Source organism: Mauremys reevesii, linkage group 1, assembly GCF_016161935.1.
Source record: "Mauremys reevesii isolate NIE-2019 linkage group 1, ASM1616193v1, whole genome shotgun sequence".
NCBI classification, from domain to species: Eukaryota; Metazoa; Chordata; order Testudines; family Geoemydidae; genus Mauremys; species Mauremys reevesii.
The window spans coordinates 12,652,540-12,724,628 of NC_052623.1; the positions used below are offsets into that span (position 1 = coordinate 12,652,540).

At 48.0% G+C, this 72,089-nt stretch overlaps 2 pseudogenes; both read left to right on the forward strand.

The window, feature by feature from the left end:
• The first annotated feature begins 10,067 nt into the window (after positions 1-10,067).
• Positions 10,068-45,780, forward strand: LOC120401788 (annotated as a pseudogene).
• A 13,077-nt stretch (positions 45,781-58,857) lies between these two features.
• Positions 58,858-63,849, forward strand: LOC120398621 (annotated as a pseudogene).
• The last annotated feature ends 8,240 nt before the right edge of the window (positions 63,850-72,089 follow it).

Sequence of the window (72,089 nt, forward strand, 5' to 3'; positions counted from 1 at the left end):
TCAGCTCCCAGACAGCTGCACTCTGCAGCACGGTATGGGGAGGAGGTGACCAGCTCTCTGTGGAGAAAGAAGTAGTTCGGGGCTATTTAGGAAAGCTGGACGAGCACAAGTCCATGGGGCCGGATGCGCTGCATCCGAGGGTGCTAAAGGAGTTGGCCGATGAGATTGCAGAGCCATTGGCCATTATCTGTGAAAAATCATGGCGATCGGGGGAGGTCCCGGATGACTGGAAAAAAGCTAATGTAGTGCCCATCTTTAAAAAAGGGAAGAAGGAAGATCCAGGGAACTACAGGCCAGTCAGTCTCACCTCAGTCCCTGGAAAAATCATGGAACAGGTCCTCAAGGAATCAATGCTGAACCACTTAAAGGAGGGGAAAGTGATCAGGAACAGTCAGCATGGATTCACCAAGGGCAAGTCATGCCTGACTAACCTAATTGCCTTCTATGACGAGATAACCGGCTCTGTGGATGAGGGGAAAGCAGTGGATGTGCTATTTCTGGACTTTAGCAAAGCTTTTGATACAGTCTCCCACAGTATTCTTGCCAGCAAGTTAAAGAAGTATGGGCTGGATGAATGGACGGTAAGGTGGATAGAAAACTGGCTAGATAGTCGGGCTCAACAGGTAGTGATCAATGGTTCCATGTCTAGTTGGCAGCCGGTATCAAGTGGAGTGCCCCAAGGGTCGGTGCTGGGGCCGGTTTTATTCAATATCTTCATTAACGTACTGTAGGATGGTGTGGACTGCACCCTTTCAAATCTGTGGGGGAAGGTTGTTTGTTTTTGTCCTTTGTGTGTTCTCTCTGGATCAGCGAGGAACTAGGGCAGTGAAAATACATCTCCCTAAACCATATCTGAACTAAGCATCCAATAGTACAGAAATAGTAAGTAATAGCAAGGAAATGCATTAGATTATCTTTTGTTTTAGCTTGTGAATTTTCCCTGTGGTAAGAGGGAGGTTTATCCCTTCAAGTTTTGCCTAGAGGGGAAATCCTCTGTGTTTTGAATCTGATTGCCCTGTAAATTACTTCCCATCCTGATTTTACAAAAGTGCTTCTTTTACTTTTTCTTTATAATAAAGTTCTGGTTTTTAAGAATCTGATTGGGTTTTTAGGAGCCTGGGGGGATATTTTGGGGAAACAGGAACTCCAAGTGGTTCTTTTCCTGAGGGCTTGGCTACACTTACAAATTTGCAGCGCTGCAGCAGGGTGTGAAAACACACCCTCTGCAGCGCTGCAAATTGCGGCGCTACAAAGCGCCAGTGTAGTCAAAGCCCCAGCGCTGGGAGCTGCGCTCCCAGCGCTGTCCGTTATTCCCCACAGGGAGGTGGAGTACGGACAGCGCTGGGAGAGTTTTCTCCCAGCGCTGGCGCTTTGACTACACTTAGCGCTTCAAAGCGCTGCCGCAGCAGCGCTGCCGCGGCAGCGCTTTGAAGTTTAAGTGTAGCCATAGCCTGAATCTCTGTCTGACTCACTTGGTGGTGGCAACCTAAGCTGGTAGAAATAAGTGTAGGGGGTCTTTCATGCGGGTCCCCGCATCTGTACCCCAGAGTTCAGAGTGGGGAGGGAACTCTGACATAGGTGTAGAAAAATCAGGCCTTTGGGCTTTTATATTAAGTCCCCCAATGACTTCAGATGGAGTTGGGGGCACCCAGCTCAAAAATTAGACTAAAGGAGTTTTAAACCGTCTCTATCAGATTTCACTTCCTTGGTTCTTGTGTTGTCAGAAATCTCCCAATTCTCCTGTGGCCAAGACCTGAATTTCCAACATAAAACTAAAATAGGAAAAAACTTTGCCAATGAGGGGTGAAGGATAACCCCCGTTTTTCCCTCCATGATAAAGGGTTTGTTCTGCTGCTTATTTTCCTTTTGAGAGTCACTTTCAAAGTTTATTGGAATGTTTTTTTTTCTCCCTTCCACGCTCCAAATTTGATCAATGTTTTCATAAACACCACCCATCAAACTACCGGATTTAATCTAGCAGACAAAGGTGCGATGAGACCCACTGGCTGGAAACTGAAGTTAGCAAAGGTCCAACAGAAAAGAAGACACATTTTAACAGGGAGAGCAATTGACCTTTGGACCAGTTTGCCACAGGCCATGGCAGAGTCTCCATTTAAATGGAGCCTGAGTATTTCTCTAAAAGACATGCCGTAGCTCAAAGAGAGGTGATTGGCCTCAATGCAGGAATCACCGGGTGAGACTCTGTATGTAGTGTCACAGGTCAGAGTCTGATCATAACGCTCCCTTCTGGCCTTCAAATCTGTGAAGGTGTGAGCTAGAGCAGCAGATGGAGAAGAGACAGAGCCTGCATGAAAGCCACTAGGGGACTTCACTGTTACCTCACTTTTATGAGGGATGCGCTCACGTACTGCAGTGATGAGCAGCAGGAGCAGACCTTACGATCAACAGAATCTGGCCCTGTCATTCTGAGTGAGCTCTGTTGCACTGATAACAGGGGGCTGACACGTGTTGCGATACTTGGGCTTAGAAATTTACCTAGATTGTGAGCTCAATTGTGAGAAAGGTCAACAGACGTAAGAACAATTGAGATCAACAAATGTTAATGGGAAAAGGTGCCAAAGGGACACACGCCGAATTAGTCTAAACAAAAAAGTGACCTAATATAATTCAAATGCTGTGTGAAGATCGTGCCTGGTAAACAAGAAAAGTGGGACTGGAAATGGATGAACTAGAATTGGTGTTGTAGTAAGTGCAGGCCCTGATAAAGGCCCAGTATGAGGCCAGAGGCCTGAACTGAAGTAACGAATAAGACTTTGCTAACATAAAGCAAAGTTAAGCTGTGAGCCAGAGGTAGGCCCTGCTCACAGAAGCTGGCATGAAAAGGGCTAATGCTACATAAACATATATTCACCTAGCATAAACACAGCACTAGAACACACTATACTGAAACATTCCATAGATAACAGGAGGACAGGCCGACCCATCCCAATGACAGGGGCAAAAGGGTAAAATGATGGATAGAGTTGTTTTGTTCGAACCAACATGTACAAGGTAGAAGGCGGTGCCTTAATACGTAGAAGGGTTGTAACTTGCTACGTAGAGAGGTTGTACCTTAATACGTCAGGTGTGATGTGTAACTTGTTTGTATCTGTGTATAAGAATGCATCCCTGGGGAGGTGTCTTTGTCCGGCCGTAGGGGGAGTGGAAAGTCCCGCCACTAAGCCGGGTCCTTGCCAAGAGGCACTCTTTCGCAGTACGCCCGGTAGACTAATTAATCTACGGGGACCCTGCACGGGTGTCCAAGGTCGCAATAAACCTAGCCGACGTGGCTTTGCATCTTACTGGACTCTGTGGTCATTGGGGATTCTTGTTGGGTCTGCTGTGTCAGCTATCTGCAGAGCTGGGGCAGCACACAGAGGGAACTCACACACGCAGCCGAGTGATATCAACAAGGAGAAAGCAGAGCACCACACCGGTACCGCTCTGACAACACTGGTGACCCCGACCGCTGATCTGGTCAGTAAGCGAACCTGCCGTGGTAAGAATCGCAATCCAACATGGCAGCAAACCTCGTGCTAGAAAGCCCCCTGACCCCCTCCCTTTTGAGCCCCACGGAGTTTGATAACTCCTGGACCCACTGGATTGCCAGTAAAGGGGGTCCTTATGAATTTAAAAAAGACAGTGGGGAAACATGGACTGGCATATGTAGAGCGACGGTACAGACCGAGGCTCTGAGAAATAGTAATAAAAGTAAAAAAGCAAGAATTTTGCAACTCCTGTCTATGGCAGTGAAATGGCTTAAACAGCATGCTGGCATGCTGGCCAAACAAGTAACAGTAACAAAGAAAGAGTTAAAAGAATCAAAAGAAGCTACACAGCCCTGGAATGCTCCCACCTCCCTTGCAGGGTGGCAAGCAGCCCAGAGACAACCAGTACAGGAACAGAGTGAAACACTGGAAACAGCTGTAAGAAACCTACAAAAAATACCTGTGCCGTCCCCTGTTATAAATATAAATATTGGTGGTAAACAGCAGGCTTCAGGTAGCTACTCTCTGCCTGAAGAATGGGGACAGAAATGGAAAAAGGTGACCCTAGTAAAATTAAAACATGAAACAGGGTCCACTGCATTGCAACCATCACCTTATGATAAAAGCCAGGTTCCAGTTAAACTTAAACCGGAACCTAGACGGGTGCCTGTCAGAATGGGACAAGTAAGTGTACAGAAGGAAAGAGTAGGAAACAATACTCTCACTAAATTGGTAAATCAAATGAAGGAAAAAATGGAACAGTTCACAGAGCACATTAGGAGACAGGAGCTGCGACTCGATTGCAGGGGAGTGAATAAAAAAGAATTTCAAAGTAAAAAACTGAAATTAAGCGGGTTAACACCTAGAATTGATGCATTAACACATGGAGCTGCCCCAAACCAGTTAACTGCAGCAAAAAAAGGGCACTCCCACTATCCATTTGGCATGCACACAAAAGCAACAAACACTGGGGGAACAAATTCAGGTTTTACAAGAGCAGGTAACTACCCCCAATCTCCTCTCACAGCCAGGATAAAAACCAGGGGCGCAATTCCCAACTGTGCAGGTTCCCAATTGCTTTGACCCATGGAACCACACTCGCGCTCACATCTAAAAATATAACCTTGTTTCTTAAATATTTGTACATACCAATTAAGTTTTGTCCTTTATATGTTAGGACAGTTTGCTAAATTTGTCTCAGTTTGCTAAATTTGCTGCTGCTGCCTGTACTTTCAAATACCTTGATAAAGTTAATCTTTCTTGGCTCAGGTCTCGCTACCTTCCTAGGTTGCTCTTCACAAACTCCCTTCCCCCCCCCCCCCGCCTCGCCTCACTTCGGCTCTCTCTTTTTGTTTTAAAAGTTAAAAGTTATAGTTTTTACAGAAACCTCCAAAAAATAAAGCAATTGAAAACAGAATAAAACAAGAAACAAAAAGAAAACAAGGTAAAAACTTTAAATCCAGTAAATTAATTATTTTAACCCTTCAGGAATGCAACAGCTATTTTTTTTTAATTATTTTTATTTTGTTGCAACAAAAGTCAATTTTATACCCTTTCAAAAATATATATAACATGTGGTACCACACTATTTTAAAATCATGGTTGGGGTAAAATAGTAGTATTAGCACCAATTTTTGTGCAAAGTTCAAAAAGGTTTCAGCTACAAATATATGTACATATTTCTGCCTCAACAAATAATGCAAACAAAAAGAATTCTCTTTTATCAATTAAAGTTTTGTTTTTTAAGTTTTTTTTTTAAATTGTTATTCAAAGAAAAAATGTAAGGGAAAACCTTAACATTAAGGTAAAGATAATACTAACAAAATGTCAATTTCTTGTTTGGGCTTTTTATAAACTTGTTTGCACTTTTAAATATAGTTATAAGAATGTCATAACCAAAATGTTTTAAAACAACAATTTATGCATAAAGCTAACCAAACAATTTTAACAGGTTTTAACATTTTCAACAGGTTTCCACCTTTGGCTCCCAAACATAACAGAGCATCATGAAAGTATACCCTCAAATACTCTCAAAGTATTTGCATGTATCTGTATTTAAAATTTATTTTGGTTTAATTTTATAGTTGGTTTAGTTTTATATGCTTTTCTTTTATGTTATGTTATGTTAATGGGAAGCAATGGTTGTTAAGGTTTGTGCTCCTAAACAGTTAACAAGAATGAAGTTGGTATCACAAGCAAATTAACTCTAAAAAGCTAGTTAAAATTATGTTACTAACTCTTTTGCTGAAACAAAGTGTTCAGCAAAGGAAAGTAATACACCTTCTCATGGAAGATTGTGAGCATTTATTTTAGCTGTTAAGCGTTATATTTAATATGAAATATTAGTAATGCACCCCAAATGAAAATGAATGTCTATACAACAATTGCAAAAGTGTAGCTTGTGTTATAAAAGACTCGGTCCCTATAACTGTGTATTAAGTTTGGGTTACTGAAAAGCAAACAAACAAACAAAAAAACTTTACTATGTTAACTAACAAAAGTTGTTTAAGTTGCATCCCACAGACCAAAGACACCAGAAAATATCACACCCTGAAAACACCAGTTCATATCTGTATACAGTGAAGAAACCCCCAAGCATCAAGAAAAGAAAAATGAAGTGTTTTATAAATAAGAGACTGGTCAATTATACCTCTATCTACAATATATGGACAATTAATTTAACAATCAGCTAAAAACCACTAGCTGGACCAAAAAAACTGTCATTTAATTTCAACTTGGTTACTGTGTAAAAACAACTGTATAATTGTTGTACTACTGTATTATCACTGTACTGCTATATTATTGCTGTACTACTGTATTATTATTGTGCTGCTGTATTATTGCTGTATTGTATGATTAATGTATAATATGTATAACCTTGCTAAATTGTTTAACCAACACACAGGTACAAATCAACAAACGAATGGCAGCAAACAACATAAAGACAAGAAAAGAACAAATTGGTAAAAAAACTAAGTTACATAGTAACTACAAATTGGGTAAACAAATTGCCTGTTAGTACCAGTCATAATTTGGGTCAGTAACACTGCATCCTAACTGAGGCACATGTTATTCAAAACAATCTTGGTCAGTGTCTGGGTACCAATATTAAATCCAGACACAGCAATATTTGATAAATTGGTTACTGTCCATTCAGTAGGTTATCTGGAAGACGGCATCCACAAAAAACAACTGGATCTACATCAACCAATGGAACAGAGAAGCTACCCACTTCTGTTTCCTGCCCAGTAAAGCTGACCAAAGGGTGACAACCAGCTCTAAGGATAACCTATAACATGAATGGACAGTACTGTGTAGTAACTAATTACAATATATTTATATATAAAGGCCTCAGTGGTAGTGTCACTACTCCAAATTTCTGTTTTACTTCTCACATAGCAGTGTGGGACACACTATCATAATCCCCATCCCAGTATTTTAAAACACTCAGCCTACTACTAATAATGAAAAAGATAGTCACTGGAATTGCCCTAATAGGGGTGTGTGTCTATCTGTGTCACCAAAGTAAAAGGGCCAAAGTACACCAGCAAATTGGAAAAACATGGTTATGCTTGAATATAAGGTGGTGTCATATGTACACATACATACTATACATATATGCCCATACACGCTACAAATATATATGCTATAACTATATAATTTATATATATTAATTATTTGGGAGTGCCTCTAAGGCTCAATCATAATACTACCTTTATATTTTACATTTACATTTACATTTGTATGGTCTCATAAGGCCCTCAATAAAACACCAGAGAGGCTACTGACCCCCATGTATCCATGGTCCCGGGCCTAACATTCCCAGGCCCATCATAAGGGACAAAAAATAATTGAATAATAAAGTCTGTCTAATAGTCGTACGAGGGAATGTGCAGACTAAAAAGACAGATGGGGCATAAGTGTATGAATGGTAAAATAAGGTAACCACATAACAGTGTTTAGCCCACTGGGTTATCTTTAGTCCATGCATTATGCTTTTCCGGGACAATGGGTAAACATCCTCCCCATAAAAAGACAAAAAGCGGGGGAATGTAGTAAGTGCAGGCCCTGATAAAGGCCCAGTATGAGGCCAGAGGCCTGAACTGAAGTAACGAATAAGACTTTGCTAACATAAAGCAAAGTTAAGCTGTGAGCCAGAGGTAGGCCCTGCTCACAGAAGCTGGCATGAAAAGGGCTAATGCTACATAAACATATATTCACCTAGCATAAACACAGCACTAGAACACACTATACTGAAACATTCCATAGATAACAGGAGGACAGGCCGACCCATCCCAATGACAGGGGCAAAAGGGTAAAATGATGGATAGAGTTGTTTTGTTCGAACCAACATGTACAAGGTAGAAGGCGGTGCCTTAATACGTAGAAGGGTTGTAACTTGCTACGTAGAGAGGTTGTACCTTAATACGTCAGGTGTGATGTGTAACTTGTTTGTATCTGTGTATAAGAATGCATCCCTGGGGAGGTGTCTTTGTCCGGCCGTAGGGGGAGTGGAAAGTCCCGCCACTAAGCCGGGTCCTTGCCAAGAGGCACTCTCTCGCAGTACGCCCGGTAGACTAAGTAATCTACGGGGACCCTGCACGGGTGTCCGAGGTCGCAATAAACCTAGCCGACGTGGCTTTGCATCTTACTGGACTCTGTGGTCATTGGGGATTCTTGTCGGGTCTGCTGTGTCAGCTATCTGCAGAGCTGGGGCAGCACACAGAGGGAACTCACACACGCAGCCGAGTGATATCAACAAGGAGAAAGCAGAGCACCACACCGGTACCGCTCTGACAACAGGTGTGTTGTAAATTAGGCTTAGTTCATGGACCAGGCAATGATGGATGGGCTATTCCACCCGCCAGTTCCCTTTTGGGGCCCGCCACAAGAGACTGTGTGGGAAAGACTCTGGGGGCTACTGTGACACTGGCTGACTGAAAGAAAGGGCTGGAACGAACTTCACCATCACAGCTGCCACCCTTATGATCTCCTGGGATCCTGTGCGCCTCTTTAAATTTAAACCTTGCAGGCAGAGGTAGGACTTGAAACTGTTACACTGGAAGATGTGCAAAGCTGCCATCAGCTGGGTCTAGGATCACAGACAACCACGGACCTCGTTAAAGCCAATGGGTGCTAAGCACACCCACGCTGACAGCAAGAGCAGGCAGACCTCTTTAGAGAGGAGAAACAGCAGAGGATGGTGGGGGAACCACCCAAGGTATGAAGCCGTGTGGCAGCTGGCAGCAAACCCATATGGACTGAGGGGGTCTCCCTGCCTGCCAATGCAAGGACTAGGAGACCTGGGGTCAGCTGTGTTTCCAGGAGGGCAAGAAACAGAGCAGACAAGAAGACTGGAGAGAGGGACAGTCTAAAGGAGCAACTGAAAGCCCGGTAGCAGACCCTGGTAGAAACCTGAAGAGAGGATTTTGGGTCCTGGGTATGGGCTGCATGGAGCATTTTTGGTGCTGTGAGCAAAATAAATTGTTTCATGCTGTTTGATTCCTTGTGCGTTCGCAGACACAGGACTTGGGACAGTCTTTGGAAATCAACAGACCCGCAGCCACGGAATCCCCGACTGCCAGCAATTGCTGCTCCCAGCTGGAATGCCCTGGGGGCCCCCAAGCTTGAACTAGCCCCTGGGCCCAAAAGGGACAACGTTGTACTGTAGGGGGCTCCCCTGGGGTGGTCTCTGGTGAGAACTGTGCTCAGAACGGCTCAGCTGTGTCCTCCACTGCTGGCAAGGGCAGTAGAGTCCCCTGGGAAATAGTCACTTTAGGGAGGTGGGGGAACCCCCCATCCCTTGAAATGGCTCAGCCTGTGCATTTAGAGCTCCACCCAGGGCCCCCGTTTAAATCAATGGGAAGGCTCCCAGGGGCTGCAATGGGTGTCTGTCGGATCCGCCCTGACGCTGGCATGTCCTGGGCAGCGCTGGCTGGGCTCCCGGGTGTATTGGAATCTGGGCGACGTGGTCTCTCGCCCCTGCGACAAACAGGAGACTGTGAAAGGCAGCGATGTGGTTTCCTGTCTGAGGGTTGGGAAGGAGCGGGTAGACTCACAGGAACAGTCTCTGCAGGTTCAGCACAGTATAAGAGAGTGAGTCCCTTGGTCTGAGCTTCACTCTGAGCCTCCCAGGGCCATCCAGCCTTTGGACCTGCAGGTACAGTCACATCTTTAACTCTTTGGGTCAGGTCCATCCCTGGGGTGAGCCCCCTGGGGGGAAGCATGGCGACAGGTCAACCTTGTCTCTTCACTCAGACCCAGGGTTATAAGAGCGGCTCGTGATTTGGAGGCCACGATTTTTGGAGACCCGACTGAAAAGAACTGAAAGGGGTCAGATCTTTGGGGGTGGGAGGCTCTGAAGGTGTCTCAAGTTACACTGCTAAAAATCACTTGTGACTTCTCAAAATTTAGTCCTAAGGAAATGAAACACGTCTGTATTTTAACTTCGAAAAGAAACAAAGGTAAGTTTTTGACCAACTCTTTCCCCAGCCTGTAAAGGTCTTTGCTTGTTTACAAGGGTTGCTGCTCTCCGGATACCCATCCCTCTCCTGAGGTGGCTCAGGGGAGTCTCCATAGATGACCCCAATCACCTTGGAACAAGGGAGCCAGGGCAGGCATTTCTCTTGGTTGGTGTTGAGATTCTTGTGGAATTTTCTTCCTGTCCCCCAGGTGAAGATGACATTTTTGCTGATCACCGTGACTTACCTTTGTGCTCACACATTGATGGACATCCCTCAGGTAACTCAATCGATGCTGTAATGTTGGTGAGACCCAATGCCGTCTAGTTATGTATCTTTGTGCTGACCCTAGTACCTGACAACTTTCCATCTAAAAGAATTTGGCAATAGTGAGGTCCCTTGGGGGACTTCCTGGAGTCTCTGGCTCCTCTCTCTTCTGGGGTTATAGAAAGCTCTGTGTGGAGCAGGGTTTTCTCTTGGTTTATTTGTGGGGGGAGCACTGGAGGAGGTAGAAGGGGCTGGCTGATGCTGGGAATGTCGTCCTGGGTTTGGTGGAGAAGTTCTGTCCAAGAGGAAGGTATGTCTGTGTTTCCTAATGGTGGTCAGACCTGGATTAGTCTAGTCTCCTCTGGAACCTCACTGCAGAGCAGATGCCCTCACTCGGGAAATGCTTTGTACCAGGGATTAAATTTAGCTGGGGCTGTCGGGGCTGGAGCTGTGATCAATATTTTCAAACCCGCAGCAGAGTGGGGGCTATCCAGTTTATTGCACTGAGTGTTGCATGTATGATTACCTGCCCTGTGGGCGGGTGGCGTATGTGTGCAGTCGGTGCAAAGAGCTCCTGGCCCTCAGAGACCATGTACGGACTTTGGAGGCCAGGGTGGCGGAACTGGAGGAGTTAAGAGAGGCAGAGAGGTATGTTGATGAGGCTTTCTGGGACACTGTAGAATAGTCACATCTCTGCTCAGACAGCTCCTGTGCTGTTGAGGAGGAAGAACGGCCCAGGGAAGCAGAGCAGTCAATGGGAGCAGTGGGAAACCTTCCTGTAGTTGGGACCCTCCTTCCAGATGGTGCTGGGGTTGCCTCTCGCACTGAGGTTACCTCTCCGGGGGAGGGAACTCCAGTTTCTAGGAAAAGGCAGGTGTTAGTAATGGGAGATTTGATTATTAGAAACGTAGATAGCTGGGTCTGTGATGACCAGGAGAACCGTATGGTGACTTGCCTGCCTGGTGCGAAGGTTGCGGACCTCTCGAGGCATCTAGACAGACTTATGTGTAGTGCTGAGGAGGAGCCGGTGGTCGTGGTACATGTAGGCTTGCTGCCTATTAGTTTCATTTGGTGGCCCCTTGTTCTTGTATTATGAGAAGGAGTAAATAACACTTCCTAATTTACTTTCTCTCTACCACTCATGATTTTATAGACCTCGGTCATATCCCCCCCTAGTCGCCTCTTTTCCAAGCTGAAAAGTCCCAGTCTGATTAATCTCTCCTCATACAGAAGCTGTTCAATACCCCAATCATTTTTGTTGCCCTTTTCTAAACCTTTTCCAATTCCAATGTATCTTTTTGAGGTGGGGTGACCACATCTGCACGCAGTATTCAAGGACAGGCCCTGGTAGCACATCTCTGATGAACCTGTGCTAGCAGGGAGCTGGAGAGGGTCCTAAAGCAGTTGTGGAGGCACAGGGATTGTGGGTGGGTGGGCTGAGCTCCCAGTGGATCACTGAGATCTGTGCATAACTTTGGAGCTCCCTGGATCCTTGGCCCCCCTTTACATTCAGAGAGAAGAAAGGGACCTCCCCTCCTGGAAAAATCTGAGGGAAATTTCCATATATGGAGCCTTGTGGAATCTCCCTGGCCTGCCCTGAAACCTGGGTTTCTAATGCAGGAGAGGGGGCTGCTGGGGAAAAATCTGGTCCTATATTATAATAATTATTATTTATTATATTTTATTTCAGCGAGATCACAGCTGTGACAACATCATTGTTACCACTCGGCCACCCCCAAGGTTTCCTTGTGACTGATTGGAACCATAAGGAATAGAGCCTGCAGCAGAGCTGCCACTGCAGTCCAGCTGGATAGCATCACCCCACATCCCCTGTGATTTGGCCTCCTGCAGTTTGCCCTTGGCTATCACAGGGGTTACAGCTGGTGCACACGAAGCCAAGCAGCTGAGGTTCCCTGATGGCCAAGTGGCCCCCAAGGAAATGTGCAGACAGGCTTCATAAAGACAGTAGCCTCCCTATCTGAACAGATGCTGCCTGCTGCCCAGGCAGCCTCTCCGATGACTACATCTGCCCATGCTCCATGGTGAGTATTTTAATTTACACAGAAATCTGACATTCAAAGCGAGCTTGCAGTGTTAAAACCCTGATGCCCCAAGTAACGATTTTCTCAAGGAGTCCCATTTTTAGACGTTCCATGTGCTCTGGGCCCAATCCTGCCAGGGGCTGAGGAAGAAGAGACACCACGGAATATCAGTGACTCCTTCCCAAATCGTATCAGGTATATTTGCTGCTGGAAATTTAATCAGCAAATGCATTTTCAACAATTTTATTCTTTGACTTGATTGTGGATGCAGGAATTCAGAGCTGTGTTGCTTGGTGGGCATACAAGGAAGTCTCATTTTATGCGAGGATTCTGTTCCACGGTTAGCGCGTAAAGGGAAAACCACGTCTACTGAAACACTCATTGAGTTGAATGGCGGAAGGAATCGCCCGCACTAAAGATGCAGTTTTTATATTGTAATTTTTCTTTTTTTCCCATTTTCACCATCTGCACAAAGCTGAATTCGCACATGTTAAATGTGCCTAAGATGCGACTTGCCTGTATTTCTGTTTCCTGACTGGCTGAAGGCTCCAGCACTTCTGCCCTGAAGAAACCCCTCAGAGTTACAGGGCTATGTTCATCTCTTTCCCTTCTCTGGTTTCTGAGGGCCAAATGTCAGGCTCCGTAGCCTCCTTTCTCACGGGGTGAAATCCCGCCATTCTCCCACTCACAGACTGGGCCCTGGGCTACCGCGCAATGTGGCTGGAGCACTGAGCACTGTGCCTGCTCAATAGGTCTGGCTGGGTTTGTACCTGTGGCTGGCATGTGTGTGCCAAAGTACAGCTGTGTAAATGTTATGCCAAAACTTTTCATTGTAATACAAATATTACAAACAAAAATTTCATGACATAGATGCATATTGAAAGCCAGCGGCAGAGTTGTTGGAATTGCTACAGGAAGGAGCAGTGGTAACTTTACTGCTTAACGGCTTTTGCTTTAGAAAATTTTTCAGAAGTACCCCACATACTGTTTGCAATGGGTTTGTGCTATGAACTCTCTGTTCAGTGAACAGCTGTATGGTACTCTCCTCTGCTAATGGAGCAGAAGCCATTTGTAATACTTACATTCAGGGTCATGCACACAGTAACTCTACAATACCTGTGCAAGACTTTCCAAAAAGTCCTGAGAGAACAGAACCGCTGGTCTGTGTTTCAGCAAAGGGTAAAGCTGAGGTGCAGGAAAGAGCAGTGTAATAGTTTTTTATGTAATTTACCTCCATCACCTGTTAAAAAAGCATGGCTGAAGTAACTAGCACACTCAACTGGATATTAGTGCAAACCTAGTGTTTGCACAATTCACTCATTTGCGATGACAACCTCTCCCTCATCCAGCTGAAGTAACTGTCCATGTTACCATGTAACTTACCAGATAACTACAATCCCTTGCAGGGGGAGCAGATGCGGGTCCTGTGAGGATGAAAGGGAACCTGTAGGATGATCAAACTCTCTGGATTCAGTCAACATAGGCCGGGCAAAGCACTTCAGCTTCTCTTGGAGGGATTCTTGGGGGTCAGAGTGTATCACTGGGAGCATTTGGTAAGGGAAAGTTAATAGATCCTGGTTCTGATTGAATTTACACACGTAAATCTGGAGTGATGCCGTTATTGAATTCAGAACCAGACCCTGAAAATGTATCCCATGTGCTGCAAAGAGGCAGTGGCATAATTTGAACTCACAGGAGCAGAGAAAATAAAAACATAATGTATATAATGAGGCAATGAAACACGTTTATGAATAATTTAAATGCAGGACAGATAAACACAATGACCATTTTCACCATGCACTTGCCATATGTGTACACACATGTCATGATACAATGGGCCACACTTTGAAGCTGAGGGCCGGAAAGGGTGTCTGTATGAATGTCACTATTGAAAACTCACACAGTGCTCAAGTAGGCTGTGGAACTCTGATCCACAAGATATCAATGGGGCGAAGGGATTAGCAGGATTCAAAGAGGGACTGGATTTACACCACAAAATATGTCTAACTAGTGGGTGCCTGGGGGAAACTTTCCCTTGGAGCAGTTAATCTCATAGCTCCCTATTGCAGGGATTCTTCCATCTTCCCCAGACGCATGTGTAACTGGTTACTGGGCTAGAAGGACTGCAGGTCTGATCCAGTCTGGCAGTGCCTATATTCCTATTGGCATATCCTATTGCGGGTGTAAATCCAAATCTATGTTTTTTCTGATCTTCCTTGAGCTTCTGGGAATCCTAGATTTGCACTCAGAGCAGAAAGATGTCTCCTTAAATATCATCTACTTTCCTGTTCTTTTTCCTTTCAGGAAGGAAAGTTCAAAACTTCTTGGACCTGCCCAGTATGGTATGTCAGCTGTCAATGACACCAAATTCACACCTGCAGTGTTCCTGCTCACTGGGATACCTGGGCAGGAAGACGTCCATCTCTGGGTCTCTGTCCTCTTCTGCTTCATGTATGAAATTTCGATAGATGGAAATTCAGTCATTCTGTTCATTATAAAAATAGATCCAATCATCCATGAGCCCATGTACATTTTCCTTTCCATGTTGGCCGTCAAAGACCTTGGCTTATTGATAGCCAGCATGCCGACAATACCGGGCCTATTCTTATTTAACTCTAGAGAGATCAGCCTTGATGCTTGTTTTGCCCAGATGTTCTTCATCCACTCTCTGCAATTCATTGAATCCTCTGTGCTCTTTTTGATGGCATTTGTCCGCTTCATCGCAATCTGTAACCCGCTGAGATATGCCTCCATCTTAACCCTGCCGAGAATAGCCAAGATGGGACTGGTGTTTATGCTAAGAGCAGTGGCAGTAATATTTCCACTCCCCTTTTTCCTGAAACAGTTCCGATTCTTTCGAGCCAATGTCCTCTCCCATTCCTACTGCCTGCACCAGGACGTCATGAAGCTGGTTTGTTCAGACATCACAGTCAATAACATCATCAGTCTCTGTGTCACAGGACAACAAGCCATTGTTCTCAGCCACTTGGGCCTATGCTTACAAGGCCTGCTGGTTGCCAGGGAGATGGTGGAATTAGTGGGCCCCCTCTGTTAATGGGCACACTGGCAGGATGGGATTCAGTAGTATGGAAACCGGAAATAGTATAAGGGACCTACCATCAATCAAACCCTAACCCCTCCCCTTGGCTGCTTAAACCCTGCCCCTTGACCTCTTAAGCCCCGGCCACCTGTCACTGGAAGTCCCACCCATGGGGAATATTACTTCCGGGGTCAATGAGGACACACGACTGGAAGCAAAGTGTGTCATGTGACCCCTCTAAGAACTCCTCCCACTGCCCTCTACCAATCAGGAGGGGTTTCTCCCCCGTAGGCCCAACCTGAGAGGAGATTTGTCCGATCAGGGGTGTTCCGGGGCATGGTGACCCATCCGGAAGTGGTTCGTGTGACCCCTCTAAGAACTCCTCCACTGCCCTCTGCGAATCACGATGGGTTTCAGCCACACAGTTCCGCCCTGAGAGCAGATTTGACCAATCGGTGGTGTTTCAGGCTGGGGTGACCTGCCCAGAAGAGGGTCATGTCACCCATCTAAGAACTCGTCCCAGTGCCCTCTGCCAATCAGCGCGCGACACTATCACCCCATAAATCCCAGCAATCGGGGCAGAAGAGGCCATCTTTTACCATGAACACGTGCTTTAGAAATCATGGAAACATGGACTCCTTCACCGCCCTGGTGAGAACTTCAGACTTTGTGTTAGCCCCGAGGGCCTTTGGACTTGTGTGGAGAAAGCGCTACACGAGCGACAGTTCCGACGAGGGCCCTTTGACTCAGTCGTTGATGGATACGCCAGAACCTGAAACCCAAACCCTCGTGAGGCACCCCGATGAGCATGAAGGCCTCTCGTTGTCCACCCCCCTAGAGGTGGAAGACGAACGCAGCTCAGGGGAGTCACCAGAGGACAAGGTGAACAAAAAAGATGTCGCTCAGGTAAATGAATGATTAAGAAGCGATGGTTGATGATGGAGTGTAATGAAGTTAGGAACCGGGAGGTTGTGTAAATCTAAAAACAAGCAGTGGGGTGCTTACACTGTTTCTTTTCTGAAAATCTCTCAACAGCTCTACGATGCCTTTCTAGAGGCCTTTGAGAACTGACATCGGTAGTCTCGTGGGAGCAGTGATGAGCTGCCAAAATATTAACAACAGGTTCTCTCCTCCTCACCCCATGAGGGTGTCATTGCCCCAGGGGTCATGCCCCATACAACACCCCATGTTCCTTGATGCCCTCCGGGACTCCTGTCCCATCCACCCCCCTTCCCCGTCCCCTGACTGTCCCCTGCCGCCCCATCCAACCCCTCCTCTGATTTCTGAGGGCCCCTTGGGACCCTGCCCCATCCAACCACACCTTCTCTCTGTTCCTGCCCCCCACGACCCCATCCAACCCCTGCTCCTTCCTGACTGCCCCCCAAACCCTTGCCTCCATTCAATCCCCCTGTTCCCTGCCCTCTGACCGCCCCAACCCCTATCCACTCCCCGACAACCCACCAAACTCCCCTGCCCTCTTCCTACACCCCTCCCTGCCCCCTTACTGCGCTACCTGGTGCCACTCTGCCGTGGCCAGATCCGCTCAGCAGGAACTGGGACCGGCGCTGAGGGGGGCCCGAGCTGAGCCAGCCAGAGCCGCTCGGCCGGGACCTGGACCGGTGACGGTGCCGCGAGGTCCGGGCAGGAGCTGCTTGGCCGGAACTGGGACCAGCACTGCGGGGACCGAGCCGAGCCGGCCAGAGCCGCTCGGCCGGGACCTGGACCGGAGCTGGTGCTGCAAGGTCCGGGCCGGAGCCACTCGGTCATGAATGGCACCACGGGCCCGGGGCCGGAGCCAAGTCACAGCCGCTCGGCCGGGACTGGCACCGATGCTGTGGGGCCCGAGCCGGGCCGGCTCAGAGCCGCTCGGCCGGGACCGGCACCGGCACCGGCACAGCAGGACCCGAGCCGGGCCGATGCCACTGGGGCCAGAGCTTGGCCAGGACTGAGCAGGGGCGCTCAGCCAGGGGCAGGCCAGGGGCGAGGCCAGAGGAAGCCGCTCGGCCTGAGCCGGACTGGGCTGCGCCATGCCTCTCTGGAGCCCTCCTCAGGCCTGCCCCCCAGCTTACCTGCCTGCTGCTTGTTTCAGGCTTCTCGCGAACATCTGATTCGCGGGAAGCAAGGGAGGCGGAGGAGAAGGAGGACAGAGCGTTCAGGGGAGGAGAGGGAAGTGAGCTGGGGCCGGGGGCCAGGTGGATAGCTGCCCGAGCTTTAGTTAAATTTAAAAGCTGTTTTACAACCGGTTCTAAAAGGGTTTCTAAATTTAACAACCGGTTCCTGCGAACCGGTGGGAACTGGCTCCAGCTCACCACTACGTGGGAGTAAATATATCATGCATCAGCTGGTTTCGCTCATGTCTGAGACACAGCTCTCAAGAGGAAAATCCGGAAAAGGACAAAATGGAAGAATGAACCAGCTCAGACTCCCTTATGGTAGGGGTCGTGGTGTCCATTTTTACAGGCGGCTGTAAAAGGTCGTGTTAAATCAGGCAATTAATGAAACTTATTTATTTAAATATGTCAATATGAATGTGTCCCCCTTCATATTTGTGTTAGTAAAAGACGGTACCAGTAACAGTCATTTCTACACAGGCAGCTCTGTTAAAGAAAATATATTACATTGCCGGGGAAGTTGGGAGCTTCGGCGGGGTGAACCCTCTTTCTCAAGTGGCCAGAAAGCATAGTAAAACTTTAAATAGAAGACAGGTAACAGTTTGGCTTTCAGAGAAGGACACTTACACTTTACACATTTCCATCCCACCATCAACCTCAGCCTGGACCATTCCACACAAGAGATCCACTTCCTAGACACTACAGCACTAGTAAACGATGGCCACCTAAACACCACCCTATACCGGAAACCTACTGACCACTATACTTACCTACATGCCTCCAGCTTTCATCCAGACCACACCACTCAACCCATTGTCTACAGCCAAGCTCTACGATACAATCACATTTGCTCCAACCCCTCAGACAGAGACAAACACCTACAAGATCTCTATCAAGCGTTCTTACAACTACAATCCCCACCTGCTGAAGTGAAGAAACAGATTGACAGAGCCAGAAGAGTACCCAGAAGTCACCTACTACAGCACAGGCTCAACAAAGAAAGTAACAGAACGCCACTAGCCATCACCTTCAGCCCCCAACCAGCGGTGTATTATCGCCTAGGCCAACAAAGCCTAGGCCTAGGGCGGCAAATTTGCTCACCCCCCTCCCCAACTCTGCCCCTTCTCCAAATCCCTGGCCCACCTTGTCCCCCAGGCGCACCGCACTTCCCTCCTTCCACCTCCCTCCCAGGCTTGCCACGCGAAAGCACTGGGAGGGAGGGAGAAGTGAGTAGTGGTGCACTCAGAGGAGGTGGAGCAGAGGTGAGCTGCAGCCCGCGGGTGCGGGGAGTAAACCGGGGGTGGAGGTGGAAACCGCTCCCCGTCCCAGATCATCTCCGCTCCATCGCCGCCATCCCCCGAGCGCGCCACAACTCCCCTTCTCCCCCCTCCCTCCCAGGCTTGCCGTGGGGGAGGGTAGGTGAGCTGGCGCGTGGGGGGTTGCGCAGCAATTTTTTGAGGGCCTAGGGGTGGCAAATTTGTTAATCTGCCACTGCCCCCAACTAAAATCTCTCCAGTGCATCATCAAGGATCTACAACCTATCCTAAAGGACAATCCCTCACTCTCACAGATCTTGGGAGACAGGCCAGTCCGCTCTTACAGACAGCCCCCAAACCTACAGCAACCACACAACAAAAACACTAACCCAGGAACCTATCCTTGCAACAAAGCCTGTTGCTAATTCTGTTCACATATCTATTGAGGGGACACCATCATAGGACCTAATCACATCAGCCACACTATCAGAGGCTCATTCACCTGCACATCTACCAATGTGATATATGCCATCATGTGCCAGCAATGCCCCTCTGCCATGTACTTTGGCCAAACCGGACAGTCTCTACGTAAAAGAATAAACGGACACAAATCAGACGTCAAGAATTATAACATTAAAAAACCAGTCGGAGAACAATTCAGTCTCCCTGGCCACTTGATTACAGACCTAAAAGTCACAATATTACAAAAAAAACCCTTCAAAAACAGACTCCAACAAGAGACTGCTGAATTGGAATTAATTTGCAAATTGGACACCATTAAATTAGGCTTGAATAAAGACTGGGAGTGGATGGGCCATTACACAAAGTAAAACTATTTCCCCATGCTTATTTTCCCCACCACTACAGTTCCTCACATCTTCTTGTCAATTGCTGGAAATGGGCTATTTTCATTACCACTACAAACAGTTCTTTTTCTCTCCTGCTGATAATAGCTCACCTTAACTGATCACTCTCCTGACAGGGTGTATGGTAACACCCATTGTTTCATGTTCTCTGTGTATATCTATATATCTATAGATCTTCCTACTGTATTTTCCACTGCATGCATCCGATGAAGTGGGCTGTAGCCCACAAAAGCTTATGCTCAAATAAATTTGTTAGTCTCTAAAGTGCCACAAGTCCTCCTGTTCTTTTTTCACTTTACACAAACCGGCTCGAATACGTTTTAAAAGAAACAAGACCATTGTTTCAGATGTGGATGTGCAATGGCAGGCAAATTTGGTGGATATGCACCGGTTCTCCAAATGCAGCAGCGGTTTTAAGTACATCTTAACAGTAATAGACACTCTATCCAAATATGACTGGGCCTTAGGCCTAAAAACAAGACGGGTGTTGAGGTATCCAAGGCCTTTCAAGCTATTTTCAGCAAAGCTCGCATGCCTCAAAAATTACAAACCGATCGGGGGAAAGAATTTTTAAACAAACCTTTAAGCAGATTATTAAAGTGACATGGAGTTCACCATCTTGTTACTAATAATGAAGTCAAAGCAGGGGTTGTAGAACGATTTAACAGAACTTTAAAAACTAGGATGTGGAGATATTTTACAGCCCATAATACCTTTTGCTACATTGATGTGTTACCTGACTTTAAAGAGTTACAACCAGAGTTTCACAGAACTATACAGACCAGACCCGCTGATGTTAACCCTTCAAATTCTTTGAAGGTATGGAAAATGGTTTACAGAGATGGTTTAAAATAATCCCCCAGAGGGGGATTCCACTCACTCTTCCTTTTCACAAATATCACCAAGACAGTGTCGTGGTACAGGCACCACCACTCTTGCAACCTCTCTAGGAGGTTGTATAGTTCTAAGCAGGCATAAGCGGTGGTGAAACAGGCTATGAAGACGTTGGTATTGCCTGAGACAGAGGACCGGTCTTTTGCGTGCTTCCAAGACACACACGCGGTTTCATCGTCGATAAACTCACAGGATGAAACCTTGTAATTGAGGGGAAACAGGTACTGAAAGAGTGGAGAAATTGGAGAGGGTCCAGAGAAGAGCAACAAGAATGATTAAAGGTCTTGAGAACATGACCTATGAAGGAAGGCTGAAAGAAATGGGTTTGTTTAGTTTGGAAAAGAGAAGACTGAGAGGGGACATGATAGCAGTTTTCAGGTATCTAAAAGGGTGTCATAAGGAGGAAGGAGAAAACTTGTCCACCTTAGTTAGCCTCTAAGAATAAACAAGAAGCAATGGGCTTAAACTGCAGCAAGGGAGGTTTAGATTGGACATTAGGAAAAAGTTCCTAACTGTCAAGGTGGTTAAACACTGGAATAAATTGCCTAGGGAGGTTGTGAAATCTCCATCTCTGGAGATATTTAAGAGTAGGTTAGATAAATGTCTATCAGGGCTGGTCTAGACAGTATTTGGTCCTGCCATGAGGGCAGAGGACTGGACACGATGACCTCTCGAGGTCCCTTCCAGTCCTAGAATCTATGAATCTATCAAATCTAAAGGTTTATTCATAAAAGGAAAAAGATACAGATGAGAGCTAGAATTGGTTAAATGGAATCAATTACATACAGTAATGGCAAAGTTCTTGGTTCAGGCTTGTAGCAGCGATAGAATAAACTGCAGGTTTAAATTAAGTCTCTGGAGTACATCCCCAGCTGGGATGGGCCATCAGTTCTTTGTTCAGAGCTTCAGTTTGTAGCAAAGTCCCTCCAGAGGTAAGAAACAGGATTGAAGACAAGATGGAGATGAGGCATCAGCCTTTTATAGTCTTTTCCAGGTGTAAGAACACCTCTTTGTCCTTACTGTGGAACATTACAAGCAAAATGGAGTTTGGAGTCATATGGACAAGTCCCTGCATACTTTGCTGACTTAAAAGGCGCATCTGCCTTCTCTCAATGGGTCAGTTGTGTAGCTGATGGTCCTTAATGGGCCATCAAGCAGGCTAGGCAGAGCTAACACCAACTCGTCTGGGATGTCACCCAGAAGCATAGCATAAGTTTGAAATACAGACAGGATAGAGGCAATATTCATAACTTCAACTACAAAATGACACATGCATACAGACAGCATAATCATAACCAGCAACCCATAACCTGGTCTTAGACCCCTTATATGACCCCCTTTACCTAAGATTTGGTGCCACTACAGGACCTTGGTTGCAACCATGTTCTATACGGTCCCAGTTCAAGTCAATAATGTGACACAGGCATCTTCCGGTTTGGTCATTTTCTTTAAAACACGGTCAGGGTCTGCACTAAATTGCACAGCATTTATCAAGGTCACCCCTTACGCTAAATGTTTTTGGGTTAGGCACAGACATTGCATAGCATAACCTATGGCAAGAACAATGTTTAATAAGCTTTCCAAATACAGCTCAGCACACAGGCCCCGGAGCTTGCAGTTTATATCTACTGAAGTTCAAGTCACACAGTCATGGCGCCGTTGGGCTGGCACATCTATGACACAGCCCTCACAATCTTCAGAAAGCTTTTCCCTAAGGCAGTGATTAAGGACAGCATAAACAGCAACACATACAATAGACCGCATGACTTTTTTATGCTCACGACGTGGCACTGGCTCAGTTAGTTCCATGCCAAGCCTCATAAACTCCTCATAGCTGTCATCCTCGGAGTCCTCTTCAACAATTTGTATCGGCATTGAGCAAAAACAAGGAGAGCCCGGTTCATCTTCGCTGCTTGATGGAACGCTGTCCAGGGCCTGCGGGTCCTCTAGAAAGGCATCATCAAGCTGTCGAGAGATTTTCAGAAAAGAAACAGTGTAAGCACCCCACTGCTTGTTTTTAAACATACACAACCCCCCCACCCCCGGTTCCTAACCCCATTACACCCCATCATCAACAGTCACTTCTTCATCATTCATTTACCTGAGCAATGTCTTTTCCATTCACCTTGTCCTCCGATGACTCAACCGAGCTGTGTTCGCCTTCCACCTCTAGTGGGGCGAACAATGAGAGGCCTTCATGCTCATTGGGGTGCCTCACGAGAGTTTGGGTTTCGGGTTCCGGCGTATCCATCAACGGCTGAGTCAAAGAGCCCTCGTGGGAACTGTCGCTGATGTAGCGCTTTCTCCGCACAAATCCAAAGGCCCTCGGGGCTAAAACAAAGTCCAAAGTGCTCACAGGGGTGGTGGAGGAGTCCATGTTTCCATGATTTCTAAAGCACGCATCCTTGGTAAAAGATGGCCTCTTCTGCCCCGGCCCTGGGACTTATGGGGTGATAGTCATGCGCTCTGATTGGCAGAGGGCGCTGGGAGGAGTTCTCAGAAGGGTGACACGGCCCTCATCTGGGCGGGTCACCCCGCCCTGGAACACCACCGATTGGTCAAATCTGCTCTGGGGGTGGTCCTATGCGGCCGAAACCCATCGCGATTGGTAGAGAGCATTGGGAGGAGTTCTTAGAGGGATCACACGAGCCACATCTGGATGGGTCCCCCCACCCTGGAACACCCCTGATTGGTCAAATCACCTCTTGGGGCAGGCCTATGGGGGTGAAACCCCTCCTGATTGGTAGAGGGCAGCGAGAGGAGTTCTTAGAGGGGTCAGATGACACACTGTGCTTCCAGTCATGTGTCCACCTTGACCCTGGAAGTAATACCCCCATGGGTGGGGCTGCTGCTGAGAGGTGGGTGGTGTTTAAGGGGTCGAGGGGCGGGGTTTTAGGGGTCACGGGGCTGGTTTGGGTTTGATTGACGATAGGGCCCTACTGGACACTCTTAGAGGCCCTTGCCTTCCAAAAGGGGGGCTTTGTGAATTTAGTAACAGCTCTTCTTGAAGGGAGGATTGATTCCTGAACCGCATGAGGTAAAGTAACAAATCCAGTGAGCTAGCCACACCCTCAATCTCATCTAAGCCCCCAGGCCCCCCTTCATCTTGGAATCTGGGTTTAAATGTGATACCCCAAGGAGAGTCTCTTATACATCAGTCTCTGTGTCCCAGGACAACAAGCCATTCTTCTCAGCCACTTTAGCCCACGCTTACCAGACCCGCTGGATGATAGGGAGAGGTTGGAATTTGTGGGCCCCTTCTGTTACTGGGCCTGCTGGCAGGGTGGGATTCAGTAGGATGGAAACCGGACACCCTTGGAGGCCTTTGCCTTCCAAATGTGTGGCTTTGTAAATTTAGTGTCGGGTGTTCTGGAACGAGAGTCTTTGGACATTCGGGACTTCACTTTGTTTTGAAGCTTGCTGAAGATTTGCTTGAGGCGCATTAACATCTCTTTGAGAACTTTGCTCCTTGAAGGGGATGGTGTCCTAGCTCTGGAGGCCTTTGGTGACTTTCGGGGAGAACCGTCAGGACTTCCAGTTACTTTCTCCCCAGCTTGCAAAAGCCCTGTTGTACTCGTAGCAATGGACACCATCTTTGGTTGCCTGGAGGGAGCTGTTTTCCTCATTCCATCCTGCTTCTTGCTCTTGTCTGCTGGAAGGAGCCACACCGCTGGCATCTTGTGGTTGGATGATGCTGAGGAGTCTCCTGGAGTCCATCACTGTGGAATTCCATGGGATCTTCTGGGCAAGTCAGCACCTGCAGAGCCAGCTGGTCTCTTCCATTGAAGCTTACTGCACTTCTTGCAGATTTTGATTGGCGGCTGGTCCCTGGAGAGCTTTGAATTCACAGTGCCATCGAACCCATGTGAATCCATGATGTCTGGAAGACCATGCAGCTCAGCTGATGTCTCCTTCTGAGTTTTCTTACCCTTCATCTTTCCTGGATGTGCCTTGCGGCACTGCTGGCAAACTGAGACCTGGCCCGCCAAGGGGCGGGAGCTGCTCAACATTTCCGTCAGGTGCTTGATCTGCAGGTCGTGTGCAGCCTGCCCAGCAATGAGAGAGTCAAGGGTGGATCTGGTTAGCTGCTCAGAGCCTGGGGCCTCTGGGGCAACCTGGTGGCATTGGGTCCTGGGAAGATCTGCCCTGCCCTCACCTGCCTGTGCCCCTGGCCCCAGGCAGGAGCCTTCTCCCAAGGTAACCTTCCTCTCCATGTGCAGCTCCAGCTTCTCTTCAGTCCCTTTGCTGTCACACACACTGGTAAGGGGCTTTCTCAACTCGCTCCTATAAATCTGGAGTGTCGCTTCGAGTGTCTTCTCTGCTATTGTGGTTCCTGGAGGTGGCGATGTCAGATCCATCCCTGCTGGCAGAGTGCAGCGATCTGGGTTAGTCTGGTTTCCTGCCGCGGTATCATTCCTGCCCGTCTCCATGGTGGTATCTTCCACTGGCGTTGGAGGACGTGTGGAAGAAGAGGAGCTTGTGCTTTGCCTCCCTGTCTGCAGGAAATCGGTCTCCATCTCACTGAACTCCACACTGGCTCCCCTGGCTTGGACGACGTGAGGCAGCTTTGCCGGGGGCTCTGGATCCGGGGTGAGCAGCCCCCTCTGCATGATGAGATGCTCACGCCTTATGTGGAGTTCGATGGGGTGGGCAGGCTGTTGTCCCATTGTTGGGAATGCCGGTGTCCTGTGCCTGCCTGGCTCCCTAGGGGGGCGGAGTGGCCCAGGCAGGGCAGTCTCTCTCAGGAGGGGAGCATCTCTGTGCGACTCTCTCACGACCTTAGGAAAAGCCTTCGTTTCGATCTCAAAGCATTTCTGAGCCACGTGATCCTGCAGCTTGACCCCTGCCGTGGGCACAAGCCTGGCCAGGATGGCATCAGGGGATGCCATAATCCTGTGGGCCTTTTGGGGCAGGGCTCCCCAGGGGCAGACACATGGCTCCTGGATCTCCTGTGCATGCTGAGGGCTGGTGTCGGATCTCAGGGGCTTTGGGACCTTTGCTGGAAATCCACATTCGGGCCGATCTGTGTTGAATTCCCATTGCTGCTTGGTGTCCTGCTCACCCAGCAATGGCTCTCCTGGGATGGGGGTTTGTGGAGCCCCCAGCTGGCTCTGTAGATGCTTCTGTCGGATGTTGAAGTCTGAGCCATGGGCTGACATCTGGTCCAGACCTATGTTCTGCTCTCGCCAGTCTCGTCTGCTGTGGGCAGGGGGCCTGGGGAGAGGCTGGGCTTGGATGGGATGAGTGGATCCTTCCCAGCTTGCGACAGTCATGGTCTCCCTTGTGTTGCAGAGGGGCCCTGACCAAGTCACGGAGGCTTCTCTCAGGGAAAAGGAGCTGGGATTCCAGAGGGGAGAGGTGGTGGATTCCATGGAGGAATAGCAGAACTGTCTCATCACAGATGTCGACACACTCGGCCTGTGGGAGAGAGCAGACAGGGACAGATGGGACACGGCCCTGCTGAGCAAAGGCAAGGCTTGGGCGCAGCCTTCCAACAGTAGTGCAATGGGGTAGTGCCTAGGCATGCATTGCACACCACACCCTGACACAAGGACATCAGCTGGGTAACGAAGGACTGAGAGGGGGAGCTGGCACTCATTTTATCTAGAATGATAACCCCTTCGTCACACGCACATGTGCAGCACCTAGCACAATGGGGCCTTGAGCATGACCGGGGATCTACTGCTATTTAAATAGAAAGATTAGCTAACAACAATTGGTTTGGGGGAGGAAGATGTGAGCATGTGTGTGTGTAACCCTTGCCAGAGGATGTTGTGAAGGCCAAGACTATAAACTATAAAAGGAACTAGATAAATTCATCAATGGCTATTAGCTAAGGTGGGCAGGGATGGTGGACTATAGTCTATGTTTGTTTGAAGCTGGGAATGGGCGACAGGGGACGGATCATTTGAAGATTCCCTGTTCTGGTCATTCCCTCTGCTGCACTGGCATTGGCCAGTTTTGGAAGACAGGATACTGGGCTAGATGGACCTTTGGTCTGACCCAGTCTGGCTGTTCTTATGTTCTTACATTCTAACCCACTGGAAAACTGTCCTCTTCTAATGGCTGATACACTAGAGGCTAACAACCTACCATTGCTTCCAGTTAATGGAGTTTCTCCGGTGGTGGAGGTCTGTGCTATGGTCCTGAAAGTCCTGGGTTTGAACCCAACTGATGACTCATGTTTGGGGTGTATCACGTGGTGTCCCATTCACTGCTTGTCTGGTGCCTACTCTGGGGATTAGCTCTCGAGGTCAATGCCCCTTCCAATTATCGCATGTGATCACTGTCACTCCCACAATGACCCAGACAGTTTTCCTGTTCACTGCCCCGCCGGTCCATGCCATGCCCTCGGGGGCTGGTAGGGAAACCTGGGCCCACACTCCACACTAGGCTCCAGGCCAGGGACCCTCAACCCAGCAGTTCTGGGCTTTCCTCTCCCAGCCTGGACTGCTTCCTACTACTCCTGGTTCCCCTCCTTGCTCTGGGTGCACCAGCTCCAAACACTCCCCCCTCTTCCCAGGGAGGGGCTGCCCTTTCCCAGCCGCAGCCCCTGTCTCCTGCCAGCTTCCTGGCTTTATAGGCCCCGTCTGTTCCTGCCAGCTGAGCCTGCTTGGATCAATTCCCTGCTCCCTGGTTCTTCCTGCTGGTGCACCCTGTGGAGTTCATGGGCCTGCCTGGCCACCTGAGCCCCTTCCAGTGCTGTGTGGGGTGGACACCCCCTCACAGGGTGTCATTGGATTGCTTTTTCCTTCCAACACAGCACGGGCAGGTTCTAGACAGTTGCCTGCTGGCAGATATTGCCGTACAGAAGGATTTGATCCTACTCACAAACCCATCTTGTAGTCTCTGCATTGAATTTCTGATAATCCCTCACCTCACTTTCACTGGTATCTCACCTTGGAAGCTAAAGCCTCCTAGTGGCTTTTTCCCTGTTATTTTAGGATCCTGGAGTGTCTGGTTTTCCCTGCTCCCTCCTCTCTACATTCACTCTCCCCTCCCACCCAGCCCCCAGTCTGGTGTCCCCTGGTCAGTTGCCTTACGGTATCAGAACTTCATCCAGGTGTCTGGCCACGTACTGTAGCCTCCTCTCAACGAGCCTGAGGCGCTGAGCCAAGGGGAGCTTCTCCAGGGGCACAGGGCAGCTGTGGAACAGAGAGAGCAGATAGCTGAGTGCAGGCCCTTCCCTCAGGCCCTCTTTTACCCAGAGGGGTGGCACCGAAAGGCTCCCTGTCCCATTCTCCACTGAGGCAGCCTCCTCCCCTGCAATACCCGGGCCTTGGATGTTCTGGTTTGGGGTTAGCAGGATTCTTAGGTGAGCCCTGCTAGTGCTGAGGAGGTGAGAGTGTATCTTACTGGCAGCGTGTGTGTCATGTCCCCCCCACAGAAGCTAATCAAAACATAGGATAACAGCCTACTGGGGGAAGGGATAGCTCAGTGGTTTGAGCATTGGCCTGCTAGACCTAAGGTTGTGAGTTCAATCCTTAAGAAAGCTACTTAGGAATCTGGGGCAAAAAATGGTCCTGCTAGTGAAGGCAGGGGGCTGGACTAGATGATCTTTCAACATCCCTTCCAGCTGTAGGAGCTTGGTATATCTCCAATTATTACCTTTACCTTTATTATTACTATAGCTGCCAACTAATGCAGCTACCTCTTCAGCTTTAAGGGGTGCTTTATGCTGCAGAGGTGAAGGTCCAGGGTTCAAATCCTGCTGGGAACCCATGCCGGGGGACTGGAGGAGGGGCCGTTACACAAGTGCTGCTGGATCCCTTTCAGCCTACTCACGGTACCAGAAAGCCCAGCCTTCCTCCTGACCTCTCCACCTCACCTCCCCGGGGTGCACGGGGCTGCTCCCAGAAAACATTTTCTCCCCCTCTTGGGAGGGGAGGATGGTCCAGTCCAGTCGACACAATCTACCCCGCCCCCACTGCCCCAGGTTAAATGAGCCATACGATGCTCGAGGAAGGGAATGACCCACTGTACAATGCGTTGGGGTGGATTGGAGATGGCAACTTCTGCTGGGTGGGAATGATTTGCAGGAGTCTAAAGGAGAAGAGTTGCTTGCATGGTACATAGGTCGGGGCAGGGGAGGGATTACTCGGGTGAGGATGAATTGCATGGCGCTAAAGGAGGGGACTGACCCACTGCAGATTCATGGAGGGGGGCATTGCTTACCACGTCTCTGGGGATGCACCAGCCTCCTCCAACTCTTCCTCACAGCACCCAAAAGCTGCCAGAAGTGAGACATAAAGGAGACATTGAGCTGCTTGGGCACCCTCTGCTTCCTAGCAGCCTATTGCCCCAGATTTCAGAGGCAGCCTGTGAACGGAGCCCCAGCCAGTGCCTCTGCACGACTCTGGGCACGACTGCGCCTTCGCAGGAAGAGGGGAGGCAGGTGGGGGAATGGACCCTATTTCTCTGCTTTGCATGGGGCCGGGGTCTGCCACCGCAGATGTGGGGTGAGGGGCTGCTTACCTTTCGCTTTCTTTTTTGTCTTTCTGGGCCTCCTCTTCCTCGGAGAAGCCTGCCACACACAGAGAAAGCAGCAGGGTTAGAAGAGAACTCCTCAATAAACCCGGGAGAACAATGAGCCAGAGGTGATTGCTATGTGGGGCCAGAGGGAAATTTTTCCTTCTGGGAGAGTATTGCACTCTGAGGCATCATGGGTAGGCATTGTGCTTTCCTGTGATGCAGACAATATAGGGCACACAGCACAACCCATAACAGGGGTCACTGGAACAATCCAGGGGTTGGAGAAACAGGGATTGCTGGTACCAGGAATCTGCAGAGCTTATAAGCATTGAAGGAGACAGCCTGCAAAGTTCTCTCTCCTGCAGAGATGACAAAACTCTGCAGGTTTTAGGATTGCAGGGTATGCAACTCACCCCAGATACCATGCACGGAATTCAGACCTTGGGGGAGAAATCCGACCTCTGGACAACAGTGTTTCCTAGATACATATTTAGGGAGTGCATACTATCGGGGTTTTATCTGCATGCATTTGGGATGGCCATGCTACTCCTGAGTGGTGAAGCCATGAATGTGTTATCCAAATCCACCTAAACAAGTGCTGATATAACCCCAATATCATCCTTAAACGGCAGCTCTTTTACACCAAAAAACAACAACAACAACAGTTTGGCATGAGTTCAGCCCACTTGCCTGGGAGCTGCAAAGTTTCTTGAAGGTAAACTGCACTGCTTGCAGCTTAACTAGCCAGGTATTCCTTTCACAGGCTAGATCTTTCTTGCCTGGGCTCAGCCCCTGCCCTCCTCCCCAACAGTTTAGTTCCTTTATTTCTCCAGGTGTTTTCAGCAGTCTTCCTTTTGGGGCATGGAGGTGGTGGAGAAGAACCTAGATTAACTCCCTTCTAAGCCTTAAATAGGATTTGGCTATGACAGGAATCCTTTGTCTCCCAGTTTGACCCCCCCACGCCCTCCTAGTGGAAAAATACCACCAGTCCAAAATGATGCCCATCTGAGGGAACTGAGATTGTTTAGTCTGCAGAAGAGAAGAAGGGCGGGGGGCAGGAAGGATTTGATAGCTGCTTTCAACTATCTTAAAGGGGGTTCCAAAGAGGATGGATCTAGACTGTTCTCAGTGGTAGCAGATGACAGAACAAGGAGCAATGGTCTCAAATTACAGTGGGGGAGGTTTAGGTTGGATATTAGGAAAAAACAAATAGGATAATCCCATTCAGTAAATCAGAACCTTTCCAATGATATCTCACATGACCCATCTTGCATAAAACATACCTTAGTTATGCCATATTCATAGAACAATATTTCCATGAAGAATATGGGGTGTAATGTCACAGGGCTGAAGAAACATGTGGACAAGGGCGGTCCAGTGGATATAGTGTACCTGAACTTTCAGAAAGCCTTTAACAAGGTCCCTCATCAAAGGTTCTTAAGCAAAGTAAGTTGTCATGGGATAAGAGGGAAGGTCTTCACATGGACCAGTAATTGGTTTAAAGATAGGAAACCAAAGGTAGGAATCAATGGTGAGTTTATGAAGAGAGATAAATAGCAATGTCCCCCAAGGATCTGTACTGGGACCAGTACAACATCTTCATAAATGATCTAGAAAAGGGGGGGAACAGTGAGGTGGCCAGATTTGCAGATGATACAAAACTAAAGATCATGAAATCCAAAGCTGAATAGGCCCTCCTTGTTCCCAGATGTATAACCCTGTGTTGGGCTGTGTGAAAATGCATTTTGTTTGAATGGGCCCCATTTGCCAAACAAACTCTCCAGAACTCTCTGTATGACTGCCCTGTCCTCATCGTTATTTACCATTCTGCCAATCTTCGTGTCATCATACATTTTTATCAGCAGCAATTTTGTATTTACTTCCAAGTCATTGAAAAAATATTGAATAGCATCAGACCTAGTACTGATCCCTGCAGAGCCCCATTAGAAACACCCACATTCGATGAGCCCTTTGACAATTACTTTTTGAGATCTGTCAGTTAGCCATTAGCCTGTTCTCAATCCATTTAACCTGTGCTCCATTGATATTGTAGAGTGCTAATTTTTAATCCAAATGTCCTGCGGTACTTGTGTGCATAAACAGGGGAATCTCAAGTTGGAGGAGAGAGGTTGTTTTACCTCTGTATTTGGCACTGGTGCAACCACTGCTGGAATCCTGTGTCCAGTTCGGGTGTCTAACATTCAGGAAGGATGTTGATAAATTGCAGAGGGTTCAGAGAAGAGCCATAAGAATGATTAAAGGATAAGAACACATGCCTTGTAGTGATAGACTTTAGGAGCTCGGTCAATGTTGCTGAAAGAGGTTAAGGGTGGTTTGAGGAAAAGTCTATAAATACCCACCTGGGGAAAAAATCATTACAAATGGGCTCTTCAACCTAGCAGAGAAAGGTCTAACATGGTCCAATGGCTGGACGTTGAAACTAGACAAATTCAGACTGGAAAGAAGGCGTCCATTTTTAACAGTGAGAGGAATTAACCATTGGAACAATTGACCAAGGTCATGGTGGATTGATTCTCCATCACTGGCGATTTTTAAAATCAAGATTGGACATTTTAATAAAAGGTATGCACTGGGCATGATTGTGGGGAAGTTCTTTGGCCTGTGCTAGACAGGAAGGCCAGACTAGAAGATCACAGTGGGCCCATCTTGCCCTGGAATCTATGAAAAACAACACCTTACACAAGTCTAAGTTTGTCACATCTATGTTTGACATGGCCCATCTTCCATAAAACATTGTTAACCTGCTTTAAATATATTCCCGTCCTTTAATTCTTTATTGATTGAATCCCATATCAGTTTGTCCATTATTTCAGGCTAACTGGCCTATAAGAAGCCAGGCCAACCTCCCGTAGCTTTTTGAATATTGACAAAACATTAGCACACTTCCAGCCTTCTGGAATTCCCTCAGGAATCCTACATTGGTTAAAAAATTAATGTCAGTGGGCCAATAACCTCCTGAGCCAGCTCTTTGAGGACTCTTGGGTGGAGATGATCCGAGCCTGCTGATTGAAAAATACTTTTGTTTGGTTCCTGCATTCAGCTGGCATCAATCCAGCCTTTCCATCTCTCTAGGAGTCTCACTTACCTCAGATCTGGCGAGCCTGATCACAGCATAAAAGACAACAAAGAGCAGATAGAGGAGGAGTGAATTCATTTCCCCGGGCTCAGGCACTAAGACACTCTCAACACAGACACTCTCAAAACAGCAACAAGTACCCAGGCTACACCTGAGGGCAGGTTGCTGCTCTGGCATCAGGCAGGCGCTGATGTCATCTCTAGGTGACAATGGGGCTGCCCTCCTGCAATCTCCCTCTAGTCTGTGAGGTGTCAATGCTGTCCTTAGATCAGGAGATGGGATGGGGCAACCGCCCAAGTGGGCTGAGCTCAGAATAAGGCAGGAGAGAGGGCATCAGGTTTCCCAGGAAAACCCTGGGTCTTTTCCGAGCTCTAGGACTCTCAAGCCCTTAGGCAAGGGACATTTTTTCCCTACTTGTGGGAACTCCTAAAACCCCTGTGACTGAGGCAGAATCTCCCAGCCTGAAGTGAGAAGCAGCCCTGACGTGATTCTCTAGTGCTACCAGTGCAGTAAAACGTTCCTGGTATCGCCAGCCCAAGCATTCCAGCACCATGAGCTGGGCCCCACCAAAATCATGGGATTGGTTTCAAAATAATAAGATCTTCACAAAACATTCATCTGGGGAACTCTTCATTTGCCTTCTGGTGTCTGAGCCGCTAGGGTGCACTCAATTCATGTTCTCCAGCTTCTCTTTGCAACCATGAGGGCTTAAAATTGGCTAACAAATAAACTAAAAGAAAGAGCAGAGATTCTCAGGTAAATCACTTGACTCCAGCAGTGGGCGCTTTAAGAAAAGCACCCTATCTCATAAGATAATAAAGAGCCCTACCTCTTATCTAACATGTTCAATCAGTAGATCTCAAAGCCCTTTACAAAGGAGGTCTGTAGCATTAGTCCCCTTTTCGAGGTGGGAAATTGAGGCACAGAGAAGAGCAGTGACTTTCCCAAGGTCACCCAGCAAGACAGTAGCAGAGCCAGGACTAGCACGTAAGTCTCCTGAGTTCCATCTAGTGCTCTATCCACTAGGCCACAGTGCATTTGAAGTAAGGGGTCATAGTCAGTACATTCCTGTAGCGGTTATTTTGGGCTATTCCAATACCATTGTTATTGAAGTTACACATTTTGACCTGTGGTCTGTGCTGGTACAGGGGCATCCCTGTTAAAACGAGTTTCTCACAGCAGGTTGCATCTTTGTTCTTGTTAGGCCTGAACACAAGTTAACTGGACCATGTCTCCGATGTCCCCATGGGAAAGTTTAAAAGCCACTGAAGGCCTTGCAGTGCACTGACATACTGGGATTTTCAGAAAGCCTTTGGCAACGTCACTCAGCAAAGGCTCTTAAGCAAAGGAAGCTGTCATGGGATAAGAGGAAGGGTCCTCTCATGGATCAGTAACTGGCTGAACCATAGGAAACAAGGCGTAGGAATACTGCATGCAGATGTGGTCTCCCCATCTCCAAAAAGATATCTTGGAATTGGAAAAGGTTCAGAAAAGGGCAACAAAAATGATTAGGGGTGTGGAACAGCTTGCATAGGAGGAGAGATTAATAAGACTGGGACTTTTCATCTTAGAAAAGACAACTACAGGGGATATGATAGAGGTCTATAAAATCATGATTTGTGTGGAAAAAGTAAATAAGGAAGTGTTATTTACTCCTTCTCAGAACAGAAGAACTAGGGGTCACCACATGAAATGAATAGGCAGCAGGTCGAAAAGAAACAAAAGGAAGTATTTCATCACACAATGCACAGTCAACTCCTTTCCAAAGAATGTTGGGAAGGCCAAGACTATAAGAGGGTTCAAAAAAGAACTAGATAATTTCATGAAAGATAGGTCCATCAATGGCTATTAGCCAAGATGGGCAGGGATGCCCCACCATGCTCTGAGTGTCTCTAGGTTCTGTTTACCAGAAACTGGAAATGGATGACAGAGGATGGATCACCTGATGATTCCCTGTTCTGGTCATTCCCTCTGAAACACCTGGCATTGGCCACTGTCGGAAGACCGGATACTGGGCTAGATGGACCTTTGGTCTGACCCAGTGTGGCCATTCTTATGTTACAGCTGTTCAGCCTCCTTGATACCTGTGATGTCATAATCCTGCTCAGTTCTCCAGTCTTCCATGGAGTCTGGATGGAAAGACAGGGTAGATGTCACCTAGTGAGCTGGGCCTGTAAGAGAACCTGTGTTCAGGCAGAGAGGGGCTCCTGGGAGAGCAGAGTCAGGGCTCTGTTAAAGAGCCGGAGTCAAGGGCCTGGCCTGAGTGTAACCCACCAAACTTTGATTACACCCGTACCTGTAATAATTCCATTGTATTGCAGGGACAGTGAGCAGGTTCAGTCTGTTCTGGCAGTGGAACTCCCACCTGTGGAGAACAACACAAATCTTCAAATTGGGACAGTTGGGGATGCCAGTACCCTGAGTTGCTCCGATGTGGAGGAAAGACACCACAGTGTAGTAAAGCTGCTCAGACTAAAAAAAAAAAATCCTTTTGTTGATAAGACGACAATCTGTGGGTTAACTGAGACGCCTCATAAATCGAAACATGCTCTTATCATTACAGCAATACAGCACATACCAGTCAAAGAAAAATAACAGTATCTAACATACAGATTTCTTCAGTACTGAAAGGTACACGGGCCACTAATCCTATGCATTGAAAGCATGCGCTGCTTATTTGGCATTTATGTCCTCACACCCTCCTGAGCTGACCAAGCTGCAAGCACTCTGTTCTTTGAATAGGCTGGGATCCTTCTCCTGGCAGTTATCTGCTTGCTGCAGGTAGCCAAAGGAGGCCTGCGAACATCAGCCCTCGGGGCAGAGATCTTCAGCGCCCTTCCAATATGGCTGTCTCTCTCTGGGGCTGGCTGAACTGGCGGAACAGGTTGGCACCCTCTTTTTTTTTAAATTTGGGAGTGGAATTGGCCCTCCACCCTTGGAGATGCCCTACTGAGCATATGTGACCCAAAGCGCCCTCTAGTCACACTCTGCATGTGATGGTAATAATCTTTGTACGAAATATGCCTTGTGAGGTACCATTTGAAAACTAACAACTCTCTGGTCAATCAGATCATGATGCAACATTACATAGAGAGTTATGAGTTCCCCCTGTACGACATTACTTGTGAAAACCCGACAGCCCCTCCTAGGCAAACGCTGTTAAAGAGGTCTGTCCTAAACAAAGGAATGGGGGTTTAGATAAGCAGCAAACAGGGGCATTAAGACAGCAGGGGAAGGAGATGGTAGTGAACAGAGCAATTTACATCTCAGCAAATGCAAGTGGGGGGAGGGGGAGGGAGAAGAGCACGAATAATGTTGATAGACCTTGGTTGTTGGCAGGCAGGATCCAACCTGGGACTTCTGGAGCTTAGTGCATGAGCCTCAACTGCATGAACTAAGAGCCAACCAGCTGTTAGCGAGGGCTGTAGACAGTGATGAGCTGCCAAAATCTTAACAACGGGTTCCCTATAAAAAGTTCTGATTTAAGGGATGTGCGACAGCATGTATTTTTTGTACCAATAGGGTTACCATACGTCCTTATTTTCCCAGGAGGTGATTAAGAACCGAAAAGCCTGACATGTCCAGGAAAATACAGATGTATTTTAACCCTACCTAAAGTTCTTTTTTAAAAAGATGGGGCTGAACTAGAAATGAGCTCCGTTTCACATGTGTGGGTGGTGATCAGGGACAGTCTCAATTTTTGGGTCTTTTTCTTATATAGGCTCCTATTACCCCTCACCCCCGTCCCGATTTTTCACACTTGCTGTCTGGTCACTCTAGGGTGTGCACATGTGTGGGTCCCAGCTGCTCCCTGCCCCCCCTCATTGAAGCAGGTGTGCAGGGTTACTGCCCTGGGAACTGCAGGGCACCAGTGGATGTGGGGCTGGCTGCAGATAGGGGCGTGGGGCAGGGCTGGCTGGAGGCAGGGAGTGACACGGGCTGGCTGTGGGCAGGTGATGCAGACGGGCGGGCTGCGGGCGGCTGTGGGCAGGGGGTGGCTGCGGGCGGCTGTGGGCAGGGGGTGGCTGCGGGCAGGGGGTGGCTGTAGCAGGGGCTGCAGGCAGAGGCTGGCTGCGGGCAGAGGCTGGCTGTGGCAAGGGCTGGCTGCGGGCAGAGGGCGGCTGTGGGCAGAGGGCTGGCTGCGGGTGGCTGTGGGCAGGGGGTGGGGCAGAGGGCGGCTGTGGACAGGGGCTGGCTGCGGGTGGCTGGGGCAGGGGCTGGCTGCGGGCAGAGGAGGCTGTGGGCAGGGGCTGGCTGGGGGTGGCTGTGGGCAGGGGCTGGCTGCGGGCAGGGGCGGCTGTGGGCAGGGGCTGGCTGGGGGTGGCTGTGGGCAGGGGCTGGCTGTGGGCGGCTGTGGGCAGGGGGGCAGCTGTGGGCATGGGGTGGGGCAGGGGGGTGGCTGTGGGCAGGTGGGTGGCTGCAGGCAGGGGTGGCTGGGGGTGGCTGGGGCAGGGGCTGGCTGCGGGCAGAGGCGGCTGTGGGCAGGGGCTGGCTGGGGGCAGGGGGCTGGCAGGGGTGGGGCAGGGGCTGGCTGGGGTGGCTGGGGGCAGGGGCTGGCTGGGGCAGGGGCTGGCAGGGGTGGGGCAGGGGCTGGCTGGGGGGCAGGGGCTGGCTGTGGGCAGGTGGTGGGGCAGGGGCTGGCGGTGGGCAGGGGCGGGCAGGGGCTGGCTGCGGGTGGCTATGGGTGGCTGTGGGCAGGGGAGGCGGGGAGGGGCGGGGGGCCGGGGAGGCGGGGGAGGGGCGCAGATACTCACACGGGGGGAGGGGCTGGGAGCAGCAGGACGCAGCCTGGGACTCAGCAGGAGCCCCAGGGCCAGAGGTCCAAAGAGCAGGAGCAGCAACAGGGCCAGGAGGCAGCTCACATGGCTCTCGCAGCGCAGCGCCCCCCGGCGGCCGGGAGGAGGAATTACAGGCTTCCCAGGCAGAGCCCATCAAAGCTTCCCTCGCAGGGAAGCTAGTTAACAAGCGGTTCTAAAACCGCTTCTAAATTTAACAACGGGTTCGCGCGAACCGGTGCGAACCGGCTCCAGCTCACCCCTGGCTGTAGAGCAGACTCATTGAACTGCCTCTAAATGGTCTCGGTGCCACTAGATAGGACAGAGCACCACCCCCAGGAGGTGTGTGGGTTACAGACTTCCCCTCGCTGAGGAAGCACGTCCCGAGCTCAGAGACTTCCCGGTTGAAATCCCAGACGAGCCCCCACTTGTAACATTGACAGACCCCGGTTGGTGGCGAGAGGGATTGAACCTAGAACTTACTGCATGAATCTCTACCGCATGAGCTAAAAGGCTGCAGCACAGGCTCATTTTATCTCCCTCTCATTAAGTGGGCTTGGTGCCACTTGACAGGACAGGACACCACACCCAGGAGGTGTGTGGGTTACACACGGAGCCTTCACCACCAGACTTCAGGTCGCCTTCTTCACAGCTTGGATAAACTTTGCTTTGAGGGGATCCTTTAGAACCGTGGCTCTCAACCTTTTCTGTTGTGTATTTGGTTGTCATGGTTTTTGTTCCTATGGCAACGGAGTTTGTTTATTAGGGGATAGCCCGGCCAGCTTTGGCCGGTTGAGTGAGCTCTGTGTCTGTAAATAAAATGGTAGTTTTGTTAGCTGACTGGCCTCAAGTGATTTCTTCCTAAACCGGCTGCCCCCAAGGATATAACATTTTCAGTCTACTGTGCCCCTTTCAGGAGTCTGATTTGTCTTGTGTAGCCCCAAGTTTCACCTCAATTAGAAACGACTTGTTTACAAAATCAGATCTAAAATACAGATGTGTCACAGCACACTCTTACTGACAAATGGATGACTTTCTCCTTTTGTCGGTATGAAATTTTAACCTGTACTTATTTCATTAGTGCTTGTTATGTAGCCTTCTGTAAAACTAGGCAAATATCGACAGGAGTTGATGTGCTCCCTAGAAGACCCCTGTGTACCCCGTGCCCCTGGTTGACAACCACTGCTTTAGAAGAATCAGCTTCCAAGACTCAATGGACTAGAAAAGAAAGAGGCAGACAACCCCACATTCTTTCACCTAAGAAAACAAAAGCACCAGCACCTTTGGGCCCCTGGAAGAGAGCCTGAGCAAGGGGAGAGCCAGTCACCATTTTGCTGGGAGACTGTGGCTGAGAGAAACCATCTTTTTCGTTTGGGTGCAGCAAAATCAAATACTTTATTATTTCTCCAGTAATTACAATGGAGGGAGAGAGTGCCATAGGACACAGGTTCGCCCCAGTCCTGGACAGGTCTCTCAACTGGTAAACAATTACAGCAAGCTTTATACCTTTGTTACAGACAATTTCTAGCAATAATACAGACGGTAAAAAGCAACAAATACATTTTGTTTATACATAAGCTTTTCTGCTATCTTATTTGTCTCACTCCTAAGAAACAGCAAGACTGCATATTCGGTTATCTGAATTGCAAGGTCGTAATAACTTTTCACACAGTTCTTTCCATATGACTCACACTATCCTTGCTTCTACAAATCTCACGTCATTAGGGTCACAGCTAGCCTAACTCTTGCTAACTGTCTGACATGCATTAACATTCCCTTCAAATCCTTGTTAATTCTTTCCCTGCTTCCACAGATAGATAGCTGGGTTTGTGATGACCGGGAGAACCGTATGGTGACTTGCCTGCCTGGTGCGATGGTTGCGGATCTCTCAAGGCATCTAGACCGACTTATGTGTAGTGCTGAGGAGGAGCCGGTGGTCGTGGTACATGTAGGCTTGCTGCCTATTAGTTTCATTTGGTGGCCCTTTGTTCTTGTATTATGAGAAGGAGTAAATAACACTTCCTAATTTGCTTTCTCTCTACCACTCATGATTTTATAGACCTCTGTCATATCCCCCCTTAGTCACCTCTTTTCCAAGCTGAAAAGTCCCAGTCTTATTAATCTCTCCTCATGCAGAAGCTGTTCAATACCCCAATCATTCTTGTTGCCCTTTTCTAAACCTTTTCCAATTCCAATAGATCTTTTTTGAGGTGGGGCGACCACATCTGCACACAGTATTCAAGGACAGGCCCTGGTTGAACCTGTGCTAGCAGGGAGCTGGAGAGGGTCCTAGACCAGTTGTGGAGGCACAGGGATTGTGGGTGGGTGGGCTGAGCTCCCAGTGGATCACTGAGATCTGTGCAGAACTTTGGGGATCCTGGGTCCTTGGCCCCCCTTTACATTCAGAGAGAAGAAAGGGACCTCCCCTCCTTGAAAAATCTGAGGGAAATTTTCATATACGGAGCCTTGTGGAATCTCCCTGGCCTGCCCTGAAACTTGGGTTTCTAATGCAGGAAAGGGGGCTGCTGGGGAAAAATCTGGGCCTATATTATAATAATTATTATTTATGATATTTTATTATATTTTATTTCAGTGAGATCACAGCTGTGACAACATCATCGTTACCACTCGGCCACCCCCAAGGTTTCCTTGTGACTGATTGGAACCATAAGGAATAGAGCCTGCAGCAGGGCTGCCACTGCAGTCCAGCTGGATAGCATCACCCCACATCCCCTGTGATTTGGCTTCCTGCAGTTTGCCCATGGCTGTCACAGGGGTTACAGCTGGTGCACACTGAGCCAAGCAGCTGAGGTTCCCTGATGGCCAAGTGGCCCCCAAAGGAATGTGCAGACAGGCTTCATAAAGACAGTAGCCTCCCTGTCTGAACAGATGCTGCCTGCTGCCCAGGCAGCCTCTCCGATGACTCCTTGTCCTTTAAGGTGAAGATCTCTGGTGTCAGCGGCTCCCCTTCTAGCAGGAATTGGGTACGTTGGCAGGTTTCACTGTCTTTAAAATACAAAGTAAAAGGTAAAGGCTGCAAACTGTTTCCATTTGCAGATGTTCTGTACAGCAGCCGAGAACTGAGCTGGGCTATTGGGGTGACTCAGTGACAGGGCTGGAGAGCAGGCAGCGCTAGGTAGCTTGAGAACCCCTCACCTACATCTGCCGAAGTTCTGCATTGGGCTGTTAAAGTTACACACAAATCTGACATTCAAAGCGAGCTCGGAGTGTTAAAACCCCAATACTCCGCGTCAGGATTTCTGAATGGGTCCGATTTCTAGAGGTGCCATGTGCTCTGGGCCCGATTCTGCCAGGGGCTGAGCCAGAGGAGACCCCAAGGCATATCAGTGACTAGTTCCCAAATCACCTCAGGTTTAGATGATGCAGGAAATTTAATCAGCAAATACATTTTCAACAGATTTATTGTCCGGCTCAGTTTTGAAGGCAGGAGAATTCAGAGCTGCGTTGCTCTGTGGTAACAGGTCCGATAGGGCATATTTCTGTTTCCTGATGGTCTGAAGGCTCCCACATTTCTCCCCTGTAAATACTCCTCAGAGTTCCAGGGCTACCGGCATCTCTGCCCCCCCCCCCAGTCTCCGAGTGCCAGATGTCAGGCCTCCTACCCTGCCTTTTCATGGGGTGGAATCTCACAATTTTCCCACCCTTGACTGGGCCCTGGGCTACCGTATACTGTGGATCATCTGTGCTTACCCAGCAGATCTGGCTAGGTTTGGTATCCGTGGTTGACATGTGTGCATGAAAGTTCAGATGTGTAAATCTTATGACAGAATATTTCATTGCAATACAAATATCACAAACCAACCTTTCGTGAAATGAATGCATGCCCAAAGACAGCAGCAGAGTTCTTGGCATTGTTGCAGGAAGGAGCAGTGGTAACTTACCTGCTTAATGGCTTTTGCTTTAGAAAGTATTTCTGAAGTACTCCACATACTGTGTGCAAAGGTTTTGTGTTATTTAGCTGTTTCTAACACTTACATTTAGGGTCATGAACATAATTTCCTCTGTGTTACCTGTGAAAGACTTTTGCAAAAGTCCTGAGAGAACAGAACTGCTGGTCTGTGTTTCAGCAAAGAGTAGAGCTGAGGTGCAGGAAAGGGGTGTATTATACTGTCTTTGATGCAATTTACACCCATCACCTTTACAAGAACATGGCTGAAGTAACTTGCACACTCAGCTGGATATTAGTGCTAACACAGTTTTTCCACTATTCACCCATTTGTGACACCAACCCCTCCCTCCCGCAGCTGAAGTAACTGTCTGTGACATTGACAAGGCAAAGCACATCAGCTTCTCTTGGAATTTTTCAAGGTCAGAATGTACCATTGGGAGCATATGGTAAGGGAAAGTTAATAGAGCCTGGTTCTGATCGAATGTAAATCTGGAGTGGTGCCACTGAAATCAATATAATTGAACTAAGAATCTGGCCCTAACTATTTGTCCCATGTGCTGCAAAGAGGCAGTGGCATAATCTGGATTCTCAGGAGTGAAGAAAAAATTATATCTATAGAATCATAGAACTGGAAGGGACCTTGAGAGGTCATCTAGTCCAGTCCTCTGCACTTGTAGCAGGACTAAGTATTATATAGACCATTCCTGACTGGTGTTTGCCTAACCTGCTCTTAAAAGTCTCCAATGATGAAGAATCCACAATCACTCTAGGCAGTTTATTCCAGTGCTTAACCACCCTGACAGTTAGTTTTTCCTAATGTCCAACTTAGGAAAATTGCAGCCTCCCTTGCTGCAATTTAAGCCCATTGCTTCTTGTCCTATCATCAGAGGTTAAGGAAAACTATTTTTCTTCCTCCTCCTTGTAACAACCTTTTACACACTTGAAAATTTGTATCATGTCCCTTCTCAGTCTTCTCTTCTCCAGATTAAACAAACCCAATCTTCCTTCATAGGTCATGTTTTCTAGACCTTTAATAATTTTTGTTACTCTTCTCTGGAATTTCTCCAATTTGTCCACATCTTTCCTGAAATGTGGCAACCAGAACTGAACACAATACTCCAGCTGAGGCCCAATCAGTGCAGAGTAGAGCGGAAGAATTACTTGCCATGTCTTGCTTACAACACTCCTGCTAATACATCTCAGAATGATGTTTGCTTTTTTTGCAACATCATTACATTGTTAACTCATATACAGTTTGTGACCCACTATGGCCCCCAGATCCTTTCTGCAGTACTCCTTCCTTCATTTCCCATTTTGTATGGCCTGGTCTACACTACGCGTTTAAACCGATTTTAGGAGCATTAAACCGATTTAACGCCACACCCGTCCACACTAAGAGGCCCTTTATATCGATATAAAGGGCTCTTTAAACCGGTTTCTGTACTCCTTCCTAACGAGAGGAGTAGCGCTAATATCGGTATTACCATATCGGATTAGGGTTAGTGTGGCCGCAAATCGACGGTATTGGCCTCCGGGCGGTATCCCACAGTGCACCACTGTGACCGCTCTGGACAGCAATCTGAACTCGGATGCAGTGGCCAGGTAGACAGGAAAAGCCCTGCGAACTTTTGAATATCATTTCCTGTTTGCCCAGCGTGGAGCTCCGATCAGCACGGGTGGCGATGCAGTCCCAAATCCAAATCCAAAAAGAGCTCCAGCATGGACCGTACGGATGTGATCGCTGTATGGGCAGACAAATCTGTTCTATCAGAGCTCCGTTACAGAAGACGAAATTCCAAAGCATTTAAAAAAAATCTCCAGACAGAGGCCACAGCAGGGACTTAGCACACTGCTGCGTGACAAGCGTAACGGAAAGCCAAAGAATCAAATGGACGCTCATGGAGGGAGGGAGGGAGGGGGGACTGAGGACTCAAGCTATCCCACAGTTCCTGCAGTCTCCGAAAAGCATTTGCATTCTTGGCTGAGCTCCCAGTGCCTGTAGGGTCAAACACATTGTCCGGGGTGGTTCAGGGCATAGCTCGTCAATTTCCCCCCCCGCCCCGAAGTAAAAGGGAAAAAAATCGTCTCTTGACTTTTTTAAATGTCACCCTATGTCTACTGAATGCTGCTGGTAGACATGATGCTGCGGCAGTGACCTGCAGCATCCTCGCCCCCCCTCCCTGGTGGCAGATAGTACAATATGACTGATATCCATCGTCATCATCAGCCTTGTGGCAGACAGTACAGTGCAGAAGGACTGGTATCCGTCCTCATCATCAGCCCGTGAGTGCTCCTGGCTGGCCTCATGTGAGGTCGGCCGGGGGCGCCTAGGTAAAAAACTCCTGGTCATTCCCAGTAGATGGTACAGAACGGCTGGTAACCGTCTTCATCATAGCAACAGCGGGCTGAGCTCCATCAGCCCCCGCCCTTCAGGTGTAAAGAAAAGATTCTGTACTGCCTGGACTATCATAGCAGTGGGATGCTGGGCTCCTCTCCCCCACACTGCTTAATGTCCTGTCTGGACTATCATAGCAGCTGGAGGCTGCCTTCCCCTCATTTTATCTGACTAACAAGTCACTGTTTCTTTTTCCTGCATTCTTTATTACTTCATCACACAAATGGGGGGACACTGCAACGGTAGCCCAGGAAGGCTAGGGGAGGAGGGGTTGTTGCAGGGGCACCCCCTGTGAATGGCATGCAGCTCATAATTTCTGCAGGATCTGACAGGGAGCGGCTGTGCTCTCTGGTTCTCTGATACACTGGTTCTCTACTACACTTGCCCCATATTCTAGGCAGGACTGATTCTATTTTTAGATACCATAAAGGAGGGATTGACTCAGGGAGTCATTCCCATTTTTGTCTTTGTGCCCCGGCCGACCTCAGCCAGGGGCACCCATGACAGCAGCAGACAGTACAGTACAGAAGGACTGGTAACCGTCATCTCATTGCCAATTTACAATGGCAGCAGACGGGATAGAACGACTGATAACAGTCTCTGCTATCATGCAAAAGCAAATGAATGCTGCTGTGTACCGCTGCTGTATCGCCTCTGTCAGTGGCATCTAGTACACATACGGTGACAGTGACAAAAGGCAAAACAGGCTCCATGGTTGCCATGCTATGGCGTCTGCCAGGGCAATCCAGGGAAAAAGGGCGCGAAATGATTGTCTGCCATTGCTTTCCCAGAGGAAGGAATGACTGACAACTGACAACATCTGAGAATTTAAGCTCTTCTTTGTGCCCGGATCTCATGCACTTTGTATTCTGCTGGAACTACTGAATCTCTTAACAGAAATACTATGTGTGGTGGGGGTGGGGAGGTTAAGGGGGACACACTCTCTCTCTCACACTTTTGAGCCTTGTTTTTTCAGAATTTCCCAAATATAAACAAGGCTAATGAGTAGGGCCCTACCAAATTCACAGTCTGTTTTGGTCAATTTCACAGTCATAGAACTTAAAAAATCGTAAATTTCATGATATCAGCTATTTAAATCTGAAATGTCATGGTGTTGTAATTGTCGGGGTCCTGACCCATAAAGGAGTTGTGGGGGGTTTGCAAGGTTATTATAGGGGGTGTTGTGGTGCTGCTACCCTTACTTCTGTGCTGCTGCTGGCGGCAGCGCTGCCTTCAGAACTGGGCATCTGGAGAGCAGTGGCTGCTGGCCGGGAGCCCAGCTCTGAAGGCAGTGCCACTGCCAGCAGCAGCGCAGAAGGAAGGAGGGCACGGTATGGGATTACTACTCTTACTTCTGCGCTGCTGCCTGCAGAGCTGGACCCTCAGCCAGCAGCCGCCACTTTCCAGCTGCCCAGCTCTGAAGGCAGCAGTGCAGATGTAAGGGTGGCCTGGTATGCATTGATAACCTTACTTCTGGGCTGCTGCTGGTGGAGTGCTGCCTTCAGAGCTGAGTGCCCGGCCAACAGCCGCCGCTCTCTGGCTGCCCAGCTCTGAAGGCAGCAGACAAGTAAGGGTGGCAATACTGCGACCCCCCCCTAAAATAACCTTGTGACCCCCGGCAACTCCCTGTTGGGTCAGGACCCCCAATTTGAGAAATACTAGTCTCCCCTGTGAAATCTGTATGGTATTGGGTGAAAGCACAGAAAAGATCAGATTTCATGGGGGGACAACAGATTTCACAGTCCATGACGCGTTTTTCATGGCCATCAAGTTGGTAGGGCCCTACTTATGAGTTTGTTTGGTAAGGGGCGCTCTCTCTCGCTCTTTCTCTTTCTCTCTCTCTCGCCTTGTTTATACCAGGGAAATTCAGAAAAAATGTCTCCTGGTGGCTGGCCCAGTCCAGTTCCACTGGTGCTAGCCATGCTGGGAGCCCGGCAGCCATCCACCCCCAGTGTTTGATATGCTGTGTATTCCAGGTGAATTGCCAGCCAGTGCTGGACATGGCATACGATGCTTTTGATGACCAGTATATTGGCTGCACAGAAGTAATGGAAAATATAATCAAGTCTAAACTACTGTGGCAAGAGACATCAACGCACAAGGTGTTTAGCAAAAGCTGGGAAGCTGCGAAGAAACAATGGAATAATAATAAGAAAAACCTCTCTCTGCCTGTAGGGCTTAAGGATGAGAATGGAATAGCAGTCCTGACCTATACCAGAGGAGGTAAGATACCTTTGTACCAGGAGTTCAACAAAGCTGAGAGAGGCTGGTAAATCCCAAGCTTATTATCTCAAATATTTCCCATTCAAAGCCCTTCATTTTTATTTGACCAGAGCGTTGCAGCTCCTGAAGAGAGACTGTGCTGAGATGTATGAGAGGGAGGTGTACTGGGGGGACTGTTCTCTCTATGAACCCAATGAGATAGGTGACATGGTCCGGTTTGGGACATTTACCTCTTCATCTTTAAACAGGAGCGTAGCTCAGAGATTTGCCTCAGGCACATTCTTCACCATCCAGACATGCTTCGGGGTCCCCATTGCAGACTTCTCTTATATCCGAGGAGAGGCAGAAGTGCTGATTCCAGTCTATGAGATATTTAGGGTGTCCCGCATCACCAAGGACAAGAACGGTGGCAACATGTTTGTCCTCCACAGCACAAACCAGACCTTCAGCTGCTACAACTGCGCCTACATAGAAGGTCAGTAGGAGACTTTGGGTCCAATTCTCCCCACCCTGGGTTGTCACTTCAGTGGTGTCATCTCTTGGGGTATTTTTATCACAAGTCTCATGCTAGTTGGGTTTCTTCTTAAAGTCCCTGCTCCTGGAATCAGGTCATTCTGGGACAATCTCCGCTGGTGCAAAAAGGCTGCGACCTGGCTGGTGGCGGCCAGCAGATAATTTCTCTTGCTGGTGTAAAGGCAGCATAAGATGCTCCTGTGTCAATGGCTCCCACTCCACATCTGCTGGGCGGGTGGGGTTTCTGAGGGCAGGGTGGGGGCAGGGGAGAGAAGAACAAGCGTGGGGGGTGATGAATGTCCCTCAGTCGTCACTAAGCCATCTCCCATTCTGGTGCTAGGCAGGCTGGGAGAGAGGCTGGAGATGTTTAGAATTGACTGGGCAATTCATGAAGGGGCCTTTCTAACTCCAGGAGCCAGGCTGGGAAGAGATTTGTTACTGCCTGGGCAAGAAGAAGAAAGTTGTGATCTGTATTCTAGTAGTGCACAGCGTGAGATCAGGGCCCGGTTGTGCTATAAAACACAGAGCCTTGCTCTGAACAGCTCTCAGTCTAAATGGACAAAACAGACAACAGGGGGGAGAAAGGAAGGATCCTTGCTCCTCTGTTACCAATGGGAAATGGAAGCACCGGCTAGATGAAGTGGCCTAGCCATGATCACCCAGGGAGTTTGCTGCAGGGCCAGGGACAGAACCCAGATCTTCTGAGCACCCGCCCATGGTCTAGTCACACGCCCATTTTTCTGTTTGTCTGCTGGGCTAATGAAGCGAGTCGATGCTGCAGCACGTGGTGACATCCCTTCGACGGGGTTAGACGGGAACCCCTCCACGTGGCTTTTTCTGCTGTCCCAAAAGGCATTGCGGTTCTCCTCATATACACGGCAGCAGTAATCCCCTGCTCTCCTACCACACCTTCCTTGCAAGGATTCAGCGCATCCCGGCAGCACCCCGGGGATGTAGGCAGAACCCACGTTGCACAGGTGGGGGAACGGCAGGTCGCTAATCAATGGCAGAGATGGTGACTCCCAGCCTCATGAAACAATAACCCTTCCTCAGCGGGTGAGCTGTTCCTTATACCCCTGCAAAGAGATGTGGGCGCTTCCCGTATCGTCAGCGTGCTGCTCTCCAGCGTCCGGCTTGTTCTAGCTCTCACCTACCGAGTGAACCCCAGTGACCATTTTACTGTGACTGCAACCCAGCAGGCTGGCAGGGGAGCTGCCGTTGCTGGGGCGTTCTGTCCCAGGGGGTTTCCCAATGAGGTCACTAAGGAGGCTGAATCGAGGGCCACCCAGAGGATTCAGGGGGCCTGGGGCAAAGCAATTTCGGGGGCCCCTTCCATAAGAAAAATTGCAATACTATAGAATACTGTATTCTCGTGGGGGCCCCTGCAGGGCCCGGGGCAAATTGCCCCATTTGCCCCCCACGGACGGCCCTGGCTGAGTCAGACTGCAATTAACACAGGCCTTCTCTTTGCGTTCCAGGAAAGAAAGGGCGACGGTGTCCCTAGCGCTGCGAAGGGTTTCACGCAGAATCTGACATCCGGAGCACTTCGGCCTGGATATGCTGAAGCAGAAACCATGTGAAATGTTTGTTTTGCTCTTTTTCGGTCCCTTGTGCAGCCCACTTATGTTCCAAGATGCTATTAAACAGCCAGGGCTTGATGGGTAGTAAGCTGATCCTCCCCAGCTTGGGAACTTGCAGCCTGCCAATGATTTGTCAGCAGATCACCACTAGAGGGCATGGGAAATCTTCCGCTGGATTTGCTTGCTGCATTTACAGACAAAGCCTCCTACTTGGCAGTATTTACTATGCGTCCATCCCATGTTATAGTTAACTCTCAACCCCGCTTTGTGTCATCTGGGCTGCAGATATGAGCAGCTGCTGTGCTGAGCTGATGTTTGATGCCACTTATTTAATAAATTTGCTATAATTAATGAGAAGTACAGGGTCCTGACACCCTATTTTGTCACAAGTTCTAACTAGACTGCTGTGTAGGTAGCAGCCTCCCCCCCACAGTCTCTTGGGGCAGGCCCCAAAAGGGGACTGGTGGGTGGAATAGCCCATCCATCATTGCCTGGTCCATGAACTAAGCCTAATTTACAACACACCGATTCTGGTTCATCCATGTTCAGTCCCACGCTTTTCTTGTTTACCAGGCATGAGCTTCACACGGCCCTTGAATTACATTAGGAGATTTTTTTGTTTGGACTAATTTGGCGCGTGCCCCTTTGACAACTTTTCCCATTAACATTTGTTGATCTCAATTGTTCTTACATCTCTTGACCTTTCTCACAGTTCAGCTCACAATCTAGGTAAATTTCTAAGCCCAAGTATCGCAACATGTGTCAGCCCCCTGTTATCAATGCCACAGAGCTCACTCAGAATGACAGGGCCAGATTCTATCGATCGTAAGGTCTCCTCCTGCTGCTCATCACTGCAGTACGTGAGCGCATCCCTCATAAAAGTGAGGTAACAGTGACGTCCCTAGTGGCTTTCATGGAGGCTCTGTCTGTTCTCCATCTGCTGCTCTAGCTCACACCTTCACAGATTTGAAGGCCAGAAGGGAGCATTTGATCAGACTCTGACCTGTGCCACTACATACAGAGTCTCACCCCGTGATTCCTGCATTGAGGCCAATCACCTCTCTTCGAGCTACAGCATGTCTTTAAGAGAAACACCCAGGCTTCATTTAAATGGAGAATCCGCCATGGCCTGTGGCAAACTGGTCCAAAGGTTAATTGCTCTCCCTGTTAAAATGTGTCTTCTTTTCTGTTGGACCTTTGCTAACGTCAGCTTCTAACCAGTGGGTCTCATCGCACCTTTGTCTGCTAGATTAAATCCGGTAGTTTGATGGGCTGTGTTTATGAAAACATTGATCAAATTTGGAGCATGGAAGGGAGAAAAAAACCCATCCAGAATAAACTTTGAAGGTGACTCTCAAAAGGAAAATAAGCAGCAGAACAAACCCTTTGTCATGGAGAAAGAAGGGGGGGGGTTATCCTTCACCCCTTCATTGGCAAAGGTTTTTCCTGCTTTAGTTTTATGTTGGAAATTCAGGTCCTGGCTGCAGGAGATCTGGAAGTTCTTTGAGCTGGGTGCCCCCAATTCCATCTAAAGTCATTGGGGGATGTAATAAAAGAGCCCAAAGGTTTGATTTTTCTACACCTATTTAACTCAAATGTCTGACAGACACTTGGGAGAAAAACTCTCCGTGTGAAAACCCTGATGCCCTTTCACTGAGGGATGAAAATACTCCCACTGTAGTTCTCCCCTCCTCCAAGGAGTTCTCTAGCAACAACAACAACAAAAAGGCTTGATATTCTCCACATTTCTGAAGCACAAAACGAACCAACCAGAATTTTAAAAGATTCAGGTCCCCTTTGTCTATCTTAAAGACGTGAAAGACAAACAAAATACAAACACAGTTTGTTTCCCCCTTTGCAAGTCACCTTAAACCCAATAGCAGCAGAAAAGGTGTGAACTCAGTTCCTGCCCACCCCTCTCATCTTTAGTGAAGTGTGAAGCCAGTAGCCCTCAGCCCCTAGTAGCCACATCCTTCTCAATTCAGTGGAAATGAAAACTATTAGAGTGGGGTGACAAGTCAGCATTAGCCACAGACCTCCTGGAGGACCTATCCTCGGAGGCAAGCGGTGGCAGTGCTGCTGCTCACAAGGCAGTGACACAGACACTCACCTGGGGTCTATTACTTTTAAACGTTTAAGAAACTTTAGCTCTGCCATCGCTTGGTAACAAAGGCCCAGAGCCCCAAACTTATTTAGGCTCCTAACTTCCATTGGAATCTGTGGAAATTAGGAATTGAAATACTTTTGAGGGTCTGGGCCAAAGTTTTTTTCTCTCTGGGAATTCTCCCCCCATTTTCTTTTAACACACCCTGGGCCTCAACACAAACAGAAATGGGAATGGAGGGTGGGAGAGAAGCCTAAAATGTCATGGAAACCTGTCAAAAATACATGGTGATGAATACTATCAAGGTTTATACTACTACTCTGCCTCTGAGTTTGTGAGGGACCAGCAGCCCCCTCACATAAGGTACTATTCAATATATTTACATGGTGTCACCTTAAATAAATAACATATAGAAAAACATCTGCTGTATTATGTGTTAAGTGCTGTTGAATGTCGTTGCTGTGGTAACACTGTCTAGGCTGCTAAGCTATTACACCTGCTCAGTGCTGCTGTTCAAGTAGGTAGGGACAAAATAAAGTCCAAGGCACAAAACAAGATTAAACTAGCTAGAGACATAAAGAAAAAAAAGAAAACAGTCTATAAATATATTAGAAGCCAGGGAAAGACCGATGACAGGGTAGGCCCGTTACTCAATGAGCGGGGTGGAAATGGAAGAAATGCTAAATGACTTATTTGTTTCAGTTTTCACTAAAAAGGTGAGTAGCAATTGAACATCTAACATAGTGAATGCACGTGAAAAAGAGGTAGGATCAGAGGCTAAAATAGGGAAAGAACAAGTTAAAAATTACTTAGACAAGTTAAATATATTGAAGTCAACAGGGCCTGATGAAAAGCATCCTAGAATATTCAAGGAGCCGGCTAAAGAGATATCTGAGCCACTAGTGATTATTTCTAAAAACTCATGGAAGATGGGAGAGATTCCAGAGGACTGGAAAAGGGCAAATATAGTGCCCATCTATAAAAAGGAGAATAAGGACGACCTAGGGAATTACAGACCAGTTGGCTTATCTTCAGTACCCGGAAAGATAATGAAACAACTAATTAAGCAATCAATTTGCAAACACTTAAAAGATAAGAACGTGATAAGTAACAGTCAGCATGGATATGTCAAGAACAAATTGTGTCAAATGAACCTAATCTATTTCTTTGAAAGGGTAAGAAGCCTTGTGGATGGGAGGAGATGGTAGATGTGGTATATCTTGACCTTAGTAAAGCTTTTGATACTGTCTCACTTGACCTTCTCATAAACAAACTAGAGAAATACAACCTAGATGGAGCTATGATAAGGTGAGGGCATAACTGGTTGGAAAACCATTCCCACAGAGTAGTTGTCAGTGGTTCACAGTCAACCTGGAAGGCCATAACCAGTGGGGTCCCGCAGGGATCAGTTCTGGGTCTGGTTCTGTTCAATATCTTCATAACCTTATTGAGGTTGCAGGAACAAACCATCCCGATGTGTAGGAAGAAAAGTAAATATGGCAGGCGACCAGCTTGGCTTAACAGTGAAATCCTTGCTCGTCTTAAACACAAAAGAACAGCTTACAAGAAGTGGAAGATTGGACAAATAACCAGGGAGGAGTATAAAAGTATTGTTCAGGCATGCAGGTGTGAAATCAGGAAGGCCAAATCACACTTGGAGTTGCAGCTAGCCGGAGATGTTAGGAGTAACAAGAAGGGTTTCTTTAGGTATGTTAGCAACAGGAAGAAAGTCAAGGAAATTGTGGGCCCCTTGCTGAATGAGGGAGGGAACCTAGTGACAGAGGATGTGGAGAAAGCTAGTGTACTCAATGCTTTTTTTGCCTCTGTCTTCACAGACAAGGTCAGCTCCCAGACAGCTGCACTCTGCAGCACGGTATGGGGAGGAGGTGACCAGCTCTCTGTGGAGAAAGAAGTAGTTCGGGGCTATTTAGGAAAGCTGGACGAGCACAAGTCCATGGGGCCGGATGCGCTGCATCCGAGGGTGCTAAAGGAGTTGGCTGATGAGATTGCAGAGCCATTGGCCATTATCTTTGAAAAATCATGGCGATCGGGGGAGGTCCCGGATGACTGGAAAAAAGCTAATGTAGTGGCCATCTTTAAAAAAGGGAAGAAGGAAGATCCAGGGAACTACAGGCCAGTCAGTCTCACCTCAGTCCCTGGAAAAATCATGGAACAGGTCCTCAAGGAATCAATCCTGAACCACTTAAAGGAGGGGAAAGTGATCAGGAACAGTCAGCATGGATTCATCAAGGGCAAGTCATGCCTGACTAACCTAATTGCCTTCTACGACGAGATAACCGGCTCTGTGGATGAGGGGAAAGCAGTGGATGTGCTATTTCTGGACTTTAGCAAAGCTTTTGATACAGTCTCCCACAGTATTCTTGCCAGCAAGTTAAAGAAGTATGGGCTGGATGAATGGATGGTAAGGTGGATAGAAAACTGTCTAGATAGTCGGGCTCAACGTGTAGTGATCAATGGTTCCATGTCTAGTTGGCAGCCGGTATCAAGTGGAGTGCCCCAAGGGTCGGTGCTGGGGCCGGTTTTATTCAATATCTTCATTAACGTACTGGAGGATGGTGTGGACTGCACCCTTTCAAATCTGTGGGGGAAGGTTGTTTGTTTTTGTCCTTTGTGTGTTCTCTCTGGATCAGCGAGGAACTAGGGCAGTGAAAATACATCTCCCTAAACCATATCTGAACTAAGCATCCAATGGTACAGAAATAGTAAGTAATAGCAAGGAAATACATTAGATTATCTTTTGTTTTAGCTTGTGAATTTTCCCTGTGGTAAGAGGGAGGTTTATCCCTTCAAGTTTTGCCTAGAGGGGAAATCCTCTGTGTTTTGAATCTGATTGCCCTGTAAATTACTTCCCATCCTGATTTTACAAAAGTGCTTCTTTTACTTTTTCTTTATAATAAAGTTCTGGTTTTTAAGAATCTGATTGGGTTTTTAGGAGCCTGGGGGGATATTTTGGGGAAACAGGAACTCCAAGTGGTTCTTTTCCTGAATCTCTGTCTGACTCACTTGGTGGTGGCAACCTAAGCTGGTAGAAATAAGTGTAGGGGGTCTTTCATGCGGGTCCCCGCATCTGTACCCCAGAGTTCAGAGTGGGGAGGGAACTCTGACATAGGTGTAGAAAAATCAGGCCTTTGGGCTTTTATATTAAGTCCCCCAATGACTTCAGATGGAGTTGGGGGCACCCAGCTCAAAAATTAGACTAAAGGAGTTTTAAACCGTCTCTATCAGATTTCACTTCCTTGGTTCTTGTGTTGTCAGAAATCTCCCAATTCTCCTGTGGCCAAGACCTGAATTTCCAACATAAAACTAAAATAGGAAAAAACTTTGCCAATGAGGGGTGAAGGATAACCCCCGTTTTTCCCTCCATGAGAAAGGGTTTGTTCTGCTGCTTATTTTCCTTTTGAGAGTCACTTTCAAAGTTTATTGGAATGTTTTTTTTTCTCCCTTCCACGCTCCAAATTTGATCAATGTTTTCATAAACACCACCCATCAAACTACCGGATTTAATCTAGCAGACAAAGGTGCGATGAGACCCACTGGCTGGAAACTGAAGTTAGCAAAGGTCCAACAGAAAAGAAGGCACATTTTAACAGGGAGAGCAATTAACCTTTGGACCAGTTTGCCACAGGCCATGGCAGATTCTCCATTTAAATGGAGCCTGGGTGTTTCTCTAAAAGACATGCTGTAGCTCAAAGAGAGGTGATTGGCCTCAATGCAGGAATCACCAGGTGAGACTCTGTATGTAGTGTCACAGGTCAGAGTCTGATCATAATGCTCCCTTCTGGCCTTCAAATCTGTGAAGGTGTGAGCTAGAGCAGCAGATGGAGAACAGACAGAGCCTCCATGAAAGCCACTAGGGGACTTCACTGTTACCTCACTTTTATGAGGGATGCGCTCACGTACTACAGTGATGAGCAGCAGGAGGAGACCTTATGATTGATAGAATCTGGCCCTGTCATTCTGAGTGAGCTCTGTTGCACTGATAACAGGGGGCTGACACGTGTTGCGATACTTGGGCTTAGAAATTTACCTAGATTGTGAGCTGAACTGTGAGAGAGGTCAAGAGACGTAAGGACAATTGAGATCAACAAATGTTAATGGGAAAAGGTGCCAAAGGGACACACACCGAATTAGTCTAAACAAAAAGGTGTCCTGATATAATTCAAATGCTGTGTGAAGATCGTGCCTGGCAAACAAGAAAAGTGGGACTGGACGTGGATGAACCAGAATTGGTGTGTTGTAAATTAGGCTTAGTTCATGGACCAGGCAATGATGGATGGGCTATTCCACCCGCCCGTTCCCTTTTGGGGCCCGCCACAAGAGACTGTGTGGGAAAGACTGGGGGGGCTACCGTGACACTGGCTGACTGAAAGAAAGAGCTGGAACGAACTTCACCATCACAGCTGCCACCCCTACGATCTCCTGGGGTCCTGTGCGCCTCTTTACATTTAAACCTTGCAGGCAAGGCGTGGCCATCTAGGGGGCAGAAGTAGGACTTGTAAATATTGAAACTGTTACACTGGAAGATGCGCAAAGCTGCCATCAGCTGGATGTAGGATCACAGACAACCACGGACCTCGTTAAAGCCAATGGGTGCTGAGCACACCCACGCTGACAGCAAGAGCAGGCAGACCTCTTTAGAGAGGAGAAACAGCTGAGGATGGTGGGGGAACCACCCAAGGCATGAAGCCGTGTGGCAGCTGGCAGCAAACCCATATGGACTGAGGGGGTCTCCCTGCCTGCCAATGCAAGGACTAGGAGACCTGGGGTCAGCTGTGTTTGCAGGAGGGCAAGAAACAGAGCAGACAAGAAGACTGGAGAGAGGGACAGTCTAAAGGAGCAGCTGAAAGGAACTGATTGTTCCTTCCTAACTCGAGTACTTTCCATTAGTCCTTATTGAATTTCATCCTCTTTACTTCAGACCATTTCTCCAGTTTGTCCAGATCATTTTGAATTTTAATCCTATCTTCCAAAGCACTTCCCAGCTTGGTATCATCCGCAAACTTCATAAGTATCCCCTCTACGCCATTATCTAAATAATTGATGAAGATATTGAACAGAGCCGGACCCAGAATCAATCCCTTCGGGACCCCGCTCATTATGCTCTTCCAGCATGACTGTGAACCACTGATACCTACTCTCTGGGAACGGTTTTCCAACCAATTATGCCCCCGCCTTATGGTAGCTCCATCTAGGTTGTATTTCCCTAGTTTGATTATGAGAAGGTCCTGCGAGACAGTATCAAAAGCCTTACTGAAGTCATTGTGTACCACATCTAAACTTCCCCCCACCCATTCCACAAGGTTTGTTACCCTGTCAAAGAAAGCTGTCAGGTTGGTTTGACATGATTTGTTTTGGACGAATCCATGCTGACTGTTTCTTGTCACTTTATTATCTTCTAGGTGTTCGCAAATTGATTGCTTAATTATCCTACTGATCAGCGAAGGCTGAGTGTGCAGAGCGATCGACGAACCCCTGCATCCATCTCCAGCAGCAATAAAAAATAAGTTAGGGGCAGAGCATTTAAGTTCCACATGAGAGCCAGGGAGCAGAAGGGGTCTGGTAGAGATTGAGCTCCGCATTATTCCTATTTAAAAAAACAAACAAGGGAATTCCCAGAGGAAAAAAACTTTGGCCCAGACCCTCAAAAGTATTTCTAAAGTCTCTTAAATGTTTTAAACTAATGGACCTCAGCTGAATCTCTGTGTCACTGCCTTGTGAGCAGCAGCACTGCCACTGCTGGCCTCAGAGGATAGCTCCTCCAGGAGGTCTGTGGCTAACGCTGACTTGTCACCCCACTCTAATAGTTTTCATTTCCACTGAATTGAGAAGGATGTGGCTACTAGGGACTGAGGGCTACTGGCTTCACACTTCACTAAAGATGAGAGGGATGGGCAGGAACTGAGTTCACACCATTTCTGCTGCTACTGGGTTTAAGGTGACTTGCAAAGGGGGAAATAAACTGTGTTTGTATTTTGTTTGTCTTTCACGTCTTTAAGCTAGACAAAGGGGACCTGAATCTTTTAAAATTCTGGTTGGTTCGTTTTGTACTTCAGAAATGTGGAGAATATCAAGCCTTTTTGTTGTTGTTGTTGCTAGAGAACTCCTTGGAGGAGGGGAGAACTACAGCAGGAGTATTTTCATCCCTTAGTGAAAGGGCCTCAGGGTTTTCACACAGAGAGTTTTTCTCCCAAGTGTGTGTCAGGCATTTGAGTTAAGTAGGTTGTCATAAACATATAGCTAAGGGTAGCATAAAATCCCTCCTTTACCTGTAAAGGGTTAATCCCTCCTTTACCTGGAAAGGATTAAGAAGCTCAGATAACCTAGCTGGCACTTGACCAAAAGGACCAATAAGGGGAGAAGATACTTTCAAATCTGTGGGGGAAGGTTGTTTGTTTTTGTCCTTTGTGTGTTCTCTCTGGATCAGCAAGGAACTAGGGCAGTGAAAATACATCTCCCTAAGCCATATCTGAACTAAGCATCCAATAGTACAGAAATAGTAAGTAATAGCAAGGAAATGCATTAGATTCTTTTGTTTTAGCTTGTGAATTTTCCCTGTGGTAAGAGGGAGGTTTATCCCTGTTTTTGTAGCTTTCAAGTTTTGCCTAGAGGGGAAATCTGTGTTTTGAATCTGATTGCCCTGTAAATTACTTTCCATCCTGATTTTACAGAGGTGCTTCTTTTAGTTTTCTTTATAATAAAGTTTTGGTTTTTAAGAATCTGATTGGGATTTTAGGAGCTTGGGGGGATATTTTGGGGAAACAGGAACTCCAAGTGGTTCTTTTCCTGAATCTCTGTCTAACTCACTTGGTGGTGGCAGCAGTACTCATCCAAGGACAATGAAGGATTTGTGCCTTGGGGAAGTATTTAACCTAAGCTGGTAGAAATAAGCGTAGGGGGTCTTTCATGCAGGTCCCCACATCTGTACCCCAGAGTTCAGAGTGGGGAGGGAACTCTGACATAGGTGTAGAAAAATCAGGCCTTTGGGCTTTTATATTAAGTCCCCCAATGACTTCAGATGGAGCTGGGGGCACCCAGCTCAAAAATTAGACTAAAGGAGTTTTAAACCGTCTCTATCAGATTTCACTTCCTTGGTTTTTGTGTTGTCAGAAATCTCCCAATTCTCCTGTGGCCAAGACCTGAATTTCCAACATAAAACTAAAATAGGAAAAAACTTTGCCAATGAGGGGGTGAAGGATAACCCCCGTTTTTCCCTCCATGAGAAAGGGTTTGTTCTGCTGCTTATTTTCCTTTTGAGAGTCACTTTCAAAGTTTATTGGAATGTTTTTTTTCTCCCTTCCACGCTCCAAATTTGATCAATGTTTTCCTAAACACCACCCATCAAACCACCAGATTTAATCTAGCAGACAAAGGTGCGATGAGACCCACTGGCTGGAAACTGAAGTTAGCAAAGGTCCAACAGAAAAGAAGGCACATTTTAACAGGGAGAGCAATTGACCTTTGGACCAGTTTGCCACAGGCCATGGCAGAGTCTCCATTTAAATGGAGCCTGGGTATTTCTCTAAAAGACATGCCGTAGCTCAAAGAGAGGTGATTGGCCTCAATGCAGGAATCACCAGGTGAGACTCTGTATGTAGTTTCACAGGTCAGAGTCTGATCATAACGCTCCCTTCTGGCCTTCAAATCTGTGAAGGTGTGAGCTAGAGCAGCAGATGGAGAACAGACAGAGCCACCATGAAAGCCACTAGGGGACTTCACTGTTACCTCACTTTTATGAGGGATGCGCTCACGTACTGCAGTGATGAGCAGCAGGAACAGACCCTACGATCGATAGAATCTGGCCCTGTCATTCTGAGTGAGCTCTGTTGCACTGATAACAGGGGGCTGACACGTGTTGCGATACTTGGGCTTAGAAATTTACCTAGATTGTGAGCTGAACTGTGAGAGAGGTCAAGAGACGTAAGAACAATTGAGATCAACAAATGTTAATGGGAAAAGGTGCCAAAGGGACACACGCCGAATTAGTCTAAACAAAAAGGTGTCCTGATATAATTCAAATGCTGTGTGAAGATCGTGTCTGGTAAACAAGAAAAGTGGGACTGGAAGTGGATGAACTAGAATTGGTGTGTTGTAAATTAGGCTTAGTTCATGGACCAGGCAATGATGGATGGGCTATTCCACCCGCCCGCTCCCTTTTGGGGCCCGCCACAAGAGACTGTGTGGGAAAGACTCTGGGGGCTACCGTGACACTGGCTGACTGAAAGAAAGGGCTGGAACAAACTTCACTATCACAGCTGCCACCCCTATGATCTCCTGGGGTCCCGTGCGCCTCTTTACATTTAAACCTTGCAGGCAGAGGTAGGACTTGTAAATATTGAAACTGTTGCACTGGAAGATGCGCAAAGCTGCCATCAGCTGGGTCTAGGATCACAGACAACCACGGACCTCGTTAAAGCCAATGGGTGCTGAGCACACCCACGCTGACAGCAAGAGCAGGCAGACCTCTTTAGAGAGGAGAAACAGCTCAGGATGGTGGGGGAACCGCCCAAGGCATGAAGCCGTGTGGCAGGTGGCAGCAAACCCATATGGACTGACGGGGTCTCCCTGCCTGCCAATGTAAGGACTGGGAGACCTGGGGTCAGCTGTGTTTGCAGGAGGGCAAGAAACAGAGCAGACAAGAAGACTGGAGAGAGGGACAATCTAAAGGAGCAGCTGAAAGCCCGGTAGCAGACCCTGGTAGAAACCTGAAGAGAGGATTTTGGGTCCTGGGTATGGGCTGCATGGAGCATTTTTGGTGCTGTGAGCAAAATAAATTGTTTCGTGCTGTTTGATTCCTTGTGCGTTCGCAGACACAGGACTTGGGACAGTCTTTGGAAATCAACAGACCCGCAGCCACGGAATCCCCGACTGCCAGCAATTGCTGCTCCCAGCTGGAATGCCCTGGGGGCTCCCATGTTTGGACTAGCCCCTGGGCCCAAAATGGACAACGTTGTACTGTAGGGGGCTCCCCCTGGGGTGGTCTCTGGTGAGAACTGTGCTCAGAACGGCTCAGCTGTGTCCTCCACTGCTGGCAAGGGCAGGAGAGACCCCTGGGAAATAGTCACTTTAGGGAGGTGGGGGACCCCCCCATCCCTTGAAATGGCTCAGCCTGTGCATTTGGAGCTCCACCCAGGGCCCCCGTTTAAATCAATGGGAAGGCTCCCAGGGGCTGCAATGGGTGTCTGTCGGATCCGCCCTGATGCTGGCATGTCCTGGGCAGCGCTGGCTGGGCTCCCGGGTGTATTGGAATCTGGGCGACGTGGTCTCTCGCCCCTGCGACAAACAGGAGACTGTGAAAGGCAGCGAGGTGGTTTCCTGTCTGAGGGTGAGGAAGGAGGGGGTAGACTCACAGGAACAGTCTCTGCAGGTTCAGCACAGTATAAGAGAGTGAGTCCCTTGGTCTGAGCTTCACTCTGAGCCTCCCAGGGCCATCCAGCCTTTGGACCTGCAGGTACAGTCACATCTTTAACTCTTTGGGTCAGGTCCATCCCTGGGGTGAGCCCCCTGGGGGGAAGCATGGCGACAGGTCAGCCTTGTCTCTTCACTCAGACCGATGGTTTCGAGAGCGGCTTGTGATTTGGGGGCCACGATTTTTGGAGACCCGACTGAAAAGAACTGAAAGGGGTCAGATCTTTGGGGGTGGGAGGCTCTGAAGGTGTCTCAAGTTACACTGCTAAAAATCACTCGTGACTTCTCAAAATTTAGTCCTAAGAAAATGAAACACGTCTGTGTTTAAACTTCAAAAAGAAACAAAGAAAAGTTTTTGCCCAACTCTTTCCCCAGCCTGTAAAGGTCTTTGCTTGTTTACAAGGGTTCCTGCTCTCCGGCTACCCGTCCCTCTCCTGAGGTGGCTCAGGGGAGTCTCCAGAGATGACCCCAATCACCTTGGAACTAGGGATCCAGGGCAGGCATTTCTCTTGGTTGGTGTTGAGATTCTCATGGAATTTTCTTCCTGTCCCCCAGGTGAAGATGACATTTTTGCTGATCACCGTGACTTACCTTTGCACTTACACATTGATGGACTCAATCGATGCTGTAATGTTGGTGAGACCCAATGCCGTCTAGTTATGTATCTTTTTGTGCTGACCCTAGTACCTGACAACTTTCCATCTAAAAGAATTTGTCAATGGTGAGGTCCCTTGGGGGACTTCCTGGAGTCTCTGGCTCCTGTCTCTTCTGGGGTTATAGAAAGCTCTGTTTGGATCAGGGTTTTCTCTTGGTTTATTTGTGGGGGGAGCACTGGAGGAGGTAGAAGGGGCTGGCTGACGCTGGGAATGTCGTCCTGGGTTTGGTGGAGAAGTTCTGTCCAAGAGGAAGGTATGTCTGTGTTTCCTAACGGTGGTCAGAGCTGGATTAGTCTAGTCTCCTCTGGAACCTCACTGCAGAGCAGATGCCCTCACATGCTTTGTACCAGGGATTAAATTTAGCTGGGGCTGTCGGGGCTGGAGCTGTGGTCAATGTTTTCAAACCCGTAGGAGCCTCGGCATGCCCCGTGGAGCTGAAACGCTGAGCCCCAGTGTCCCCCGCCCCCACTGTGGGGCTAAAGTCCCCGTGCCCCACCACCACAGGGCTTAAGCCTTGAGTTCTGGTGCCCCCATCTAGGGCCCCGAGACCCCCCCCCACAGCTGAAGCCTGGAGTCCCAAATGGGGGTAGGGCATGGGGGGCTCCAGGAAAGTCTCTGAAGGCAGTACCACCGCCAGCAGCAGCGCAGAAGTAAGGAGGGCACGGTATGGGATTACCACCCTTACTTCTGCGCTGCTGCTGGTGGCGGCGCTGCCTTCAGTACTGGGCATCTGGAGAGCGGCGGCTGCTGGCCAGGAGCCCAGCTCTGAAGGCAGCACCACCGCCAGCAGCAGCGCAGAAGGAAGGAGGGCACGGTATGGGATTACCACCCTTACTTCTGCGCTGCTGCCTGCAGAGCTGGGCCCTCAGCCAGCAGCCGCCACTTTCCAGCTGCCCAGCTCTGAAGGCAGCAGTGCAGATGTAAGGGTGGCATGGTATGGTATTGCTAACCTTACTTCTGGGCTGCTGCTGGTGGAGTGTTGCCTTCAGAGCTGAGTGCCCGGCCAACAGCCACCGCTCTCTGGCCGCCCAGCTCTGAAGGCAGCAGAGAAGTAAGGGTGGCAATACTGCGACCCCCCCGCCCCTAAAATAACCTTGTGACCCCCGGCAACTCCCTTTTGGGTCAGGACCCCCAATTTGAGAAATACTAGTCTCCCCTGTGAAATTTGTATGGTATTGGGTGAAAGCACAAAAAAGATCAGATTTCATGGAGGGAGACCAGATTTCACAGAGGGAGACCAGATTTCACAGTCTGTGATGCGTTTTTCATGGCCATGAAGTTGGTAGGGCCCTACTTATGAGTTTGTTTGGTAAGGGGAGCGCTCTCTCTCTCTCTCTCTCCTTGTTTATACCAGGGAAAATCAGAAAAAATGTCTCCTGGTGGCTGGCCCAGCCCACTTCCACTGGTGCTAGCCATGCTGGGAGCCTGGCAGCCAGGCAGCTATCCACCCTCGGTGTTTTATATGCTGTGTCATTCCAGGTGAATTGTCATCCAGTGCTGGACATGGCATGCGATGCTTTTGATGACCAGTATATCGGCTGCACAGAGGACATGGAAAATATAATCAAGTCTAAACTGCTGCAGAAAGAGAAATCAAGGCACGAGTTGTTTAACAAAACATGGGAAGCTGCAGAAAGTAAATGGAATAATAAGAAGAAAAACCTCTCTCTGCCTGTAGGGTTTAAGGATGAGAATGGAATAGCAATCCTGGCCTATACCAGAGGAGATAATGTACCTTTGTACAAGGAATTCAACACAGCTGTGAGCGAGGCTGGTAAATCCCGAGCTTATTATCTCAAACATTTCCCATTCAAAGCCCTTCATTTTTATTTGACCAGGGCGTTGCAGCTCCTGAAGAGAGACTGTGCTGAGATGTACGAGACGGAGGTGTACCGGGGAGACCGTTCTCTCCACTACAACCCAATAAGAGAGGTAACATGATCCGGTTTGGGAAATTTACCTCTTCATCTTTAGACAGGGACGTAGCTCAGAGATTTGCCTCGGGCACATTCTTCACCATCCGGACCTGCTTCGGGGTCCGCGTTGAAAACATCTCTTATTTCCGAGGTGAGGCAGAAGTGCTGATTCCAGTCTATGAGAAATTTAGGGTGTCCAACTTCACCCAGGACAAGAACAGCAAGATGTTTGTCCTCCACAGCACAAACCGGACCTTCAGCCGTTACAACTGCGCCTACATAGAAGGTCAGTAGGAGACTTTGGGTCCAATTCTCCCCACCCTGGGTTGTCACTTCAGTGGTGTCATCTCTTGGGGTATTTTTATCACAAGTCTCATGCTAGTTGGGTTTCTTCTTAAAGTCCCTGCTCCTGGAATCAGGTCATTCTGGGACAATCTCCGCTGGTGCAAAAAGGCTGCGACCTGGCTGGTGGCGGCCAGCAGAGAATTTCTCTTGCTGGTGTAAAGGCAGCATATGATGCTCCTGTGTCAACGGCTCCCACCCCACATCTGCTGGGCGGGTGGGGTTTCTGAGGGCAGGGAGGGGGCAGGGGAGAGCAGAACAAGCGTGGGGGGTGATGAATGTCCCTCAGCTGTCACTAAGCCGTCTCCCATTCTGGTGCTAGGCAGGCTGGGAGAGAGGCTGGAGATGTTTAGAATTGACTGGGCAATTCATGGAGGGGCCTTTCTAACTCCAGGAGCCAGGCTGGGAAGAGATTTGTTACTGCCTGGGCAAGAAGAAGAAAGTTGTGATCTGTATTCTAGTAGTGCACAGCGTGAGATCAGGGCCCGGTTGTGCTATAAAACACAGTCTTGCCCTGAACAGCTCTCAGTCTCAATGGACAAAACAGACAACAGGTGGAAGAAAGGAAGGATCCTTGCTCCTCTGTTCCAATGGGAAATGGAAGCACCAGATAGATGAAGTGACCTAGCCATGATCACCCAGGGAATCCGCTGCAGGGCCAGGGACAGAACCCAGATCTCCTGAGCACCCGCCCACGGTCTTAGCTACACGCCCATTTTTCTGTTCCTCCACTGGGCTAATGGAGCGTATTGATGCTGCAGCACATGGTAAAAGCAGCAAAGAATCCTGTGGCACCTTATAGACTAACAGACGTTTTGCAGCATGAGCTTTCGTGGGTGAATACCCACTTCATCGGATGCAACAGGATTCTTTGCTGCTTTTACAGAACCAGACTAACACGGCTACCCCTATGATACTGAGCACACGGTGACATCTCTCCGATGGAGTTAGACGGGAACCCCCTGCATGGCTTTTTCTGCTCTCCCAAAGGGCATTGCGGTTCTCCTCATATACACGGCAGCCGTAATCCACTGCTTTCCTACCACACCTTCCTTGCAAGGATTCAGCGCATCCTGGCAGCACCCCGGGGATGTAGGCAGAACCCGCATTGCACAGGTGGGGGAATGGCAGGTCGCTAATCAATGGCAGAGATGGTGACTCCCAGCCTCATGCTTTCACCACAAACAATAACCCTTCCTCAGCGGGTGGGCTGTTCCTTATACCCCTGCAAAGAGACGTGGGCGCTTCCAGTATCTTCAGCGTGCTGCTCTCCAGCGTCCGGCTTGTTCTAGCTCTCACCTACCGAGTGAAACCCAGTGACCATTTTACTGTGACTGCAACCCAGCAGGCTGGCAGGGGAGCTGCCGTTTCTGGGGCGTTCTGTCCCAGGGGGTTTCCCAATGAGGTCACTAAGCAGGCTGAATTGAGGGCCACCCAGAGGATTCACGGGCCTGGGGCAAAGCAATTTTGGGGGCCCCTTCCATAAAAAAAGTTGCAGTACTATAGAATACTGTATTCTCGTGGGGGCCCCTGCAGGGCCCGGGGCCTGGGGCAAATTGTCCCATTTGCCCCCCCCCCTCCCCCCCCGGACGGCCCTGGCTGAGTTAGACTGCAATTAACACAGGCCTTCTCTTTGCATTCCAGGAAAGAAAGGGCGACGGTGTCCCTAGCGCTCCGAAGGATTTCACGCAGAATCTGACATCCGGAGCACGGCCTGGATATGCTGAAGCAGAAACCATGTGAAATGTTTGCTTTGCTCTTCTTCGGTCCCTTGTGCAGCCCACTTATGTTCCAATCTGCTATTAAATAGCCAGGGCTTGATGGGTAGTAAGCTGACCCTCCCCAGCTTGGCAGCCTGCCAATGATTTGTCAACAGATCACCACTAGAGGGCATGGGAAATCTTCCGCTGGATTTGCTTGCTGCATTTACAGACAAAGCCTCCTCCGTGGCAGTATTTACTATGCGTCCATCCCATGTTATAGTTAACTCTGAACCCCGCTTTGTGCCATCTGGGCTGCAGACATGAGCAGCTGCTGTGCTGAGCTGATTATTGATGCCACTTATTTAATAAATTTGCTATAATTAATGAGAAGTACAGGGTCCTGACACCTTATTTTGTCACAAGTTCTAACTAGACTGCTATGTAGGTAGCCAGCCTCCCCTCCCCCAATCTCCTGGGGCAGGCCCCAAAAGGGAACGGGTGGGTGGAATAGCCTGTCCATCATTGCCTGGTCCATGAACTAAGCCTAATTTACAACACACCAATACTGGTTCATCCACGTTCAGTCCCACGCTTTTCTTGTTTACCAGGCATGAGCTTCACACGGCCCTTGAATTACATTAGGAGATTTTTTTGTTTGGACTAATTTGGCGCGTGCCCCTTTGACAACTTTTCCCATTAACATTTGTTGATCTCAATTGTTCTTACATCTCTTGACCCTTCTCACAGTTCAGCTCACAATCTAGGTAAATTTCTAAACCCAAGTATCGCAACACGTGTCAGCCCCCTGTTATCAGTGCAACAGAGCTCACTCAGAATGACAGGGCCAGATTCTGTCGATCGTAAGGTCTCCTCCTGCTGCTCATCACTGCAGTACGTGAGCGCATCCCTCATAAAAGTGAGGTAACAGTGACGTCCCTAGTGGCTTTCATGGAGGCTCTGTCTGTTCTCCATCTGCTGCTCTAGCTCACACCTTCACAGATTTGAAGGCCAGAAGGGAGCATTTGATCAGACTCTGACCTGTGCCACTACATACAGAGTCTCACCCGGTGATTCCTGCATTGAGGCCAATCACCTCTCTTTGAGCTACGGCATGTCTTTTAGAGAAACACCCAGGCTCCATTTAAATGGAGAATCCGCCATGGCCTGTGGCAAACTGGTCCAAAGGTTAATTGCTCTCCCTGTTAAAATGTGTCTTCTTTTCTGTTGGACCTTTGCTAACGTCAGCTTCTAACTAGTGGGTCTCATCGCACCTTTGTCTGCTAGATTAAATCCGGTAGTTTGATGGGCTGTGTTTATGAAAACATTGATCAAATTTGGAGCGTGGAAGGGAGAAAAAAACCCATCCAGAATAAACTTTGAAGGTGACTCTCAAAAGGAAAATAAGCAGGAGAACAAACCCTTTGTCATGGAGAAAGAAGGGGGGGGTTATCCTTCACCCCTTCATTGGCAAAGGTTTTTCCTGCTTTAGTTTTATGTTGGAAATTCAGGTCCTGGCCGCAGGAGAACTGGAAGTTCTTTGAGCTGGGTGCCCCCAATTCCATCTGAAGTCATTGGGGGATGTAATAAAAAAGCTCAAAGGCTTGATTTTTCTATACCTATTTAACTCAAATGTCTGACAGACACTTGGGAGAAAAACTCTCCGTGTGAAAATCCTGATGCCCTTTCACTGAGGGATGAAAATACTCCCACTGTAGTTCTCCCCTCCTCCAAGGAGTTCTCTAGCAACAACAACAACAAAAAGGCTTGATATTCTCCACATTTCTGAAGCACAAAACGAACCAACCAGAATTTTAAAAGATTCAGGTCCCCTTTGTCTATCTTAAAGACGTGAAAGACAAACAAAATACAAACACAGTTTGTTTCCCCCTTTGCAAGTCACCTTAAACCCAATAGCAGCAGAAAAGGTGTGAACTCAGTTCCTGCCCACCCCTCTCATCTTTAGTGAAGTGTGAAGCCAGTAGCCCTCAGCCCCTAGTAGCCACATCCTTCTCAATTCAGTGGAAATGAAAACTATTAGAGTGGGGTGACAAGTCAGCATTAGCCACAGACCTCCTGGAGGAGCTATCCTCTGAGGCAAGCGGTGGCAGTGCTGCTGCTCACAAGGCAGTGACACAGACACTCACCTGGGGTCTATTACTTTTAAACGTTTAAGAAACTTTAGCTCTGCCATCGCTTGGTAACAAAGGCCCAGAGCCCCAAACTTATTTAGGCTCCTAACTTCCATTGGAATCTGTGGCAATTAGGAATTGAAATACTTTTGAGGGTCTGGGCCAAAGTTTTTTTCTCTCTGGGAATTCTCCCCCCATTTTCTTTTAACACACCCTGGGCCTCAACACAAACAGAAATGGGAATGGAGGGTGGGAGAGAAGCCTAAAATGTCATGGAAACCTGTCAAAAATACATGGTGATGAATACTATCAAGGTATATACTACTACTCTGCCTCTGAGTTTGTGAGGGACCAGCAGCCCCCTCACATAAGGTACTATTCAATACATTTACATGGTGTCACCTTAAATAAATAACATATAGAAAAACATCTGCTGTATTATGTGTTAAGTGCTGTTGAATGTTGTTGCTGTGGTAACACTGTCTAGGCTGCTAAGCTATTACACCTGCTCAGTGCTGCTGTTCAAGTAGGTAGGGACAAAATAAAGTCCAAGGCACAAAACAAGATTAAACTAGCTAGAGACATAAAGAAAAAAAAGAAAACAGTCTATAAATATATTAGAAGCCAGGGAAAGACCGATGACAGGGTAGGCCTGTTACTCAATGAGTGGGGTGGAAATGGAAGAAATGCTAAATGACTTATTTGTTTCAGTTTTCATTAAAAAGGTGAGTAGCAATTGAACATCTAACATAGTGAATGCACGTGAAAAAGAGGTAGGATCAGAGGCTAAAATAGGGAAAGAACAAGTTAAAAATTACTTAGACAAGTTAAATGTATTGAAGTCAACAGGGCCTGATGAAAAGCATCCTAGAATATTCAAGGAGCCGGCTAAAGAGATATCTGAGCCACTAGTGATTATTTCTAAAAACTCATGGAAGATGGGAGAGATTCCAGAGGACTGGAAAGGGGAAATATAGTGCCCATCTATAAAAAGGAGAATAAGGACAACCTAGGGAATTACAGACCAGTCGGCTTATCTTCAGTACCTGGAAATATACTGAAACAACTAATTAAGCAATCAATTTGCAAACACTTAAAAGATAAGAACGTGATAAGTAACAGTCAGCATGGATATGTCAAGAACAAATTGTGTCAAATGAACCTAATCTATTTCTTTGAAAGGGTAAGAAGCCTTGTGGATGGGAGGAGATGGTAGATGTGGTATATCCTGACCTTAGTAAAGCTTTTGATACTGTCTCACTTGACCTTCTCATAAACAAACTAGAGAAATACAACCTAGATGGAGCTACGATAAGGTGAGGGCATAACTGGTTGGAAAACCATTCCCACAGAGTAGTTGTCAGTCAACCTGGAAGGCCATAACCAGTGGGGTCCCTCAGGGATCAGTTCTGGGTCTGGTTCTGTTCAATATCTTCATAAACTTATTGAGGTTGCAGGAAAAACCATCCCGATGTGTAGGAAGAAAAGTAAATATGGCAGGCGACCAGCTTGTCTTAACAGTGAAATCCTTGCTCGTCTTAAACACAAAAGAACAGCTTACAAGAAGTGGAAGATTGGACAAATAACCAGGGAGGAGTATAAAAGTATTGTTCAGGCATGCAGGTGTGAAATCAGGAAGGCCAAATCACACTTGGAGTTGCAGCTAGCCGGAGATGTTAGGAGTAACAAGAAGGGTTTCTTTAGGTATGTTAGCAACAGGAAGAAAGTCAAGGAAAGTGTGGGCCCCTTGCTGAATGAGGGAGGGAACCTAGTGACAGAGGATGTGGAGAAAGCTAGTGTACTCAATGCTTTTTTTGCCTCTGTCTTCACAGACAAGGTCAGCTCCCAGACAGCTGCACTCTGCAGCACGGTATGGGGAGGAGGTGACCAGCTCTCTGTGGAGAAAGAAGTAGTTCGGGGCTATTTAGGAAAGCTGGACGAGCACAAGTCCATGGGGCCGGATGCGCTGCATCCGAGGGTGCTAAAGGAGTTGGCCGATGAGATTGCAGAGCCATTGGCCATTATCTGTGAAAAATCATGGCGATCGGGGGAGGTCCCGGATGACTGGAAAAAAGCTAATGTAGTGCCCATCTTTAAAAAAGGGAAGAAGGAAGATCCAGGGAACTACAGGCCAGTCAGTCTCACCTCAGTCCCTGGAAAAATCATGGAACAGGTCCTCAAGGAATCAATCCTGAACCACTTAAAGGAGGGGAAAGTGATCAGGAACAGTCAGCATGGATTCACGAAGGGCAAGTCATGCCTGACTAACCTAATTGCCTTCTATGACGAGATAACCAGCTCTGTGGATGAGGGGAAAGCAGTGGATGTGCTATTTCTGGACTTTAGCAAAGCTTTTGATACAGTCTCCCACAGTATTCTTGCCAGCAAGTTAAAGAAGTATGGGCTGGATGAATGGACGGTAAGGTGGATAGAAAACTGGCTAGATAGTCGGGCTCAACGGGTAGTGATCAATGGTTCCATGTCTAGTTGGCAGCCGGTATCAAGTGGAGTGCCCCAAGGGTCGGTGCTGGGGCCGGTTTTATTCAATATCTTCATTAACGTACTGGAGGATGGTGTGGACTGCACCCTTTCAAATCTGTGGGGGAAGGTTGTTTGTTTTTGTCCTTTGTGTGTTCTCTCTGGATCAGCGAGGAACTAGGGCAATGAAAATACATCTCCCTAAACCATATCTGAACTAAGCATCCAATAGTACAGAAATAGTAAGTAATAGCAAGGAAATGCATTAGATTGTCTTTTGTTTTAGCTTGTGAATTTTCCCTGTGGTAAGAGGGAGGTTTATCCCTTCAAGTTTTGCTTAGAGGGGAAATCCTCTGTGTTTTGAATCTGATTGCCCTGTAAATTACTTCCCATCCTGATTTTACAAAAGTGCTTCTTTTACTTTTTCTTTATAATAAAGTTCTGGTTTTTAAGAATCTGATTGGGTTTTTAGGAGCCTGGGGGGATATTTTGGGGAAACAGGAACTCCAAGTGGTTCTTTTCCTGAATCTCTGTCTGACTCACTTGGTGGTGGCAACCTAAGCTGGTAGAAATAAGTGTAGGGGTCTTTCATGTGGGTCCCCGCATCTGTACCCCAGAGTTCAGAGTGGGGAGGGAACTCTGACATAGGTGTAGAAAAATCAGGCCTTTGGGCTTTTATATTAAGTCCCCCAATGACTTCAGATGGAGTTGGGGGCACCCAGCTCAAAAATTAGACTAAAGGAGTTTTAAACCGTCTCTATCAGATTTCACTTCCTTGGTTCTTGTGTTGTCAGAAATCTCCCAATTCTCCTGTGGCCAAGACCTGAATTTCCAACATAAAACTAAAATAGGAAAAAACTTTGCCAATGAGGGGTGAAGGATAACCCCCGTTTTTCCCTCCATGATAAAGGGTTTGTTCTGCTGCTTATTTTCCTTTTGAGAGTCACTTTCAAAGTTTATTGGAATGTTTTTTTTTCTCCCTTCCACGCTCCAAATTTGATCAATGTTTTCATAAACACCACCCATCAAACTACCGGATTTAATCTAGCAGACAAAGGTGCGATGAGACCCACTGGCTGGAAACTGAAGTTAGCAAAGGTCCAACAGAAAAGAAGACACATTTTAACAGGGAGAGCAATTGACCTTTGGACCAGTTTGCCACAGGCCATGGCAGAGTCTCCATTTAAATGGAGCCTGAGTATTTCTCTAAAAGACATGCCGTAGCTCAAAGAGAGGTGATTGGCCTCAATGCAGGAATCACCGGGTGAGACTCTGTATGTAGTGTCACAGGTCAGAGTCTGATCATAACGCTCCCTTCTGGCCTTCAAATCTGTGAAGGTGTGAGCTAGAGCAGCAGATGGAGAACAGACAGAGCCTCCATGAAAGCCACTAGGGGACTTCACTGTTACCTCACTTTTATGAGGGATGCGCCACGTACTGCAGTGATGAGCAGCAGGAGGAGACCTTACGATCGACAGAATCTGGCCCTGTCATTCTGAGTGAGCTCTGTTGCACTGATAACAGGGGGCTGACACGTGTTGCGATACTTGGGCTTAGAAATTTACCTAGACTGTGAGCTCAATTGTGAGAAAGGTCAAGAGACGTAGGAACAATTGAGATCAACAAATGTTAATGGGAAAAGGTGCCAAAGGGACACACGCCGAATTAGTCTAAACAAAAAAGTGACCTAATATAATTCAAATGCTGTGTGAAGATCGTGCCTGGTAAACAAGAAAAGTGGGACTGGAAATGGATGAACTAGAATTGGTGTGTTGTAAATTAGGCTTAGTTCATGGACCAGGCAATGATGGATGGGCTATTGCACCCGCCAGTTCCCTTTTGGGGCCCGCCACAAGAGACTGTGTGGGAAAGACTCTGGGGGCTACTGTGACACTGGCTGACTGAAAGAAAGGGCTGGAACGAACTTCACCATCACAGCTGCCACCCCTATGATCTCCTGGGATCCTGTGCGCCTCTTTAAATTTAAACCTTGCAGGCAAGGCGTGGCCATCTAGGGGGCAGAAGTAGGACTTGTAAATATTGAAACTGTTACACTGGAAGATGCGCAAAGCTGCCATCAGCTGGATGTAGGATCACAGACAACCACGGACCTCGTTAAAGCCAATGGGTGCTGAGCACACCCACGCTGACAGCAAGAGCAGGCAGACCTCTTTAGGGAGGAGAAACAGCTGAGGATGGTGGGGGAAGTGCCCAAGGCATGAAGCCGTGTGGCAGGTGGCAGCAAACCCATATGGACTGAGGGGGTCTCCCTGCCTGCCAATGCAAGGACTAGGAGACCTGGGGTCAGTTGTGTTTGCAGGAGGCAGGAGGGCAAGAAACAGAGCAGACAAGAAGACTGGAGAGAGGGACAGTCTAAAGGAGCAGCTGAAAGGAACTGATTGTTCCTTCCTAACTCGAGTACTTTCCATTAATCCTTATTGAATTTCATCCTCTTTACTTCAGACCATTTCTCCAGTTTGTCCAGATCATTTTGAATTTTAATCCTATCTTCCAAAGCACTTCCCAGCTTGGTATCATCCGCAAACTTCATAAGTATCCCCTCTACGCCATTATCTAAATAATTGATGAAGATATTGAACAGAGCCGGACCCAGAATCAATCCCTTCGGGACCCCGCTCATTATGCTCTTCCAGCATGACTGTGAGCCACTGATACCTACTCTCTAGGAACGGTTTTCCAACCAATTATGCCCCCACCTTATGGTAGCTCCATCTAGGTTGTATTTCCCTAGTTTGATTATGAGAAGGTCATGCGAGACAGTATCAAAAGCCTTACTGAAGTCATTGTGTACCACATCTAAACTTCCCCCCACCCATTCCACAAGGTTTGTTACCCTGTCAAAGAAAGCTGTCAGGTTGGTTTGACATGATTTGTTTTGGACGAATCCATGCTGACTGTTTCTTGTCACTTTATTATCTTCTAGGTGTTCGCAAATTGATTGCTTAATTATCCTACTGATCAGCGAAGGCTGAGAGTGCAGAGCGATAGACCAACCCCTGCATCCATCTCCAGCAACAATAAAAAATAAGTTAGGGGCAGAGCATTTAAGTTCCACATGAGAGCCAGGGAGCAGAAGGGGTCTGGTAGAGATTGAGCTCCGCATTATTCCTATTTAAAAAAACAAGGGAATTCCCAGAGGAAAAACTTTGGCCCAGACCCTCAAAAGTATTTCTAAAGTCTCTTAAATGTTTTAAACTAATGGACCTCAGCTGAATATCTGTGTCACTGCCTTGTGAGCAGCAGCACTGCCACTGCTGGCCTCAGAGGATAGCTCCTCCAGGAGGTCTGTGGCTAACGCTGACTTGTCACCCCACTCTAATAGTTTTCATTTCCACTGAATTGAGAAGGATGTGGCTACTAGGGGCTGAGGGCTACTGGCTTCACACTTCACTAAAGATGAGAGGGGTGGGCAGGAACTGAGTTCACACCTTTTCTGCTGCTACTGGGTTTAAGGTGACTTGCAAAGGGGGAAATAAACTGTGTTTGTATTTTGTTTGTCTTTCACGTCTTTAAGCTAGACAAAGGGGACCTGAATCTTTTAAAATTCTGGTTGGTTCGTTTTGTACTTCAGAAATGTGGAGAATATCAAGCCTTTTTGTTGTTGTTGTTGCTAGAGAACTCCTTGGAGGAGGGGAGAACTACAGCAGGAGTATTTTCATCCCTTAGTGAAAGGGCATCAGGGTTTTCACACAGAGAGTTTTTCTCCCAAGTGTGTGTCAGGCATTTGAGTTAAGTAGGTTGTCATAAACATATAGCTAAGGGTAGCATAAAATCCCTCCTTTACCTGTAAAGGGTTAATCCCTCCTTTACCTGGAAAGGATTAAGAAGCTCAGATAACCTAGCTGGCACTTGACCAAAAGGACCAATAAGGGGAGAAGATACTTTCAAATCTGTGGGGGAAGGTTGTTTGTTTTTGTCCTTTGT